At 38.7% G+C, this 72,089-nt stretch overlaps 1 pseudogene; it reads right to left on the bottom strand.

The window, feature by feature from the left end:
- Positions 1-51,955: 51,955 nt before the first annotated feature.
- On the bottom strand, positions 51,956-52,055 carry LOC138988376 (U6 spliceosomal RNA; annotated as a pseudogene).
- Positions 52,056-72,089: the final 20,034 nt, after the last annotated feature.

The raw sequence follows: 72,089 nt of genomic DNA, 5'->3' as shown, positions 1-72,089 counted from the left end.
GGCCCCCATCACCTTGATACCAAAACCAAAGATATCACAGAAAAGAAAATTATAGGCCAATGTCACTGATGAACATAGATTCAAAAATCCTCAACAAAATCCTAGCAAACAGAATACAACAACCCATTAAAAGGATTATACACCATGATCAAGTGGGGTTTATCCCAGGGATGCAAGGATTCCTCAATATATGCAAATTAATGTGATATACCATATTAACAAATTGAAGGATAAGAACCATGTGATCATCTCAATGGATGCAGAGAAAGATTTTGACAAAATTCAATGCTCATTTATGATTAAAAAAAAAGAGAAAAAAAAAAAACTCCAGAAAATAAGAAACGAAGGAACCAAACTCAACATAATAAGGGCCATGTATGGCTTCCCTAGTGGCTCAGCTGGTTAAGAATCCGCCTGCAATGCAGGAGACCTGGGTTCGATCCCTGGGTTGGGAAGATCCCCTGGAGAAGGGAAAGACTACCCACTCCAATATTCTGGCCTGGAGAATTCCATGGACTGTATAGTGCTGGGGTCCAGCCCCAGCAGAATCCAGGGGTACCCTCAGGATGACGGCATAGGCGAAAGAATAGCAAAGCAGAGAGAACAGAGGCTTGACCTTCCTTGGTTAACACAGAAAGCCAATAAAGCTCCTGGCACAGAACTTGCTCTGTTCATGGAGGCTGCAGGCGCCCTCTCGGTGGGGTGAGGATGCAGGACGCCCAGTCCCCGGTGAAGACGCAAGGCGCCTTCCAGATCGGGTCTTAGAAGCCCAGGCAAAATAGTGAACTCAGAGAGACCCTGTGACCCAAGGACTCATCCTGAAAGAAGAACAGAGAGAGAAAAGGAGAGAAAAGGAAAACAGAATGAGATGGGGAGACCAAGCTTCAGCGAGCGAGGCCCATAACTTTATTTTCAAAAGGAACTTTTATACCTTGACTTGTACATAGAGGAAAATGAAAGATGCAAAGTCATACAGAGTCAGCCAAACATTACATCTGTTTTGTCTTTATCAAAACCAGGATTTTTTCTGCATACCTTTCCCACAAACAATGTTGTGTACATTATCTTCTGGCCTTGGAGAGACTGGCCTGTGGACATTTTATGACTCTTTTTTGATAAAGGCTGCTCAAACAGAAAACTTACTTTCCCTTGAAGTGTTTTTTCTTTATATTTCTAATCTATGTCAGCCTCAGAAAGTGCTAAACAGAGTTACATCCTCACGGAGCAAAGGTGCAGTGGGTCACAATAAAGAAAGAACCAATTAGCTCAAAGGTCTGATGTGGTTAATTCCAAGGCTACTGCTTGTTTTTCTTACATTCCAACTATGTTAGCCAATGCACTTCCAGGTGCACAATGGATAACGGATATGGGCACTTGGCAGCAAGCATTGGCCCAATAATGAAGCCCTTTACCAGTACTATCTATTCTAATAATTTTCCATCCCTTAAAGGACTCTATGCTCATTAGGACTTTTAGAATGTTTTGGCTTCCTGTGCCTTTCAAGGCTGGGGAGTTGTGAACAATCATGTGTGTTAATTGCAAGAGTATGGATAAACCTGTCAGGCAAGCTAGAATGCCAACAGTGGGGTTAAAATAGAAATATTCCTTTCATGCCCAGAAGACATTAACTAAAGCCCTAAGTTGACTTTTTCCAGAGAAAGGTGGTCGGGGATAGCCCCCTGTTAATGTCAGAAGACTTGGTGAAAGTCACAAAATAGTAAGACAGACAGATTCTGGTTTTGGGGTAGATGCTCGAGCAGATCGAGGGGGTCCCTCGAGGCCTGATCTGCCTTTGCCTGTCAGGTCCTTTCTGCATGACCTTTGTCATGGGAGGGATCTCCCGTAGTGGCTCCCGGCAGTATAGTCCATGGGGTTGCAAAGAGTCGGACACGACTGAGCGACTTTCACTCACTCACTCACTTCACAACATATGTACGGCAAACATTTCTCTCAATAATGAAAAACTGAAAGCATTTCCTCTAAGATCAGTAACAAGACAAGATGCCCACTCTCACCACTGTTATTCAGTATAGTTTGGGAAGTCCTAGTCATGGCAGTCAGAGAGGAAAAGGAAATAAAAGGAATTCATATAGGAAAAGAAGTAAAACTCTCACTGTTTGCAAATGATATGATATTATTCATAGAAAATCCTACAGATGCCACCAGAAAATTACTAGAGCTAATCAATGAATTTAGTAAAGTTGCAAGATACAAAATTAATGCATAGAAATACCTGCATTCCTATACACTAACTGAAAAATCAGGAAGACAAATTAAGGAAACAATCTCATTCACCATTGTAATAAAATACCTAGGAAAAACCTACCCAAAGAAACAGAATACCTGTATGCAGAAAACTATAAGACACAGATTAAAGAAATCAAAGATGACACAAATGGAAAGATATACCATGTTCTTGGATTGCAAGAATCAATATTGTGAAAATGACTATAATATCCAAAGCAATCTACAGAGTCAGTGCAATACCTATCAAGTTACCAATGGCATTTTTCACAGAATTAGAACAAAAAAGCTTACAATTTGTATGAAAACACAAAAGACCCTAAACAGCTAAAGCAACTTTGAGAAAGGCAAATGGAACTGGAGGAATCATCCTGACTTTAGACTACACTACAAAGCTTGTCATTAAGATAATATGGTAGTGGCACAAAAACAGAAATATAGAGCAATGGAACAAGAAAGAAAGCCCAGAGATAAGCTCATGCACATATGGGCACCTTATCCTTGATAAAGGAGGCAAAAATATACAATGGAGAAAACACAGCCTCTTCAAAAGTGGTGCTGGGAAAACTGAATAGCTACATGTAAAAGAATGAAATTAGAACAATCCCTAACACTACACAAAAATAAACTCAAAATGTATTAAATGCTTAAGTGTAAGGCCAGAAACTATGAACCTCTTAGAGGAGAGCATAGGCAGTGCACTCTTTGACATAAATCCCAGCAAGATCCTCTCTGACCCATCTCCTAGAGTAATGGAAATAAAAATAAACAATTGTGACCTAATTAAAAGATTTTGCACAGCAATGAAAACTATAAACAAAATGAAAAGACAACCCAGAGTATGAAGAAAACAATTGCAAACAAAGCATCTGACAAAGAATTAACCTCCAAAATATATAAGTAGCTCATACAGTTCAATATTAGAAAAACAAACAACAAAATAAAAAAATGGTCAGAAGACCTAAACAGACTTTTTCAAAGAAGACATACAGATGTCCAATAAATGCATGAAAAGGTGCTCAATATTGCTCATTGTTAGAGAAATGCAAATCAAGCCTACGAGGTATCATCTCACACCAATCAGAATGGCCATCATCAAAAAATCTAAACAGTAAATGCCAGACAGGGTATGGACAAAAGCAAACCCTCCTGCACTGTTGGTAATATAACCTGATACAGCCATTTTGGAGAACATATGGAGATTCCTTTAAAAAAATCTACCACATGACCCAGAAATCCCACTACTGGGCACATACCCTGAGAAAGCCAGGATTCAAGAGACACATATAACCAATGTTCATTGCAGCACTATTTATAATACCTAGAACGGGGGAGCAACCTGCATGTCCATCAACAGATGAACATATGAAGAAGATGTGGTATATATGTATATATATATGCAATGGAATATTACTGAGCCATAAAAAGGAACAAATTTGAGTCAGTTGTAGTGAGGTGGATGAACCTAGAGCCTGTTTTACAGAGTTAAATCAGTCAGAAAGAGAAACATAAATATTGTATATTATAAATATTGTAGATTAACATGTATATATGGAATCTGAAAAAATGATACTGATGAACCCATTTACAGGGAAGGAATGAATACACAGAAATAGAGAACGGGCTTATGGACACGTGGTGAAGGTGGGACAAATTGAGAAAGTAGCATTGATATATATACACTATCGTGTGTAAAATAGCTAGTGGGAAGCTGATACATAACACAGGGAGCCCAGCCTGGCACTTTGTGATGACCTAGAGGGTGAGACTGGGGGAAGGGAGGAGGGTGTGTGGGGGCATGTGTGTGTGTGTGTGTAAAATTATGACTGACTTGCATTATTTTACAGCTGAAACCAACACAACATTGTAAAGCAATTTTTATCCAATTAAAAAATAAATTTTAAAAAGAAAATTTGGTACAGATATACAATGGACCATAACCATCACAAAGAATGAAATAAGGTCATTTGCAGCAACATGGATGGATCTGGATTTTAGCATCCTCAGTAAAGTTAGTCAGAGAAAGACAAACAATATATAATATCATTTACTTGTGGAATCTCATAAAATGATACAAATGAATTTCTTTACAAAACAGAAAGAGTCAAAGACTTCAAAAACAAACTTATGGTTACTAAAATGGAAATGTGGTGGGGGGGTGTAAATTAGGAGTTTGGTATTAAAATATGCACTGTATTGTACATAAAATAGATGATCAACAACGACCTATATATACGTATAGCACAGGGAACTCCACCCAATATATGAGAAGAGAATCTAAAAAAAGATGAATATACATATATGTATATTAAATCATCATGTTATACACCTTAAATGTACAAAATATTTTATCTCAAATATATCTCAATAAGCTGGGAAAGATAATGTACCTCTTTAGATGTAAGGACTAAGGGAGATATGTGTATAACTTGCCTTTTTCTTTAAAAAAAAGGGGGGGGGTTGTTCTCTTTTATTTACTCACAACATATCAGTTCAATAGAGGTCAAATCCAGTTCGGTGAAGGTCATTTAAACTCATCTGCTAAAGGAATAAACCTTTAAAATGATGCTTTTATAGCGCAAATGAAATTAAATAAACCAAATAGGAGGTAGCAAAGCCCTTTTAAGTATCTCAAAAACCACATTTCCATGCACCAAAAAGGAAAACACAAGATAAAAATTTCCAGTGTTTTCACTGGAAAACATGGCAGGCCTGAGTTGTGTCTGACTCTGTGCAATCCCATAGATGGGAAGCCCACCAGGCTCCCCAGTCCCTGGGATTCTCCAGGCAAGAACACTGGAGTGGGTTGCCATTTCCTTCTCCAATGGATAAAAGTGAAAAGTGAAAGTGAAGTCGCTCAGTCGTGTCTGACTCTTAGCGACTCCATGGACTGCAGCCCACCAGGCTCCGCCGTCCATGGGGTTTTCCAGGCAAGAGTACTGGAGTGGGGTGCCATTGCCTTCTTCTTGAGAAGAATTAGGTTATGCATTTAACAGGCTCCATAGACTATTATATTCTTTGCAGACAAAGATGGAGAAGTTCTATACAGTCAGCAAAAACAAGGCAAGGAGCTGACTGTGGCTCATATCATGAACTCCTGACTGCCAAATTCAGACTTAAATTGAAGAAAGCAGGGAAAATCACTTGACCATTCAGGTATGACCTAAATCAAATCCCTTACAATTATACAGTGGAAGTGAGAAATAGATTCAAGGCATTAGATCTGATAGACAGAGTGCCTGAAGAACTATGGACGGAGGCTCATGACATTGTACAGAAGACAGGGCTATTAGAGATACCAAGGGAACATTTCATTCAAAGATGGGCACAATAAAAGACAGAAATGACATTGACCTAACAGAAGCAGAGGATATTAAGAAGAGGTGGCAAGAATACACAGAAGAACTATACAAAGAAGATCTTCATGACCCAGGTAATGTGATCTGGGTGACGGTGTGATCACTCACCAAGAGCCAGACATCCTGGAATGTGAAGTCAAGTGGGCCTTAGGAAGCATCACTATGAACAAAGCTAGTGGAGGTGATAGAATTCCAGTTGAGCTATTTCAAATCCTAAAAGATGATACTGTGACAAAGTGCTGCACTCAATATGCCAGCAAATTTGGAAAACACAGCAGTGGCCACAGGACTGGAAAAGGTCAGTTTTCATTCCAATCCCAACGAAAGGCAATGCCAAAGAATGCCCAAACTACCACACTATTGCACTCATCTCACACTCTAGTAAAGTAATACTCAAAATTCTTCAAGCTGGGCTTCAACAGTATGTGAACCGTGGACTTCCAGATGTACCGGCTGGATTTAGAGAAGGCAGAGGAAACGGTGATCAAATTGCCAACATCCGCTGGAGCATTGAAAAAGCCAGAGAGCTCCAGAAAAACATCTACTTCTGCTCTATTGACTATGCCAAAGCCTTTGACTGTGTGGATCACCACAAACTGTGGAAAATTCTGAAAGAGATGGGAATACCAGACCACCTGACCTGCCTTCTGAGAAGGCCTGTATGCAGGTCAGGAAACAACAGTTAGAACTGGACATGGAACAACAGATTGGTTCCAAATAGGGAAAGGAGTACATCAAGGCTATATATTATTAGTCTGCTTATTTAACTTCTATGCGGAGTACATCATGAGAAATGCTGGGCTGGATGAAGCACAAGCTGAAATCAAGATTGCTGGGAATAATATCAATAACCTCAGATATGCAGATGACACCACCCTTTTGGCAGAAAATGAAGAAGAACTAAAGAGCCCCTTGATAAAAGTAAAAGAGGAGAGTGAAAAAAGTATCTTAAAACTCAACATTTAGAAAACTGATCATAGCATCCAGTCCCATCACTTCATGGGAAATAGATGGAGAAACAGTGGAAACAGTGGCAGACTTTATCTTTTTGGGCTCCAAAATCACTGCAGCCATAAAATTAAAAAACACTTGCTCCTTGGAAGAAAAGCTATGACCAACCTAGATAGCATACTGGAAAGCAGAGGCATTACTTTGCTAACAAAGTCCATCTAGTCAAAGCTATGTTTTTTTCAGTAGTCATGTATGGATATGAGAGTTGGACTATAAAGAAAGCTGAGTGCTAAAAACTTGATACTTTTGAACTGTGGTGTTGGAGAAGACTCTTTTTTTATTATTATTTATTTTAATTGGAGGCTAATTACTTTACAGTATCATAGTGGCTTTTTCCATTCATTGACATGAATCAGCCATGGGTGTACATGTGTTCCCCATGTTCCTGAACCCCCCCTCACACTTCCCTCCTTGTCCCATCCTTCAGGGTCATCCCACTGCACCAGCCCTGAGCACCCTGTCTCATGCGTCAAACCTGGACTGGCGATCTGTTTCACATATGATAAAGTCTCTTGGACTGCAAGGAGATCCAACCAGTCCATCCTAAAGGAAATCAGTCCTGAATATTCATTGGAAGGACTGATGCTGAAGCTGAAACTCCAATACTTTGGCCACCTGATGCAATAAGCTGACTCATTGAAAAAGACCCTGCTGCTGGGAAAGATTGAGGGTGGGAGGAGAAGGGGACAACAGAGGAGGAGAAGATGGTTGGATGACATCACTAACTCAATAGACATGAGTTTGGGTAAACTCCAGGAGTTGGTGATAGACAGGGAGGCCTGGCATGCTGCAGTCCATGGGGTTGCAAAGGGTTGGACATGACTGAGCAACTGAACTAAACTGAATGGACTGTTCCATTAACCACTTACATACCACAATCACTTATCCATGTCAACATTTGTGAACTTGAGATCTGTGAAATTAAAAATTCATTGCCTTACTTGGGGTTGGTAAATGCAGACTCATTCTGTGCAATTATCTTATGTCTCTTCCCTGCCAGCTCCAATCAGGGATGTCTCCTACCAAGTCAGAACTGCGAATCTTGGTGAACGACAGCCATTCAGATTCAGGGCCCTGATGGTTTGCTAGAAGGTGGATACCTTATAGCTATAGGAGGTAAAGAATCAGCAATTCTTCTTTCTTGGATAGAGCTGATCATCTGATTTGCCACCATTTTATTCAGAAAAATAATTATAATATATTTGACAAATTTAAGTGTCAGCATCCTTCCTTGTCCCTTCCAGTTTATTGCATATTTACATTTATTTTCTGGGACATGTACCTGGAACTTTTGGTTTGCATCTTGATGTGAAATCAAGCCATGCTAAGCAATTTCTTGTAATTATCCTATTTAATCCTCACAACAGCCTTATGTAATTGATATTATAATCCCCATTTTACAGGCAAGGACACTAAGGCTAAATCAGTGTGCTCAAAGGTATTTAGATGATATGAGATTCTGTACATAGAACATGATAAAGAGAGGCACAAGACAAGTAATAGAAAAATAGAAAGTTTTTTTTTTTTGAAAGTTTTAAATTAACATGGAAGCAACACATTTTAACTATCTGCTCCTTAAGACTAGAAGTTATATTATATGGTAGTTTCCTTTATTAGATCAAAGCAGTATCTTTGTCTGCATCCTTTAAATTTTGACATCTGGAATTTAGTCATGCCCTTGTCTGGAAAAGGACATGCCTTTTCTGTGACCTTGTAGGAAAACTTGAATATAATTAAAGTCAGCATCAGACAGTAGAGTTTGTTGGTAAAATATGAAATATGTTGTATAGGAATTTTGCCAAGTATTTTCTCTTAAGCATTTTTAAAAGTTTTTAAATATCTGACTTTTACTTCTTTTTTTTTTTTTAATGCCATGATCTTAGTTTTCTGAATGTTGAGCTTTAAGCCAACTTTTTCACTCTCCTTTTTCACTTTCATCAAGAGGCTCTTTAGTTCTTCTTCACTTTCTTTCTTTCTTTTTTTTTTTTACTCTAATTGAATGGCAATGCTTTATATGGTCATGTATCAAACAGGGACCATAATACATCATAAATGCCATAGAGCTAATTGCCAGTCCAGGTTCAACGTGTGATACAGGATGCTCGGGGCTGACTTTTACTTCTAAAGAAACAGAATAAAACTTTTATTTCACATTCTCTTCAGAGAATCTATTTCATGTCAATCACCTAAGGCCTAGATGACTCTGTCCCAGACTCTTGGCAGGACACTTACCTGGTAATGGTTTTCCCAGGGAGGATTCTAGTCATCTGGTCATGAATTGTCAGAACAATTTCCTCAAATCATGTTAGACTGAAGTAATTATTATAAGTGAAGCTTTTTCTGGGTTATCCAAGACAGGTTTTTCAGAGCTGGTTCCTCACAGATGCAGTTTAAAGAACAATAATGTACACACTTTCTGAACATTTATCCTTTCTCCACATCTCTTTCTTTGTGTCTCCAAGACAGAAATGTCTGTTTTATCAAGAAAGATTTGGCACACGGTTTGTTTTAATAATAGTCCTTGTTTGTTTTCACAGGGTTCCTTTTATAGCTCTCACATTAATTTAGAAGGGGATATTTCTTAGCAGAACATCCATTAAAGCACATGATTCATGATAGGATCATCACTGTCTATGGAACCATCCAGTACCTTCATGCAGTTGATCTGATTTATGAAGCTTTAATACAAATAGGCTTACTTTCATTTATTCCTAAACTGAACTTTGGGGAAACTCATTAATTAAACTGTATAGAAGAGATATAGATATCATTGATCCTTCAGTTCTCTATCCGTGAAATGGGGAGAGTTGGTGGTGTTTGCTAATTTCTATAGATACTGTTATCAGAGAGTATAGAAGTTCCTTTTTGCTGCTCTAACAATTTGCTACAAACTTAATGGCTCCAATTTGTTAATTTACAATACAAATGTATTAATTTACAGTTTTGGGGAATGGGAGTCTGATATTTGTCTTAAATGGCTAAAGGATTTAAGCAAAGCTGTGCTCTTTTTGAAAGCTCTAGGGAACAATCCATTTTCTTAGCTTTCCCAGCTATTTGAGGCCACGTTTATCTTGTGACCCTTTCCTCAGTCTTTGGGACTAACAGTGCAGCATCTTCAAATACCTGATTTCTGTCACCCCTTTCTTTTTCTGATTCTGACATTCTGGCTTCCCTCCTATAAAGACACTTGTGATTTCACTGGGCACACTCAAAAAATTCAGAATCATCTCTCATCTAAAGGTGTTTAACTTCACGCTGTCTACAAAATCTCTTTTGCCATGTAGAGTATCAGATAGAGGCTTCAGGGATTAGGATGTGGACATCTTTGGAGGGTCATTATTCTGCCTACTACAGAGGGGGTACTGATTAAATGTCTGTGGTGTTAACTTTTACTTACACACAACATGAACATATATGACTGCACAAATGAATGAGTTTAACAATTGGCTTGGGATGAGAAGGGAATATATACAGCACAGCCTTCTTGGAAGCTATGTGCTTTCAGTAATATAAAGGACAGATTGTAAAGACACCAGTCACGGAACAGATTTTCTTTATGAGTCAGCAAAGACACTACACAAAACCTTCCCCTTCCTGGGGCTGAGAAAGTGTCACACGGGATCTGATGAACCCTCACATGTATGCAGAAAGCAAAGAGACTACCTTTCATGGAGGCATGTGGCTGCTTTATTACAGCTCAGAAATTCCCTTATATTTAAAGGATTTTTTCCCTGCTGTCTGACTTGCCAGCAAAGTTGTATTGTACAACATGTCAACTCATCGAATATTTTCTGCTCACTGTAGACTCTGTGCCTTCAGACTTTAAGAAACAGAGGAACGTTAGACATGTTCTAATCCAACTGTGGTATTTTACAAATGAATAAACACACAGAGGCTAACTAACCTTCCCAGAGTCACACAGGCAGCATTTGAGTTACAATCAGGGCTAGAGCCTTGTAACTCGACACACACTCCAGGGCATTAACTTCTATGCCAGGGAACCTCTGACTTATGTCTTCAGAGAAGGTGGATGCGAGGTTAAATTTGAATGTGAAAGCTTTATTTTTCACTGTAAATAAATGGAAATTAGTGCTAGTTTCTGAAATTCAGAGACTTTCTTTTAATTAGGACCACTGATGTTTAAACTAAAACGAATATTTTTGCACTTAAATTTATATTCCACATATCTAATAATCAATCATTTGTACAATTTTTATTGCATCTACCATCATTTGGTAAAATGGTTATTATTCTCTGTAATGCTCCAAATAGTGCAAAGAAGTAGAGGAAAACAATAGAATGGGAAAGACTAAAGATCTCTTCAGGAAAATTGGAGATATCAAGAGAATATTTCATGCAAAAATGGGCACAATAAAGGACAGAAATAGTAAGGACCTAACAGAAGCTGAAGAGATTAAAAAGAGGTGGCAAGAATACACAAAACAATACAAAAAAAGGTCTAATGACCCAGATAACCCCCAATGGTGTGATCATTCACCTACAGCCAAACATCCTGGAGTCTGAAGTCAAGCGGGCTTTAGGAAGCATTACTACAAACAAGGCTAGTGGAGATGATGGAATTCCAGCTAAGCTATTTCAAATCCTAAAAGATGATGTTGTTAATGTGCTGCACCAATACACCAGCAAATCTGGAATATTCAGCAGTGGCCATGGGACTGGAAAAGCTCAGTGTTCATTCCAGTCCCAAAGAAGGGCAGTGTCAAAAACAGTGAGAACTACCATACAACTGTGCTCAGTTTGCATGTTAGTAAGGTTATGCTGAAAATCCTTCAAGCTAGGCTTCAGCAGTATATGAACCAAGAACTTCCATATGTACAAGCTGGATTTAGAAAAAGCAGAGGAACCAGAGATCAAATTGCCAACATTCATTGGATCATAGAGAAAGCAAGGGGATTCCAGAAAAGCATCTACTTCTGCTTCTATGCTAAAGCCTTTGACTGTGTGGACTACAACAAACTGCAAAATTATTAAAGAGATGGGAATACCAGGCCACCTTACCTGTCTCCTAGAAACCTGTATGCAACTGGACATGGGACAATGGACTGGTTCAAAACTTGGAAAGGAGTATGATGCATATTGTCATCCTGCTATTTTAACTTATATGCAGAGTACATCATGTGAAATGCTTGGCTGGATGAATCATAAGCTTTAATCAAAATTTTTGGGAGAAATATCAACAAAATCAGATATGCAGATGATACCACTCTAATGGCAGAAAGTGAAGAGGAACTAAAGAGTCTCTTGAGGAGGGTGAAAGAGGAGAGTGAAAGAGTTCGCTTTAAAACCAACATTCAAAAACCTACGATCATGGCATCCAGTCCCATAACTTCATGTCAAATAGATGGGGAAAGAATGGAAACAGTGACAGATTTTATTTTCTTGGGCTCTAAAATCACTGCTGATGGTGACCGGAGCCTTGAAATTAAAAGATGCTTGCTCCTTGGAAGAAGGTCTCTATGACAAAGCTAGATAGCATATTAAAAATCAGAGACATCACTTTCACAACAAAGGTCTGTAAGTCAGAGCTATGGTTTTTCTAGTAATCATATATGGATGTGAAAGTTGGACCACAAAGAAGGCTGAGAACTAAAGAATTGATGCCTTTCACTTGTGGTGCTGGAGAAGACTCTTGAGAGTCCCTTGGACAGCAAGGAGATCAAACCAGTCAATCCTAAATGAAACCAACCCTGAATACTCATTGGAAGGACTGATGTTGCAGTTCCAATACTTTGTCCACCTGATGCAAAGACCTGACTCATTGGAAAAGACCCTGATGCTGGCAAAGACTGAGGGCAAAAAGAAGAAGAAGCTAACACAGGTTAGATAGCATCACAGACTGAATGGGCATGAATCTGAGCAAACTCAGGGAGATAGTGAAGGACAGGGAAGTCTGGTGTGCTGCAGTCCATGGGCCTGCAAAGAGCTGGACATGACAGCAACTGAACAACAACAAATGCTTCTTTTACCCAAATAATTTTTAATGTTCTTTTTCCTTTTGGTAAAGTTTTACCTACTTCTAAGATAAACTTCAAACTTCTCTTAACTTGTAAGGAAAACTGGCAGTATTCTATTGTTTATTGAAGGAAATCATAAATTCTTTAATACTGAAGGAAATCATAAATTCTTTAATATTCCTCTCAAAGAGAAATGTCAACTTTCTGGGATCTGAGATTACTTTAAGCACTTTATCTTTATATAGACAGAATGTCCCCAGGCTTCCTAAAACAGAGTTTACAAATGAGGCCACATTAACAGATCTGAATTTCCTTGGTTCATTAGTCTCCCCCTGCTCCCTGGAGAAGGCAATGGCACCCCACTCCAGTACTCTTGCCTGGAAAATCCTATGGACAGAGGAACCTGGTAGGCTGCGGTCCATGGGGTCGCTAAGAGTCAGATAGGACTGAGCGACTTCACTTTCACTTTTCACCTTCATGCATTGGAGAAGGAAATGGCAACCCACTCCAGTGTTCTTGCCTGGAGAATCCCAGGGATCGGGGAGCCTGGTGGGCTGCCATCTATGGGGTCACACAGAGTTGGACATGACTGAAGTGACTTAGCACTCTGCTGCCTAGCCTCCATCCCATCCCAGAGGCCACCTCTGCAAACTCCTGGTCTTTCTCCAGGGTGGGACTCAGTTGTGCTCCTCCACCATGGCCTCCTCTCAGAGTGGAAGGGAGGAGAGCTCCCCTCCCACAGTCAAGCCTATGTTACTTTGTTTTGTTTTGTTTTATTTTTCAGTCCCCAAAGCAGCACTTAGTTATCCTCAATCTGATAAAGTTGCCTCGAAGTCTGTCAGTTTCTGCTATCTGTCTACAAGCCCTATCTTGTCCTATGGGTTGAAGAATAGAAATAACCACTTTTCTCCATTTCTCAGTCTCTCGAGCCCGGGAATCTGCACCAATCTTGGCTGCATGCATAGCATCAAGTTATGTGGATCAGTAATGGGGGATACTGTCAGGCTATCAGGCTCAGCTGATACTACCTTTCTACACTAAGTAATTGCCTGTTAATTTATGATCTTGATGACTGACTTCTACATGGCTGGAATAAACTGTTTTTCCAACAGGTCCCCATTTTAAATCTTATTTTATTATTTAACTAATCTCACTTTTATCCCTGATTGTCAGAATTAAACAAAATTTGTTATGTAGGGAACATTGAATCTCTTTTTTTTTGTTGAAAATGCTTTCAAAATAAGAGAAACCCAAGACAAAAGTTATCCAATAGCCTATTCTGAATTAAAAGCATTACTTTTAGTTGCCTAGGTTGTTCCAGGGGGAAAAAAGAGATTCATTTTGAAGGAAAGCAGGATGAATTAAAATTTCTACAAGGAGTGCAATGTGGGTCTGGAACACAGATTGTCAGAGTGGAGTGACAGGCAAAGGGTCTTACAAACAATGTTTACAAGATTGACTATCTCTAGGAAAGAGATAGGAAGTGCTAGAAGTAGGGAAGTGACAGGATCCCTTTGTCATTGCCTTGAGAATAAATACAGGAGGCTAGAAGATACAAAGCTGTTTTACGTAATCTTAGTAAAATGCGCTAGTGGTCTGAACACAAAAAGTGGTGGCAGTGTTGGGAAGCAGTGAGTATGTTGGAGAGATATTTTGGCAGTAAAATTGACAGGACTTAATGAATAATTCTGAATGTAGATGACAGAGAGGGATTTTCTTGGATGACATATGGGTTTCCAGGTTCAACAAATAGGTAGAAGTTGATGCCTTTCACTGAGTCACAGAACACTTGAAGAAGAGTGGGTTCTGAATTCAGTTTGTAAAACATTGTGGTTTTCTATATATAAAGGTTAGGAGTAGAGATAAACTTATAAGGATATACACCTCAGGACTGGAAGTACTGATAGAGAATTATCAACAATAATTGGTACCAATCTAAGAATCCAAATCTCAGATGTTCTGAAAACTGATAAGTTGTCAAAGTTTCCTGCAAATGTATTTGTAAGCAAAGTCTGGCAAACTGCGTTAAACTGTTAAAAATCTCTACTCCAGGAGTATGATTATTAATATCTGTTGCTGTGGAAATGTTACTGTATTTATTCAGTTATGGGGTGCTATTTAAATCCTGCTGTTGGTATTAGTAATATACAATAAATGCAAGTGCTTTCGATGTCTAAAATCCAAAAGGAAAATCTAATTCTGAACTATCTGGTATCAAGTGTTTGTGGACGATAACTGAAGTCTCCTGAGTGGATGAGATCCCTGAAAGAGTATGTGAGCCAATAAGAGTCCTGTTGTGAATGTCATAAACTGTCACTTCGCATCTACTCCAAACTCTGCCCTGCTTTGCAGAAACTTGAAAATGAGAAACACCATGTTCTCCTTGGACACTGCTGTTTGGGATGTAATTTCACAAGGCAAGTGCACTCTGCAAGATTTGGAAGACAAAAGTGAGATGGAGACAAAAGTGAGGGGAGTTGAAGCTCTGCTGGTGAGCAGGCCCACAAAAGGTGGGGGAGTCTGGACTTGGTGGTAGTGACTTGAATGTGCTGTTCTCCCACCTTGGGAATTCATGACTATGGTAGTGGAGTTTGAGACTAACAGATACAAGCTACTATACACATGCATACTTTTCTGTACACCTCAAACACAATATTGCAAATCAACATACATACAATTATTTAAACAAAAATTGAAGTACAGTTGATTTATAATATTGTGTTAGTTTCAGGTGTACAGCAAAGTGATTTAGTTAATTTTTTTACAGATTATGTTCCATTATAGGTTATTATAGGATACTAGGATACCCTATGTTATATGGTAACTCCATGTTGCTTATATATTTTATATATAGTAGTTTGCATCTGTTAATTTCATACTAATTTCTTTCTCACCCAACTCCTCCTTTATAACCATAAATTTGTTTTCTGAGTCTGTTTTGTATAAACATTTATTTGCATTATTTTTTTTTTAGATTCCACATGTAAGTGATATCATGTTGTATTTGTCTTTCTCTGTCCAACATACTTCACTAAGTGTAATATTCTTTAGGTCCATCCATGCCAGTTCAAATGGCAATATTTCATTCTTTTTATAGCTGAGTAATCTTCCGTTTGAATATATACACTGCATCTTCTTGCACCAATCATCTGTCAATGGGCATTTGAGTTGTTTCCATGTCTTTTCCATGTCTTGGCTATTGCAAATAGTGCTGCTATGAACATTGGGGTACATGTGTCTTATTGAATTAATGTTTTCATTTTTTCCAGATATGTACCCAGGACTGAGATTTCTGGATCATATGGTAGCTCTATTTTTTAGTTTTTAATGGCACCCAAATATTGTTTTCCATACTGGAGGTTTACATTTACATTCTCAACAGTAGTGTGTGAGAATTCCCTTTTCTCCACACCTTCTCCAGCATTTATTATGGTCTATTAACTATAGACTTTATGATGATAGACATTCTGACCAATGGGAGGTGATACACCATTGTTGTTTTGATTTGCATTTCTCTAATAATTATGAGAAGCTCTATACCATCTGCAAAAAAAAAAAGATCAAGAGCCTCCTGTGACTCTTTATGAAATCCTTATTGCAAAATTCAGACTTAAATTGAAGAAAGTAGGGGAAACTACTAGGCCATTCAGAAATTACCTAAATCAAATCCTTTATGATTTTATAGTGGAAGTGACAAATAGATTCAAGGGATTAGACTTGATAGACAGAGTGCCTGAGAACTATAGATGGAGGTTCATAACATTGTATGGAAGGTGGTAACCGAAATGAACCCCAAGAAAAAGAAATGTAACAAGGTAAAATGGTTGTCTGAAGAGGCCTTACAAATAGCTGAGAAAAAAGAGAAGCGAAAGGCAAAAGGAGAAAAGGAAAGATACACCCATCTGAATGCAGAGTTCCAAAGAATAGAAAGGAGAGATAAGAAAGCCTTCTTAAATGAACAATGTAAAGAAATAGAGGGAAACAATAGAACAATAGAATGGGAAAGACTAGAAATCTCCTCAAGAAAATCAGAGATACCAAGGGAATATTTCATGCAAAGATGGACACAATAAAGGTCAGAAATGGTATGGACTTAACAGAAACAGAAGATATTAAGAAAAGGTGGCAAGAATACACAGAAGAATATACAAAAAAGTTAATGACCCAGATAACCATGATGGTGTGGTCATTCACCTGAGCCAGACATCCTGGATTGTGAACTCAAGAGGGGCTTAGGAAGCATTACTACTAACAAGGTTAGTGGAGGTGATGGAATTCCAGCTGAGCTATTTCAAATCCTGAATGATGCTGTGCAAGTGCTGAACTGAATATGCCAGCAAATTTGGAAAACTCAGCAGTGGCCACAGGACTGGAAAAGGTCAGTTTCATTCCAGTCCCAAAGAAGGGCAATGCCAAAGAATGCTCAAACTACTGCAAAATTACCCTCATGTTACATGCTGGCAAAGTAATGCTCAAAATCCTTCAAAATAGGCTTCTACTGTACATGAACTGAGAAATTCCAGATGTACAAGCTGGATTTAGAAAAGGCAGAGGAACCAGAGGTCAAATTGCCAACAAAAAAGCAAAGGAATTAAAAAATATATATATCCACTTCAATGATTATGCTAAAGCCTTTGACTGTGTGGATCACAACAAACTGTGGAAAATTCTTCAAGAGATGGGAATACCAGATCACCTTACCTGCCCCCTGAGAAACCCATATGCAGGACAAGAAGCAACAGTTAGAACCAGATATGGAACAATGAACTGGTTCAAAATTGGGAAAGGAGTATGTCCAGGCTGTACATTGTCATCCTGCTTATTTAACTTATAAAAAGAGTACATCATGTGAAATTCTTATCTAGATGAAGCTCAAGCTGGAATCAAGATTTCTGGGAGAAATATCAATAATCTCAGATATGCAGATGACACCAGCAGAAAGTGAAGAGGAACTAAAGAGCCTCTTGATGAAAGTGAAAGAGGAGAGTCAAAAAGTTGGCTTAAAACTCTGCATTCAAAAACCAAGATCATGATACCCAGTCCTATTACTTCATGGCAAATAGATAGGGTAACAATGGAAACAGTGACAGATTTTATTTTCTTTGGCTCCAAAATCACTGCAGATGGTGACTGCAGCCATGATATTAAAAAACACTTTCTCCTTGGAAGAAAAGCTACAACAAAAACATAGACAGCATATTGAAAAGCAGAACCATCAGCTTGCTGACAAAAATCTGTATAGTCAAAGCTATGGCTTTTCCAGGAGTCATGTATGGATGTGAGAGTTGGACTATAAAGAAAGCCAAGATCCAAAGAATTGATGCTTTTGAACTGTGGTGTTGGAGGAAACTCTTGAGAATCCCTTGGACTCCAAGGAGATAAAACCAGTCAATCCTGAAGGAAATCAACCCTGAATACTCATTGGAGGACTGATGCTGAAGCACCAATACTTTGGTCACCTGATGTGAAGAGCTGACTCATTGGAAAAGACCCTGATGCTGGGAAAGGTTGAGTGCATGAGGAGAAGAGGGTGACAGATGATAAGATGATTGGATGTCCATCACTCAATGGACATGAGTTTGAGCAAACTCTGAGAGATAGTGAAGGACAGGGAAGCATGACGTGCTGCAGGCCATGGGGTCTCAAAAAGTCAGACATGACTGACTGACTGATCAACAACAATTAGCAGTGTTGCGCATCTTCTCATGTGTCTGTTGGCCATCTGTATGTCTTCTTTGGAAAAATTTCTATTTATGTCTTCTACACATTTTTTGCTTGAATGTTTTTAATATTGAATGGTATGAACTGTTTATATACTTTACATATTAATCCCTTGCCAGTCTCATTCTTTGAAAATATTTTCTCTTAATCTATAGGGGTTTTTTTTGTTTGTTATGGTTTTCTTTGCTGTGAAAAAGCTTTTCATTTTAATTAGGTCCCATTTGTTAATTTTTATTTTTTGCCTTGGGAGACTGATTAAGAAAATATTGCTACAATTTATTGAGAGAATGTTTTTGCCTATGTTTCCTGCTAGGAGTTTGATGGTGTTGTGTTTATTTTTTTTTTTTTTTTTTTTTTTTTTTTTTTAATAGAAAATTATTTAGTTAGTATACATGTGTTCCCCATCCTGAACCCTCCTCCCTCCTCCCTCCCCACACCATCCCTCTGGGTCGTCCCAGTGCACCAGCCCCAAGCATCCAGCATCGTGCATTGAACCTGGACTGGCATCTTGTTTCATACATGACGTTTCACATGTTTCAATGCCATTCTCCCAAATCTTCCCACCCTCTCCCTCTCCCACAGAGTCCATAAGACTGTTCTATACATCAGTGTCTCTTTTGCTGTCTCGTATACAGGGTTATCGTTACCATCTTTCTAAATTCCATATATATGCGTTAGTATACTATATTGGTGTTTTTCCTTCTGGCTTACTTCACTCTGTATAATAGGCTCCAGTTTCATCCACCTCATTAGAACTGATTCAAATGTATTCTTTTTAATGGCTGAGTAATACTCCATTGTGTATATGTACCACAGCTTTCTTATCCATTCATCTGCTGATGGACATCTAGGTTTAAATTGAGGTCTTTAAATCATTTGAGTTTATTTTTGTAAGTGGTATGAGGGAGTGTTCTAATTTCTACTGATTTGCATATAACTTTCCAGATTTCCTAACACCGATTGTGGAAGATACTGTCTATTCTCCTTTGTATATTCTTGCCTCCTTTGTTGTAGATTACTTGACTTAAGATGTGTGGGTTTACTTCTGGACTCTCTATTCTGTTTATTGATCTATATGTCTGTTTTTGTGCCAGTAACAGTCAATTTTGATCACTGTAGCTTTGTAGTGTTATCTAAAATCTGGAAGAGTTATGCTTCCAGTTTTTGTTTTTTTTTTAACTCAGGATTGCTTTGTCACTCCTTTATGGTTCTATATTAATTTTAGCATTTTTTTCTAGCTCGGTGAAGATTGTCATGGATATTTTGATAGGAATTCATTAAATTTGCAGATTGTTTGGGGTAGTATAGCAACTCCCAATCCCAGAGCAAGGGATATCTTTCCATTTCTTTGAATAATCTTTAATTTCCTTTATCAGTGTTTTATACTTTTTAGCACAGAAGTATTTTGCTTCCTTGGCTAAAGTTTTTCCTAGATACATTTTTTTCAAATATTTTCTTGTGTCCTTTCTCTCTCTCTTCTCTTTCTGGGACCCCTATCATGCGAATATTGGTGTGTTTAATGTCCCAAGGGTCTCTTAGGCTGCCTTCATTTCTTTTCATTCTTTTCTTTATATTCTGTTTTGCATCAGTGATTTCCACCATTCTGTCTTCAAGGTCACTTATCCATTTTTCTGACTTAGTTATCCTGCTATTGACTGCTTCTAGTGTGCTGTTCATTTCTGTTTGTTTGTCCTTTTGTTCTAGTTTTTGGTAAACATTTCTTGCATATTCTCTATTCTTTTTCTGAGATCTTGGATCATCTTCACTATTATTAGTCTGAAGTCTTTTTCTGGAAGGTTGCCTATCTCCACTTCATTTGGTTGCTTTTCTGGGAATTTATCTGTTCCTTCATCTGAGACATAGTCCTATTCCTATTTATTTTGATTAGCTTTCTGGGATTGTGGTCTTCATTCTGGAGGCTACAGGATTGCAGTTCTTCATGTTTCTCCTGTGGCCCTAGATAGGTCTAGTTCAGCCTCCTGTGGAGTCACTGCTCCTTTCCCCTGTGTCCTGGTGCATGCAAAGCATTTTTGTGTGTGCCCTACAGGAGTGGAGTCTCTGTTTTCCCTAGTCTTGTGGAAGTCCATCTTGTTTCAGCTTCTCTGTCATCTTTGGATGCGGAATATCTTTTTTTTTTTTTTTTTTGGGTTCTGCATTCTCCTGTCGATGTTTGTTCAACAGATAGCTGTGATTTGGGGGCTCTTTCAGGAGAAGATGAGCACATGTTCTTCTACTCCATCATTTTGAACCAATCACTTAGCGTGATTTTAAATGGAATTGATTTGTTTACTTTCTTTTTCTGGATATTTTGTTGTTAGTATAAAGAAACACAAATGATTTCTGTGTATCCTGCTATTTTGCTGAATGCTGCTAGTTCTAATAGTTTTGAAAGGAGACTTAGGGTTATCTAAACAGAGTCATCTGCAAATAGTGACAGTTTTACCTCTTCCTTTCCAATCTGCATACTTTTTATTTCTTTTTCTACTGAGAATAGGTATCCTTACCTTTTTTTCTGAATTGAGCAGGAAGGCTTTCAACTTTACGTTGGCTGTGGGTTTGTCATAAATGGCCTTTCTTATATTCAGATATGTTCTCCTTATATTCAATTTGGTGAAAGTTTTTATCCTGAATGGATGATAAATTTTGGCAGATGCCTTTTCTGTATTCATTGAGATGATCATGTGTTTTATATCTTTCTTTTTGTTAATGTGGTGTATCACATTGATTGACTTGTGTTTGTTGAACCATCCTTGTAACATTGGAATGAGTCCAACTTGATTATAGTTTATGATACTTTTTGAATTTATTGGACTTATAGTATTATGTTGAGAATTTTTGCATCCTTATTCAAAAAGATGGCTTCCAAGTTGGCTCAGTGGTGAAGAACCCACCAGCCACACAGGAGATGCAGGTTCAATCCTTTGATATGGAAGATCTCCTGGAGGAGGAAATGGTAACCCATTCCCATATTCTTGCCTGGAACATTCTGTGGAAAAAAGAGCCTGGTGAGCTGCAGTCCAGGGGGTCACAAATTGTTGGAGATGACTTAGCGTGCATGTTCATAAAAGATGGTGGTCTATGGTTTTCTTTTTTTTGTGATGTCTTTGTCTGGTTTTGGTATCAGAGTGATGGCAGCCTCACAAAGTAAATTTGGGAGTGCTTCCTCCTCTTCAATTTTTGGAAGAGTTTGAGAAAGATAAATATAAGTTCTTCTTTGTATGTTTAGAACTACCCAGTGAAGCCATCCAAACTTTTGTTTGCAGGAAGTTTTTTTGTTTTTTTTTTTTTGTTTTTAACTACAGATAAGATTTTCCTTTAGTGACCAGTTTGATCAAATTATCTGTTTCTTCTTGACTCAGTTTTGAAAGCCTGTATATTTCCAAAACCTTGTCCATTTCTTCTAGAGTATTCAATTTGTTTGCATATAACTGGTCATGGTATTCTATTTTATTTTTTTATTTCTGTGACATCAGCTGCTATTTCTACTTTTTCATTTATTAGTTTATTTTGGTCCTCCCTCTTTTCTTCTTGGTGGTTGGGTAAAAGATTTTTTAATTTTCCTTTTCTTTAAAAAAACAGCTCTAGGTTTTTCATCATCTTTTTTATTTTTTTAACCTTGATTATTCTCCTCAGATCTTTATTATTTCCTTTCTTCTGTAGACTCGGCTTTATTTTCCCTTTTTTGTAACTCTCTTAGATGATAGGTTTGATTATTTATTTGAGGTTTTTCTTCTTTCTTGAGTAAAGGTCTGTATTTCTGCAAACTTGCCCCTTATGACTGCTTTTTGCTGTAGCCCACAGATTTTGTAGGATTATATTTTTATTTTTGTTCATTTCAAGTTACTTTCTGATTTCTTCTTTATCTCATCATTGAGCCATTGGTTTTTTAGTAGCATACTGTTCAGTAACCCTGTGATTTTGTTCCCTATTTTCTTTCTGTGTTTGATTTATAACTTTATAGTGTGTGATTAGAAATGATGCTTGAGATAATTTCTATCCTCTTGAATTTGTTGAGGCTTATTTTGTGACACAGTATGTGGTCTATCCTATAGAATATTCCATGAGAGTTTGAAAAGAATGTGTGTTCTGTTTATTGGGGTTTTTTATTTGGATGTAGTGTAGATATCATATAAATTACAGTTGGTATAAAGATGAGCATGTTGCCTTATTAATTTTCTGTTTGGGGGATCTGTTCTTTGATGTCAGTGGAGGGTTAACAATTTTGGTGCTCTAATATTGGGTGTGTATATGTTAATGAGTGTAATATCATCTTACATTGATTCCTTTATCATTATATAATGCCCTTGTTTTTGGTTTTTTTTTTTTTTTGTCTGATACAAATGTTGATAACCTTGCCTGTCGTTTCCGTTTACATAAAATATCTATTTTTTTTACCCTTAAATTTCAGTTCCCCTTTATGGATCACAACCTTGTTGTGGTGAAAGGGCTTTCCTAACTCAATGCTGTGCAGGGCTACCTAAGACAAATAGGTTATAGTGGAGGGTTCTGACAAAATGTGGCCCACTGAAGGAGGAAATGGCAAACCATTCCAGCATTCTTGCCAAGAGAATCCCATGAACAGTATGAAAAGGAAAAAAGGTATGGCACCAGATGAGCCCCCCATGTTGGAAGGTATCCAATATGCTACTGGGGAAGAGCAGAGGGCAATTACTAATAGCTTCAGAAAGAATGAAGTGGATGGGCCAAAGCAGAAATGACTCTCAGTTGTGGATGTATCTGGTGGTGAAAGTAAAGTCTGATGCTCTAAAAAATAATATTTCACAGGAATCTGGAACGTTAGACCTATGAATCAAGGTAAATTGGAAGTGATCAAACTGGAGATAACAGGAATTAATAACAACATCTTAGGAGTCAGTGAGGTAAAATGGACAGGAATTAGCAAATTTAACTCAGATGCCCATTATATCTATTACTGTTGCCAAGGATCCCTTAGAAGAAATGGAAAGCCTTCATTTTTTCAGACACAACAAAGTCTGAAATGCAGTACTTGGGTGCAACCTCAAAAATGACAGAATGATCTTAGTTCGTTCCCAAGGCAAACCATTCAACACCACAGTAATCCAAGTCTATGACCCAACCACTGATGCTGAGGAAGCTGAAGCTGAGCAGTTCTATGAAGACTTACAACACCTTCTAGAACTAAAACCAAAAAAGATGACCTTTCCATATAGGGGATAAGAATGAACAAGTAGGAAGTCAAGAAACCTTTGAAATAAGAGGCAAATTTGTCCTTGGAGTACAAAATGAAGCAGGGCAAAGGCTAACAGAGTTTTGTCAAGAGAACACACTGACCATAGCAAATGCCCTTTTTCAACAGCACAAGAGATAACTCCACACATAGACATCATCAGTTGGTCAATACCAAATTCAGATTAATTATATTCTTTGCAGCTAAATATGAAGAATTTCTATTCAGTCAGTAAAACCAAAACCTGGAGTTGACTGTGGCTCAGAGCAGGCAATGGCAACCCACTCAAGTACTCTTGCCTGGAAAATCCCATGGACAGAGGAGCCTGGTAGGTTGCAGTCCATGGGGTCGTGAAGAGTTGGACACGACTGAGCAACTTCACTTTCACTTTTCACTTTCATGCATTGGAGGAGGAAATGGCAACCCACTCCAGTGTTCTTGCCTGGAGAATCCCAGGGACAGCAGGGCCTGGTGGGCTGCCGTCTATGGGGTCACACAGAGTTGGACACAACTGAAGTAACTTAGCAGCAGCAGCAGCAGCAGCAGATCATGAGCTCTTTGTTGCAAAATTCAGGCTTAAATTGAAGAAAGTAGGGAAAACCACTAGGCCATTCAGATATGACCTAAACCAGTTCCCTTATGATTATAAAATGGAGGTAAGAAATAGATTCAAGGGATTGGATCTGGTAGACAGAGTGCCTGAAGAAGTATTGACGGGGGTCCATAACGTTGTACAGGAGGCAGTGACCAAAACCAAAGAAAAAGAAAAGCAAGAAGGCAAAGTAGTCTGAGGATGATTCACAAGTCACTGAGGAAAGAAGAAAAGCAAAAGGCAAGGGAGTAAGGGAAAGATAACTAACTGAACGCAGAGTTTCAGAGAATAGCAAGGAGAGAGAAGGAGACCTTCTTAAATAAACAACACAAAGAAATTGAGGAAAGCAATAGATGGAAAACACTAGAGATCTCTTTAAGAAAACTGGAAATATCAAGGGAACATTTCATGCAAGGATGGGCATGATAAACGACAAAAATGTTAAGGACCTAACGGAAGCAGAAGAAATGAAGAAGAAGTGGCAAGAATAGTTCTTCTGTGAGAACTATACAAAAGAGGTCTTAATGACCTGCATGCTAAGTCACTTCAGTTGTGTCTGACTCTTTGCTTCTCTATGAACTGTAGCCTGCTAGGTTTCTCTGTCCAGGGGGTTCTTCAGGCAAGAATACTGGGATGGGTTTCCATGCCCACCTCCAGGGGATCCTCCCTACCCCAGGGATCAAACCCACATCTCTTATGTCTCCTGCATTGACAGGTGGGTTCTTTACCACTATTGCCACCTGGGAAGCCCCTTAATGACCTATATATCCATAATGGTGTGTTCACTCACCTAGAGCCAGGCATCCTGGAGTGTGAAGTCAAGTGGGCCTTAGGAAGCATTACTTCGAACAAGTTTAATGGGGGTGATTGAATTCCAGCTGAGCTATTTCAAATCCTAAAAGATGATGCTGTTAAAATGATGCACTCAGTATATTAGCAATTTTGGAAAACTCAGCAGTTGCCACAGGACTGGAAAAGGTCAGTATTCCTTCCAGTTCCAAAGAAGGAAAGTGCCAATGAAATGTTCAAAGTACCATACAATTGCACTCATTTCACATGTGAGCAAAGTAATGCTCAAAATCCTTCAAGCTAGGCTTCAACAGCATGTGAACTGAGATCATCCAGATGTACAACTGAATTTAGAAAAGACAGAGTAACCAGAGATCAAATTACCAACATTCTGGATCATGGAAAAAGCAAGGGAGCTCAAGAAAAACATCTGGTTCATTGACTATGCTAAAGCCTTTGATTGTATGGATCACAACAAATTGTGGAAAATTCTTAAAGAGACAGGAATACTTTACCTTACCTGAGGGAATTTTCTTTTCTTGGGCTCCAAAATCACTGTGACCATGCAGCCATGAAATTAAAAGACACTTGCTCCTTGTAAGTAAAGCTATGACAAACCTAGATAGCATAGTAAGAAGCAGAGACATCACTTTGCTGAAAAATGTCTGTATAGTCAAACTATGTTTTTTCCAGTAGTTATGTATGGATGTGAGAGTTGGACTGTAAAGAAGGATGAGCACTGAAGAACTGATGTCTCTGAACGGTGGTGTTGGAGAATACTCTTGAGAGTCCCTTGGACTGTAAGGAGATCCAACCAGTCAATCCTAAAGGAAATCAGTCCTGAATTCCCATTAGAAAGACTGATGCTGAAACTAAAGCTCCAATACTTTGTCCACCTGATATGAAGAGCTGACTCATTGGAAAAGACCCTGATGCTGGGAAAGATTGAAGGCAGGAGGAGAAGGGGGTGACAGAGGATGAGATGGTTAGATAACATCACCAACTCAATGGACATGAATCTGAGAAAGCTCTGGGAGATAGTGAAGGACAGGGAAGCCTTGTGTGCTGCAGTCCTTGGAGGTCACAAAGAGTTGGACATGATTTAACAACTGAACAACAACAATATCAGCTTTTAGTTGTGCTGGATTTTCACCCTGAACTGAGTCTCTTGGAGGCAACATATTGCAGTTTCTTATCTTTTGTTTAATCCACCCCCCTGTGTTTTTGAGTCCATTAAAAAAGTAATTATGATAGGTATGTCTATATTGCCATTTTAGTACTTATTTTCCATCTATTATTGTAGTTCTTTGTTCATTTCTTACTTTTTCTTTCCTTTTTGTGTTTGGTGATTTTTTGATAATACTTGTGTTTTCTTCTTTTTGGTTTTTGTAATCTATTGTATATTTCTTACTTATGGACCATGGCGTTCACATTTGTTGACACATAAATATATTAACTCTCAAGTTGAACTGTTGTATTATAACAGTATTACATGCCAACAGTGTGATTATGACCTTTATTTATAGAAAAGCCAAATATTTAGTTAAAATAAAAAAAATATACTTTACTAGGCAAAATATCTTAGGTTGCAGATTTTTACCTTCAGGATTTTGAATACTTTCTTGCAACTCCCTTCCAGCCTGCAAAGTTTCTGCAGAGAAATCAGTTGATAGCCCTGTGGAGGTATCCTTATAACTGACTCTTTCTCTTTCTACCTTTGGAACCTCTGTTTATCTTTCAATTTTGCCATTTTACATATGATAGTTCTTGGTGTGGGTCTGCTTGGGTTCACTTGTTTGGGACCCTCTGTGCTTCCTGTCCCTATATATGTGCTTCCTTCTTTGGTTTGGGATGTTTTTAGCCATAATTTCTTCAAATACATTTGATCCCTTTCTCTCTTCATTGATTCCAATGTGGCTTTTATCTCAGCAGTTGAATTGTCTATTTTTGATCAGTTCTTCTGTATAGTTTCTAGGTCCTTGTTACAGTGATATGCATTTCTACTAATAACCTTTCTTAAATCAATTAGCATTTTGATTACCTCCTTTTTGGACTCAGAGTCTAATGGACTGGTGGTCTTTGTTTCATTATTTTCCTTTCAGGGGATTTCTCTTGTTCTTTTAGTTGGGAGTAGTTCCTCTACTTTTTTGTCTTACTTAACTTTCACAAGCTCTGTAAACTTAGGTGTGAGAGCAGTCTACTGTGGTCCTGAAGACGTTTATTTTATGTGGAAGTATCCTTACATAGACTGTGTATGTCCAGTGTTTTTGGTACAAGGGCTGCTTTTGGTATGGATGCCAGACACGTCTTTCCTCTGGGCATGCTGGATCTTATCACCTTGACAGGGAGTATAGTTGGTGTTGTAGAATCTAGAGCCTGTGCAGGGTGTTAGACAGGATTTCCTTTCTGCTCAGTGGCTGTCATTGCCCTGCTAGGGGCTGGGTCTACTCTCCAGTTGTTTGAGTAGAAGTCTTAAAGTTTGGGTTCAGTCAGGGACCATTAACTTTGAGTGTGTGCCCTGCACCAAAGGATTTGATTGCTGAAGTTAGAGAGGCCTGTGTGGTCACAGAGAACCTATATACTGCCCATGCAGGCTTTTGATTCTGCTTAAAAGCAGGCCAGGCCAATGTTGTGTATTTCTCCACCGTGTCCATCCCAGATCTCAGTTCAGTTCAGTTGCTCAGTCATGTCCAACTCCTTGTGACCCCATGGACTCAGCACACCAGGCTTCACTGTCCATCACCAACTCCCAGAGCTTACTCAAGCTCATGTCCATAGAGTCGGTGATGCCATCCAACCGTCTCATCCTCTGTCATCCCCTTCTCCTCCTGCCTTCAATCTTTCCCATAATCAGGGTTCTTTTTCAATGAGTCAGTTCTTTGCATCAGGTGACCAAAGTATTGGAGTTTCAGCTTCATCATCAGTCTTTCCAATGAATATTCAGGACTGATTTCCTTTAGGATTGACTGGTTGGATCTTCTTGCAGTCCAAGGAACTTTCAAGAGTCTTCTCCAACACCACAGTTCAAAAGCATCAATTCTTCGACACTCATCTTTCTTTATAGTCCAACTCTCACATCCATACATGATTACTGGAAAAATCAGTTTTGACTAGATGGATCTTTGTTGGCAAAGTAATGTCTCTGCTTTTTAATATACTGTCTAGGTTGGTCATAGTTTTTCTTTCATAGCTGCTGTCACCATCTGCAGTGATTTTGGAGCCCCCCAAAATAAAGTCTGACACTGTTTCCACTGTTTCCCCATCTATTTCCCATGAAGTAATGGGACCAGATGCCATGATCTTAGTTTTCTGAATGTTCAGTTTTAAGCCAACTTTTTCACTCTCTTCTTTAACTTTCATCAAGAGGCTCTTTAGTTCTTCTTCACTTTCTGCCATAAGTGTGGTATCATCTGCATATCTGAGGTTACTGATATTTCTCCCAGCAATCTTGATTCCAGCTTGTGCTTCATTCAGTCCAGCATTTCTCATGATGTACTCTGCATGTAACTTAAATAAGCAGGGTTACAATATATAGCCTTGATGTACTCCTTTCCCAACTTGAGCAAGGCTATGTTGTGGAGTAGTCTAGGCCTGGGAATCAAGGCACTGGAGCTGCAGAAATCTGTGCTGCCTCTGTGGTCAGTTTCTTCCCAGGATTTGTCTGCCCCAGATCAAGTGTGCAGTGCAGAGTGGGTGGAGCTTAGGTGCTCTTAGGTGCTCTAGCTTGGAGGAGACCCTGCATACTCCTCAGTTGGCTGAAAATACCTATCACCACTCCATCTGGACCACAGTCTAGACCTTCCTAGTTGTCTATGTGTAGTTAGATAAATCCCCTCCAAGGGCCTGGCTGCCTGAGATTGAGCACATAGCCACTGTGCACTCCTGTGGAGCTGTCCACATGCATTCTGACAACATCCACATGGCTACATCTGTCCTTTGCAGGTACAGACAATGGTCTCTGAGGCCCTGCCCAGGACACACCTCAGGTACCCCGGTCTATCCATGCACAGCTAAACAAAATATCTTCCCCTGTCTTGTGGTGTGGAATAAGCAGAGCTAAGGGTGTTTGCCCCTTTTGTTTGTGACTGTGGCAAGGTAGAATCTGCCAAAGTGAGGCTCTCTCTACTCTGATTGTCAGCAAGCCAGCACATGCGCACTTCTCGTGAGTAGAGTCTAGGCTTCTCTAGCACTTTTGTCTGTCCTAGAGGATTTTTCAGCAGTCAAGGGGGCCTGTCTCCTCCACACAGAACCCCAGGACTGAGATGCAAAGATTGTGTTTCATCCTGCTCAGTTCCCAGGGCAAGTGTGCACCCATGAGGAACTTCTCTTCCTTATAGACTTCTCCCAGTGGTGCAGATCCTGGCCCAGTGCCTTTTTTTTTTTTTTTTTTTTTCATACCTAGTTATATGGATATCTTACTTGCAGCTTTGGTTGGGTAGGAGTTCTTCTACCCATTTCCAGTTAATTTCCTGTGAGAACTCTTCCACACATAGATGTGTTTTTGATGTGTTTGTAGAGGGGTATGAGTTCCACATCCTCCTACTCTGCCATCTTGGTCCCCCTCTCTCTAGGTTTTATTTATCCATTTACTTGTAGATTGAGGTTTAGGTTAATTCCATATCTTTGCTATTGTAGATAATGCTGCAGTGAACATGAAAGAGCAGATATAACTTCATGATACTGCTTTCATTTCTTTTTGACATATACTCAGAAAGGATATATACAGATGGATTGTATGGTAGTATGTTTAGTTTTCTGAGGAACCTCTGTACTGTTCTCCATAATGTCTGTACCAATTTTCATTTCCACCATCAGTGCCCAAGGATTCATTTTTCTCTCCATCTGTGTCAATAACCTTTTTAATTAATTTATTTTTAATCTAAGCATAATTGCTTTACAGAATTTTGCTATTTTATAAATATCATTTTCTAACACATATATACAGAACCTAGAAAAATGGTACTGTGTCAATAATTTTCACCTTTTGTTTTCTGATATTAGCCATTTTACCAAGAGGTGATATCTCATTGTGGCTTTGATTTGCATTTCCCTGATAATAAGTGATTTGAGCATTTTTCATATACCTGTTGGCTATTTATATGTCTTCATTTTAGAAATGTCTATTTGGGTTCTCTGCCCATTAATTAATTATCTGTTTAGGTGATTTTTTTTTTTTTTGATACTGAATTGTTGCTAGCATTTAAGTATGGATAGAAAAATGTACCTGGGTATTGAGTAGCCATTGAAATATAGATAAAATTCATTCTATTCTAGTATGCCATTCTTACTTCAGAAGCTACATGGATAAAACTACATTTTCCATACTCCTTTGCATTTTGGATTCCAGATATGTTTTGGGTTCTACCTATTTGATGCCCCTCTGTGAAATTAGAAAGTGAGGATAAATTGAGGGTAATTCTGATGCAACATAAGATATTTCAGTTTTAAAAAATATCTGGAAGTGCCATATTTCCCATTGGGACAGTTTCTTGATCATGTATCATGTGTATGTCAGCTTCGTGACTGCAGCAGGGGGGCTCCATTCTGGGGTCAGTAGATGAACTGGTGGCACCCTCACACTTGAAAAAATGGCTTCCTGGTTTAAGGGACAGTGTTTCCATTTGTGTCCTTGAAGATGTTCCTAAAAGCTCAACCTTGAGTCTCTTTCTTAGTCTTTCTCAATGACTCTGTTGGTAATTTAATACCTTGTACTAAATCCCTTCCTACTTATGCTAGCTAGAGAAAACTTTTTCTACAGTGAATTCCAACTGAAAAAAATTGCTCAGGGAAAACCCTAAGGGAAAATAAATTAAGATTCATGATAAGAGTAGAGAACTTTACAAAAATGAAATGGAGTGAACAGAGAAGTTCAGTTCAGTTCAGTCACTCAGTCATGTCCTACTCTTCGCAACCCCATGGACTGAAGCACATCAGGTTTCGCTGTCCATCACCAATTCCCGGAGTTTACTCAAATTCATGTCCATTGAGTCAGTGATGCTATCCAACCATGTTATCCTCTGTTGTCCCCTTCTCCTCCTGCCTTCAATCTTTCCCATAATCAGGATTTTTTTCAAATGAGTCAGTTCTTTGCATCAGGTGACCAAAGTATTGGAGTTTCAGCTTAAGCGTCAGTCTTTCCAATGAATATTCAGGACTGATTTCCTTTAGGATGCACTGTTTGAATCTCCTTGCAGTCCAAGGGATTCTCAAGAGTCTTCTCCAACACCACAGTTCAAAAGCATCAATTCTTTGGCACTCAGCTTTCTTTATAGTCCAACTCTCACATCCATACATGACTACTGGAAAAGCCATAGTTTTGACTAGATGGACATTTGTTGGCAAAGTAATGTCTCTGCTTTTGAATATGATATCTAGGTTGTTCATAGCTTTTCTTCCAAGGAGCAAGCGTCTTTTAATTTCATGGCTGCAGTCACCATCTGCAGTGATTTTGGAACCCAAGAAAATAAAGTTTGTTGCTGTTTCCATTGTTTCCCCATCTATTTGCCATGAGTGATGGGACTGGATTCCATGATCTTAGTTTTTGAATGGTGAGTTTTAAGCCAACTTTTCACTCTCCTCTTTCACTTTCATCAAGAGGCTCTTTAGTTCTGCCTCACTTTCTGCCCTAAAGGTGGTATCTTCTGCTTATCTGAGCTTACAGGTATTTCTCTTGGTAATTTTGATTCCAGCTTGTGCTTCATCCAGCCTGGCATTTCACATGATATACTCTGCTTAGAAGTTAAATAAGCAGGGTGACAATATACAGCCTTGACGTACTCCTTTCCCAATTTGGAACCAGTCTGTGGTTCCATGTCCAGTTCTAATTGTTGCTTATTGACCTGCATACAGATTTCTCAGGAGGCAGGTCAGGTGATCTTGTACTCCCATCTCTTTCAGAATTTTCCACAGTTTGTCATGATCCACAGAGTCAAAGGCTTTGGCATAGTCAATGTAGCAGAAGAAGATGTTTTTCTGGAACTCTCTTACTCTTTTGATGATCCAGCAGATGTTGACAATTTGATCTCTGGTTCCTCTGCCTTTCTTAAAGCCAGATTGAACATCTGGAATTTCTTGGTTCACATACTGTTGAAGCCTGGCTTGGAGAATTTTGAGTATTACTTTGCTAGCGTGAGATGACTGCAATTGTGCGGTACTTTGAACATTCTTTGGTGTTGCCTTCCTTTCGGATTGGAATGAAAACTGACCTTTTCCAGTCCTGTGGCCACTGCTGAGTTTTGTAAAACAGGTAAGAGGAAGGGGAAAAAATAGTGTAATGTCATGGAACGTAATTTAACAGCAGCAGATTTAACATAGGCAATGCTCTGGATGGTAAGAAAAATCCTTTTTCTATCCTTGTTGTCAGAATGGGAAAACTGAGGGCATTTTTGCTTGTTTGTTTTTAACTTTCTAGTGTTTCTAGTGAATATATGACAAGACATGGCATAGGCCTACACCACAGAAATCAGAGTAAAACCAATTTGCAGAACTCTTCTTCTGTAGAAGAGAAATAGTCTTGTTCCACCAAGAGAAGATTGGGGAGAGATAGACAGGCTCCAGGAGACTCGCTGCTCCACTCTTTACTTAGCTGTCTAGGGTCAGGACAGTCTGCAGCTGTAGCAAACCATGTCTCTTGATAGTCTCACTGCTGAATTGTCATTCACAAGAACAGTTGACTCAAATTTCTTTGGTCTGGGGCAAGTATGCACAACTAAAGATATACTGGTCTGTTATTGTCACTCTATTCTGAAAAATTAAAAGATTATCACTACCACATACTCTGCTTCAAACATGATAAAACAACTCATAGTTACATAGATAGATAGTGATAGATAGTGAAGTGGCTCAGTCGTGTCTGACTCTTTGCGACCCCATGGACAGTAACCAACCAGGCTTCTCTGTCCATGGGATTTTCCAGATAAGAATACTGGAGTGGGTTGCCATTTCCTTCTCCAGGGTTAGTTACATAGGTGTTAGCAATCTTGTGTATTTTCTTCATACCTCTCTGTCATTTTATGTCTCACATCATCCCTTCCTCTACATGTTTGTCTCCTTCAGGTTGCCATTATATTACTTAGTTTACTTGGGCTATTGTATATATTAATTAAAAGACCTCTTAAAAAACATAGAGACTTAGAAACTTTCCCTTCAGATCTTTACTATGACTCTTCTAATGATTTTATTTACCTGCTATTTTCATTTCATAGCAATGGCCATTTTATCTTTTGTATCGTCTAGAAAGGATTATAGATGCCACAGTATTAACTCCTGCACTACCAAAAAGCCTGTATATAACCTGCAATACCAACAGTACACTACTGTAGTTACCACTTACTAAGATGAAGTCAAGTGGGACCATTACAAACACTGGGAAGTTTACCAATAATTATGATGACACATCTTCTACTGTTCCATATTTCCAGCATTTAGAATAATGTCTAAACCAAAAGATACTTATTAATTGACATTCACAGACCTCCTCTTATAAAGATTCATTTAGCTTCATGGTTTATCAGTTTGCATTTTTTATATCTTTACTTTTCCAGCCCTTAATGTCATCCTCAAAATCATAGAAATTATGATCTTATTGTGTTTTTCTTCTTCTAGACCATTTATTCAAATGCTTGATGGAAATAATTCCAGACAGAACTGGTAGACTCTGCTATTAACATTACAGCATTTAGAAAAGTATTCATTTGTTCCTTTTGTTTTATATTTCTTAGACAACAAGAATTCATGATTAAAACAGCCCAATGCTAATTTATAAAGGAGGTTTAATTAAGGAAACATTATAGTTTTAAAGTCTGAATACAATACATAGTCTGGATTTCTCTTGCCCACTTGTTTATTCTTCAAATTTCTGCTATATTAAAATAGAAATTGTGGGAAAATCCCACTGTCACACTTATTAATTTAGATAAGTGAAACTAAAATTAGTCTACTAAATATCCCATTTCCAGAAACAACTCAAGAGCAGAGGGACAGCATAGCAGATAGGTGCTACATTTTGGTGAGTGACAATAAAATCAATTCCAATGCTTTCAATAATTCTTAGAGAAGAAGGATAATTCAAAAGTGTCATTTTACATACATTAGTAGAAACTGCCATAAGTTTACAGATTTGAATAGAATTGCTCAAAGGCATAAAGTACAAAAAAAAAAAAAAAGATTGTTAGAGAAAAAAGCCAAATCATGAACTATAACAACTGTGCCTTTTGAAATAGTTATGTGTTTTGCTTTTTGAAACTTCTACATATAAGTGCATGTGTGGGAGAAGGTGAGGGTGGGATGATTTGAGAGAATAGCACTGAAACATGTATATTACCATATGTGAAATAGATCTCCAGTCCAGGTTCGATGCATGAGACAGAGACCTTAGGGCCGGTGCACTGAGATGACCCTGAGGAATGGGATGGGGAGTGAGGTGGGAGGGGGCTTCAGGATGGGGACATATGTACACCCGTGGCTGATTCATGTCAATGTATGGCAAAAAAAACACTACAATATTGTAAAGTAATTAGCCTCCAACCAAAATAAATTAATTAATTTTAAAAATAAGTGCACATATGTATGTATATATTTGTGTATATATTATACATATATGTGTACATATATATACACGTATATATGTATGCTGCTGCTACTGCTGCTAAGTCACTTCAGTTGTGTCAGACTCTGTGTGACCCCATAGACAGCAGCCCACCAGGCTCCTCTGTCCCTGGGATTCTCCAGGCAAGAACACTGATGTATGCACACATATATTTTAGCAAATGTGTATTCATTTTTTAAATTTTTATTGGAAGATTGACAATGTATTAGTTTCAGGTGTACAGCAAAGTGATTCAGTAATTTGTATATATACACATAGGTACAGATATACACATATATGTATATTCCTAAAAAGGATTCTTTTTAGATTCTTTCCATTATAGGTTTTATAAGATATTGAATAGAGTTCTCTGAGCCATACAGTAGTTCCTTGTTTGTTATCTGTTTTATATATAGTAGTGTGTATATGTCAATCCTAATTTACCCTCCCTTTCTCCTCTCTCCTTTGATAAACATATATTTATTTTCTATGTCTGTGGATCTATTTTGTGAGTATATTCTTTGTATTCATGGAAAGACCAGACAATTTTATGGGAAATAGGAATTTTTTTGTTCTATCATGGGTAAACAAGCCACAGGTTTGCATCAGTACATCCTCTGTTGTTCATTCTTTCTCTTTCTTTCTCTCTGTCATGCACATGCACGCACACACAACCGCATACTCAATCCCTTCTCCAAATACACACTCTGCCTATCATTTGATCTCAATAACCATTTAACCAATCCTACTTGATCTTCAATGTCAGCCTTGTAAGTTGGTCGTTTTTCTGTCAGGAAATCTAATACTTCATTTCAAAATCTTTCTTAGAACTGAATCACTATGTGAATTAATGTTTTGAGGTTTTGTAGTTCTGTGTACCTGGAAGTCATCTCATTCACTCCAAAAGTTAAACGTTCCTCAATAATTTTTTTGCAAAACATCACCATATTCTATTTACTCACACGTTTATTAAATTGTATTTTTTTTCAGTGAATTTAAGCCACAGGTGTATACTTAGAACCTCATCCCCCCACCACCATCATCCAGGTTGTTCTACCACTGCACCCAATATTGCTTTCTCGCTCCTTACTTGCCCTGTTCGAGTCTTCTCATACATCTCTATGCAAATGTAGGGAGGGTTCTGAAAACAATTTGTGACACAATAATGTTTAAATAGGCATTAAACAAATACTCTTCATGAATACTTTCTGCTTATTTAGTGTACTTTTCAGCTGCTAAAAGAAACCAAGCAACACAACAACATGATTAGGCATAAATAGGATATTGTTTTTAAAATTGTTCTATTTAGAAAATAGCTTTCACAGGAATTATCAGGTATCTTTTATAGGGAAAATTTTAAGACTTTGTAATAAACTAAAGAAACTACTAGATATTTTTTCAGTAGAATGCTAGAGCCTCCAGGAGATGATCTGAATCCACAGAGGGCTCTGTACCCTTCATTGCCTTTGAATTATTTTATAACTCTCTAAATTTTAAATACCTGATAATCATACAGGGGTGGCCAGGGTTCCCCTTTGGGGTGGGGGGCACACCATCCCAGGTGAGGTATCCACTATGGTGAGGCCCCTTAGCCGCTACACCAGCGCCCCTTCCTGGGCACCACTGCCTCCTGCCCCTGAATGCTGCTGCTGCTTCTCTGCCTGCTGTTGCTCCTCCATCTCCAGATCAGATCACAGTGAGGGAAAGATGAGTGAGGATACAACGACTTCTCTCAACAAGGTGCATTTGTGGCATAAGATGGAGGAGTAGAAGGATATGCACACGCTCATCCTTTCCTATGAGAATTCCAAAACTACAACTCACTGCTGAACAACTGTCAACTGGAGAATGTTAGATCCAACCACAAAAAGATACCTCACATCCAAGGGAAAAGGAGAAGCCCCAGCAAGATGGTAGGAAGAGCAAAATCGCATTTAGAATCAAACTCGTTGCCCACCAGAGATGCTCAGAGGGCTCAAACAAACCTTGTGCACAACTAGACCCAGAGACCCCACAGAGACTGAGCCAGAACTGTCTTTGAGTGTCTCCTGTGAAGGTACAAGCCAGCAGTGGCCTGCTGCAGGGACAAGGGCTCTGGATGCAGCAGACCTGGGTGTGACATAAGTCCTTTTGGTGAAGGTCACAATTAACCCCACCATAGAGCTGCCAGAACTTACACAGGACTGGCAGAACAGACTCTTGGAGGGCACAAACAGAACCTTGTACACACCAGAACCCAGGAGAAAGGAGCAGTGACCCCACAAGAGACTGACCCAGACTTGTTCATGGGTGTCCAGGAGTCTCTGGTGGAGGCATGGGTCGGCAGTGGCCTGCTTCAGGGTCGGGGGCACTGAGTGTAGCAGTGCATGCATGGGACCTTTTGAAGGAGGTCGACATTATCTTCATTACCTCTGGCCATAGTTTGGCCTCAGGTCAAACAACAGGAGGGGAACACAGACCTGCCTATCAACAGAAAATTGGATTAAAGATTTACTTAGTATGACCCCGCCCATCAGAAAAAGACCCAGGTTCCCCCTCAGTCAGTCTCTCCTATCTGGAAGCTTCCATAACCCTCTTATCCTTATCCATCATAGGGCAAACAGAATGAAAATCACAGTCACAGAAAACTAACCAAACTGATTACATGGACCACAGCCTTGTCTAAGTCAATGAAACTATGAGCCATGCCTTGTAGGGCCACATAAGATGGATGGATCATGGTGGAGACTTCTGACAAAATGTGATCCATTGGAGAAAGGAATGGCAAACCACTTCAGTATTCTTGCCTGGAAACCCCATGAACAGTAAGAAAAGGCAAAAAGATAGGACTGAAAGATGAACTTCCCAGGTTGGTAGGTGTCCAAAATGCAATGAGAGATCAATCAAGAAATAACTCCCAAAAGAATGAAGAGATGGAGCCAAAGCATAAACAACACCTAGCTGTGGATTTGATGAGTGATGGAAGCAAAGTCTTATGCTGTAAAGAGCAATATTGCATAGGAACCTGGAATATTAAGTCCATGAATCAAGGCAAATAGAAAGTGGTAAAACAGGAGGTGGCAAGAGTGAACATTGACATTTTAGGAATCAGTGAGCTAAAATGGAAATGGAATGGGTGAATTTAACTCAGATGACCATTGTGTCTACTACTGCAGGCAAAAATACCTTAGAAGAAATGGAGTAGCCATCATAATCAGCAAGTCCAAAATTCAGTACTTGGATGTAATCTCAAAAATGACAGAATGATCTCTGTTCATTTCCAAGGCCAACCATTCAATATCACAGTAATCCAACTCAATGCCCTGACCAGTAATGCTGAATAAGCTGAAGTTGAACAGTTCTATGAAGACCTGCAAGACTTTCTAGAATTAACACCAAAAAAAGATGTCCTTTTCATTATATGGGACTGGACTGCAAAAGCAGGAAATAAAGAAACAGAGGACAACAATAGAATGGGAAAGACTACAGATCTCTTCAAGAAAATTAGAGATACCAAGGGAAGATTTAATGCAAAGATGGGCTCAATAAATGACAGACATGTTATGGACCTAACAGAAGCAGAAGATATTAAGAAGAGGTGGCAAGAATACACAGAAGAACTGTACAAAAAAGATGTTCACGACCCAGATAATCACAATGGTGTGATCTTCACCGAGAGCCAGACAACCTGGAATGTGAAGTCAAGTGGGCCTTAGGAAGCATCACTATGAACAAAGCTAGTGGAAGTGAGGGAATTGCAATTTAGCTGTTTCAAATCCTAAAAGATGATGCTGTGAAACTGCTGCACCCAGTGTGCCAGCAAATCTGGAAAACTCAGCTGTGGCCACAGGACTGGAAAACATCAGTTTTCAGCCAATCTCAAAGAAAGGCAATGCCAAAGAATGCTTAAACTACCACACAATTGCATTCATCTCATGCTCAAATTCTCCAAGCCAGGCTTCAGCAATACATGAACCTTGAACTTCCAGATGTTTACGCTGGTATTAGAAAAGGCAGAGGAACCAGAGATCAAATTGTCAACATCTGCTGGATCATCAAAAAAGCAAGAGCGTTCCAGAAAAACATCTGCTTCTGCTTTATTGACTATGTCAGAGGCTTTGACTGTGTGGATCACAACAAACTGTGGAAAATTCTGAAAGAGATGGGAATACCAGACCACCTGACCTGCCTCTTGAGAAACCTATATGCAGGTCAGGAAACAACAGTTAGAACTGGACATGGAACAATACACTGGTTCCAACAGGAAAAAGAGTACATCAAGGCTGTATGTTGTCACCCTGCTTATTTAACTTATATGTAGAGTACATCATAAGAAGTGCTGGGCTGGAAGAAGCACAAGCTGGAATCAAGATTGCTGGGAGAAATATCAATAACCTCAGATATGCAGATGACACCACCCTTATGGCAGAAAGTGAAGAGGAAATAAAAAGCCTCTTGATGAAAGTGAAAGAGGAGAGTGAAAATGTTGGCTTAAAGCGCAACATATAAAGCTCAACATTCAGAAAATGAAGATCATGGCATCTGGTCCCATCACTTCATGGGAAATAGATAGGGAAACAGTGGAAACAGTGTCAGACTTTATTTGGGGGCGGGGGGTTGGGGGGTCCAAAATCAAGATTGCCGGGAAAAATATCAATAACCTCAGATATGCAGATGACACCACCCTTATGGCAGAAAGTGAAGAGGAACTAAAAAGCCTCTTGATGAAAGTGAAAGTGGAGAGTGAAAAAGTTGGCTTAAAGCTCAACATTCAGAAATCGAAGATCATGGCATCCGGTCCCATCACTTCATGGGAAATAGATGGGGAAACAGTGGAAACAGTGTCAGACTTTATTTTTTTGGGCTCCAAAATCACTGCAGATGGTGACTGCAGCCATGAAATTAAAAGATGCTTACTCCTTGGAAGGAAAGTTATGACCAACCTAGATAGCATATTCAAAAGCAGAGACATTACTTTGCCAACAAAGGTCCGTTTAGTCAAGGCTATGGTTTTTCCTGTGGTCATGTATGGATGTGAGAGTTGGACTGAAGAAAGCTGAGCACCAAAGACTTGATGCTTTTGAACTGTGGTGTTGGAGAAGACTCTTGAGAGTCCCTTGGACTGCAAGGAGATCCAACCAGTCCATCCTATAGGAGATCAGTCCTAGGTGGTCTTTGGAAGGACTGATGCTAAAGTTGAAACTCTAATACTTTGTCCACCTCATGTGAAGAGTTGACTCATTGAAAAAGACTCTGATGCTGGGAGGGATTGGGGGCAGGAGGAGAAGGGGACGACAGAGGATGAGATGCCTGGATGGCATTACCGACTCGATTGACATGAGTTTGAGTGGACTCCGGGAGTTGGTGATGGACAGGGAGGCCTGGCATGCTGCGATTCATGTGGTTGCAAAAAGTCGGACACAACTGAGCGACTGAACTTAATTGAACTGAACTTCTCTTCCTCCTTCCCCTCTATCTCCCTCCTCCCTCTTCTCTTCCCCATGTAACTCTGTGAACCTCTCTGGGAGTCCCTCACTGTGGAGAAACTTTTCATCTTTAACCCAGATGTTTTATCATCAGTGCTATATAGATGGAGAAGTCTTGAGGCTACTGTAAGAATAACACTGAAAACCAGAGGCAGGAGGCTTAAGTCCAAATCCTGAGGACACCAGAGAACTCCTGACTCCAGGGAACATTAATCGATAGGAGTTCATCAAACGCCTCCATACCTACACTGAAATCAAGCAACACCCAAGGGCCAACAAGTTCCAGAGCAAGACATACCATGCAAATTCTCCAGCATCACAAGAACATAGCCCTGAACTTCAATATACAGGCTGCCCAAAGTCACTCCAAACCCACTGACATGTCATAACTCATTACTGGACACTTCACTGCACTCCAGAGAGAAGAAATCCAGCTCCACCCACCAGAACACCGAAACAAACTTCCCTAACCAGGAAACCTTGACAAGCCACCCATCCAACCCCACCCACAGTGAGGAAACTCCACAATAAGGAGAACTCCACAAACTGCCAGAATATGGAAAGGCCACCCCAAACACAACAATATAGACAAGATGAAGAGACAGAGGAATACCCAGCAGGTAAAGGAACAGGATAAATGCCTACCAAACCAAACAAAAGAAAACGCGATAGGGAATCTACCTGATAAAGAATTCCAAATAATGATAGTGAAAATGAACCGAAGTCTTGAAAACAAAATAGAGTTACAGATAAATAGCCTGGAGACAAGGATTTAGAAGATGAAAGAAAAGTTTAACAAGGACCTAGGAGAAATAAAAAAGAGTCAATATATAATGAATAATAAAATAAATGAGATCAAAAACACTCTGGAGTGAACCAACAGTATAATAATGGAGGCAGAAGATAGGATAAATGAGGTAGAAGATAGAATGGTAGAAATAAATGAAACAGAGAGGAAAAAAGAAAAATGAATTAAAAGAAATGAGGACAATCCCAGAGACCTCTGGGACAAGGTTAAATGCCCCAACATTAGAATCATAGGAGTCCCAGAAGAAGACAAAAAGAAAGACCATGAGAAAATACTTGAAGAGATAATAGTTGAAAACTTCCCTAAAATGGGGAAGGAAATAATCACCCAAGTTCAAGAAACCCAGAGAGTCCCAAACAGGATAAACCCAAAGCAAAACACCCCAAGACACATATTAATCAAATTAACAAAGATCAAACACAAAGAACAAATATTAAAAGCAGCAAGGGAAAAACAGCAAATAACACACTAGGGGATTCCCATAAGGCTAACAGCTGATCTTTCAATAGAAACTCTTCAGGCCAGGTGAGAATGGCAAGACATACTTAAAGTGATGAAAGAAAATAACTTACAGCCCAGATTACTGTACCCAGCAAGGATCTCATTCAAATATGAAGGAGAAATCAAAAGCTTTACAGACAAGCAAAAGCTGAGAGAATTCAGCACCACCAAACCAGCGCTCTTCAACAAATGCTAAAGGATCTTCTCTAGATAGAAAACACAGAATAAACTTGAACCCAAAACAGTAAAGTAAATGGCAACGGGATCATACTTATCAATAATTACCTCAAATGTAAATGGGTTGAATGCCCCAACCAAAAGACAAAGACTGGCTGAATGGATATAAAAACAAGACCCCTATATATGTTGTCTACAAGAGACCCACCTCGAAACGAGGGACACATACAGACTGAAAGTGAAGGGCTGGAAAAAGATAGTACATGCAAATAGAGACCAAAAGAAAGCAGGAGTAGCAATACTCATATCAGAAAAAATAGACTTTAAAACGAAGGCTGTGAAAAGAGACAAAAAAGGACACTACATAATGATCAAAGGATCAATCCAAGAAGATATAACAACTATAAATATATATGCACCCAACATAGGAGCACCACAATATGTAAGACAAATGCTAACAAGTATGAAAGGGGAAATTAACAATAACACAGTATTGTGGGAGACTTTAATACCCCATTCACACCTATGGGTAGATCAACTGAACAGAAAATTAACAAAGAAACACAAACTTTAAATGATACAATAGACCAGGTAGACCTAATTCATATCTATAGGACACTTCACCCCAAAACAATGAATTTCACCTTTTTCTCAAGCACACACGGAACCTTCTCCAGGATAGATCACATCCTGGGACATAAATCTAGCCTTGGTAAATTCAAAAAAATTGAAATCATTCCAAGCATCTTTTCTGACCAAAATACAGTAAGATTAGATCTCAATTACAGGAGAAAAATTATTAAAAATTCCAATTTATGGAGGCTGAATAATATGTTGCTGAATAACCAACAAATCACAGAAGAAATAAAAAAAAAGAAATCAAAATATGCATAGAAATGAAAGAAAATGAAAACACAACAACCCAAAACCTGTGGGACACTGTAAAAGCAGTGTTAAGTGGAAGGTTCATAGCAATACAGGCATACCTCAAGAAACAAGAAAAAAGTCAAATAAATAACCTAACTCTACACTTAAAGCAACTAGAAAAGGAAGAAATGAAGAACCCCAGGGTTAGTAGAAGGAAAGAAATCTTAAAAGTTAGGGCAGAAATAAATGCAAAAGAGACCATAGCAAAAATCAACAAAACCAAAAGCTGGTTCTTTGAGAGGATAAATAAAATTGATAAACCATTAGCCAGACTCATCAAGAAACAAAGGGAGAAAAATCAAATCAATAAAATTAGAAATGAAAATGGAGAGATCACAACAGACAACACAGAAACACAAAGGATCATAAGAGACTACTTTCAGCAATTATATGCCAATAAAATGGACAACTTGAAAGAAAAGGAAAAATTCTTAGAAAAGTACAACTTTCCAAAACTCGACCAGGAAGAAATAGAAAATCTTAACAGACCCACCACAAGCATGGAAATTGAAACTGTAATCAGAAATCTTCCACCAAACAAAAGCCCAGGTCCAGACGGCTTCACAGCTGAATTCTACCAAAAATTTAGAGAAGAGCTAACACCTATCCCACTCAAACTCTTCCAGAAAATTGCAGAGAAAGGTAAACTTCCAAACTCATTCTATGAGGCCACCATCACTCTAATACCAAAACCTGACAAAGATGCCACAAAAAATGAAAACTACATGCCAATATCACTGATGAACACAGATGCAAAAATCCTTAACAAAATTCTAGCAATCAGAATATAACAACACATTAAAAAGATGATACATCGTGACCAAGTGGGCTTTATCCCAGGGATGGAAGGATTCTTCAAAATCTGCAAATCAATCAATGTAATACACCACATTAACAAATTGAAAAATAAAAGCCATATGATTATCTCAATAAGTGCAGAGAAAGCCTTTGACAAAATTCAACATCCATTTATGATAAAAACCCTCCAGAAAGCAGGCATAGAAGGAACATACCTCAACATAATAAAAGCTATATATGACAAACCTACAGCAAACATTATCTTCAATGGTGAAAAATTGAAAGCATTTCCCCTAAAGTCAGGAACAAGACAAGGGTGCCCACTTTCACCACTACTATTCAACATAGTTTTGGAAGTTTTGGCCACAGCAATCAGAGCAGAAAAAGAAATAAAAGGAATCCAAATAGGAGAAGAAGAAGTAAAACTCTCACTGTTTGCAGATGACATGATCCTCTACAAAAAAAACCCTAAAGAGTCCACCAGAAAATTACTAGAGCTAATCAATGAATATAGTAAAGTTGCAGGATATAAAACCAACACACAGAAATCCCTTGCATTCCTATATACTAATAATGAGAAAACAGAAAGAGAAATTAAGGAAACAATTCCATTCACCATTGCAATGAAAAGAATAAAATACTTAGGAATACATTTACCTAAAGAAACAGAAGACCTATATGTAGAAAAGTATAAGACACTGGTGAAAGAAATCAAAGAGGATGCTAATAGATGGAGAAATATACCGTGCTCATGGATTGGAAGAATCAATATAGTGAAAATGAGTATACTATCCAAAGCAATCTATAGGTTCAATGCAATCCCTATCAAGCTACCAATGATATTTTTCACAGAGCTAGAACAAATAACTTCACAATTTGTATGGAAATACAAAAAACATCAAATAGCCAAAGCAATCTTGAGAAAGAAGAATGGAACTGGAGGAATCAACCTGCCTGACTCCAGGCTCTATTACAAAGCCACAGTCATCAAGATAGTATGGTACTGGCACAAAGACAGAAATATAAATCAATGGAACAAAATAGAAAACCCAGAGATAAATCCACGCATCTATGGACACCTTATCTCTGACAAAGGAGGCAAGAATATACAATGGATTAAAGACAATCTCTTTAACAAGTGGTGATGGGAAAACTGGTCAACCACTTGTAAAAGAATGAAACTAGAACATTTTCTAATACCATACGCAAAAATAAACTCAAAATGGATTAAAGATCTAAATGTAAGTCCAGAAACTATAAAACTCCTAGAGGAGAACATAGGCAAAACACTCTCTGACATACATCACAGCAGGATCCTCTATGACCCACCTCCCAGAATATTGGAAATAAAAGCAAAAATAAACAAATGGGACCTAATTAAGATTAAAAGCTTCTGCACAACAAAGGAAACTATAAGCAAGGTGAAAAGATAGCCTTCAGAATGGGAGGAAATCATAGCAAATGAAGCAACTGACAAAGAATTAATCTCAAAAATATACAAGCAACTCCTTCAGCTCAATTCCAGAAAAATAAACGACCCAATCAAAATATGGGCCAAAGAACTAAATAGACATTTCTCCAAGAAGACATATAGATGGCTAACAAACATATGAAAAGATGCTCAACATCACTCATTATCAGAGAAATGCACATTGAAAGTACAATGAGGTACCATTTCACGCCAGTCAGAATGGCTGCTATCCAAAAGTCTACAAGCAATAAATGCTGGAGATGGTGTGGAGAAAAGGAAACCCTTTATACTGTTGGTGGGAATGCAAACTAGTTCAGCCGCTAAGGAGAACAGTGTAGAGATTCCTTAAAAAACTGGAAAGAGAACTGCCATACAACCCAGCAATTCCACTTCTGGGCATACACACCGAGGAAACCAGAATTGAAAGAGACACGTGTACCCCAATGTTCATCTCAGCACTGTTTACAATAGCTAGGACATGGAAGCAACCTAGATGTCTATCAGCAGATGAATGGATAAGAAAGCTGTGGTATATATACACAATGGAGTATTACTCAGCCATTAAAAAGAATACATTTGAATCAGTTCTAATGAGGTGAATGAAACTGGAGCCTATTATACAAAGTGAAGTAAGCCAGAAAGAAAAACACCAATACGGTATACTAACACATATATATGGAATTTAGAAAGATGGTAACGATAACTCTGTATGCGAGACAGCAAAAGAAACACAGATGTATAGAACAGTCTTTTGGACTCTGTGGGAGAGGCCGAGGGTGGGATGATTAGGGAGCATGGCATTGAAACATGTATATTACCATGTGTGAAATGAATCACAAGTCCAGGTTCGATGCATGATACAGAATGCTCAGGGCTGGTGCACTTGGATGACCCAGAGGGATGGGATGTGTAGGGAGGTGGGAGGGGGGTTCAGGATGGGGAACACATGTACACCCGTGGCAGATTCATGTCAATGTATGGCAAAACCAATACAATATTGTAAAGTAATTAGCCTCCAGTTAAATAAATTTATATTAAAAAAAAAAACAGAACTGGACAGACTGGTTCCAAATCGGGAAAGGACTAAATCAAGGATGTATATTTTCACTCTGCTTATTTAACTTATATGCAGAGTACATCATTTGAAATGCCAGGCTAGATGAAGCACAAGCTGGAATCAAGATTACCAGGAGAAATATCAATACCCTCAAATATGCAGATGACTCAACCCTTATGGCAGAAAGTGAAGAAGAAACAAAGAGCCTCTTGATGAAAGTGAAAGAGGAAAGTGAAAAGTTGGATTAAAACTCAACGTTCAGAAAACTAAAAACATGGCATCTGTTCCCATCACTTCATGGCAAATAGATGGTGAAACAGTGGAAACATAGAGAGACCGTTTTCTTGGGCTCCAAAATCAGTGCAGATGGTGACTTCAGCCATGAAATTGAGATGCTGGCTTCTTGGAAGAAAAGTTATGATCAACCTAGACAGCATATTAAAAAGTAGAGACATTACTTTGCCAACAAAGGTCCGTCTAGTCAAAGGTATTGTTTTTCCAGTAGTCATGTATGGATGTGAGAGTTGGACTATAAAGAAAGCTGAGTGCTGAGAATTGATGATTTTTAACTATGGTGTTGCAGAATACTTTGGAGAGTCTCTTGAACTGCAAGGAGATCCAACCACTCAATCCTAAAGGAAATTCATTGGAAGGACTGATGCTGAAGCTGAAACTCCAATACTTGGCCACCTGATACAAAGAACTGACTCACTGGAAAAGACTCTGATGCTGGGAAAGACTGAAGGCAGGAGGAGAAGGGGACGACAGAGGATGAGATGGTTGGATGGCATCACTGACTCAATGGACATGAGTTTGAGTAAGCTCTGGTGCGGGGAGCGAGCTCCGCCCCTGGCAAAGGTCATGAGAAAGGAGGCTTGGCATATGCAAAGGCGGGATCAAGCCTCAGGAGTCTCCCTGGAAATTCTCAAGCAATCTACCCCCAAAACCAGAGTCTGCCTACTTTCTGCTTTGTGCTTTCACCTACACCTCTGACTTTACGGGGGGCTGTCCCCCACTACCTCTCTGAAAAAAGTTAGCTTACAGCTCCAGTTAATAATTCCTGGGTGTGACAGTGTTTAACCTACAAACTCCTTTGGAAATCCTCTAGCCTGCCTGAATAGGTTTTTCCGGCCACATGTGATTGTTCAGAGCCTCCCAACTGTGAGAGGCAGGAGATGTTCTAAACTGTCTAAACACAGATTCCTTTGAGTAGTTAAAAGATTGATTAGAAATTGTATTGGTGAAGGGTTTTTCACTTGTTGGGCCAATGTTTGCTGCTAAGTCTCCATATCCCTTACCTACTGTGTCCTTGGCGGTGTATTGATTGATATAATGGGTGTATAGAAATGTAAGCAGTTGCCTCAATGTTTGTAATCTTGGACCCTTGAGTTAATTCTTTTCTTGATTGAGCCCACCTCACCTTTGCCCTATAGGAATGCAACTTTCTCCAATGCTTTTGAGGCTGGCGCCTGACTTTAGAATAATCACCTTTAGAGAAAAATAAGTTTCTTAAAATGTTAACAGGCTTCCTGGCCAGAAGATGATGTAAATCACCTAAACTTTTGCATATGATAAGTTTGAAAGCCTGACTTCGATAAGGATCAGGAACTGCTGTCTTTGCATGCCTCTACCCCTTCCCCCATTATCCTCTATGCACAACTTAAGGTATAAAACTGCTTTGGAAAATAAAGTATGTCCTTTTGTTCACCGGAATTTGGTCTCCCCATGTCGTTCTTTCTTTCACCTTCTGGCTGAATTTTTCCTCTGAGGCAGGGAAGCTTGTCAAGCCTACTAATTTTGCCTGGGCTTCTAAGATCCGACCGGGGAGGCCTTAGTGTCTCCTCTCCTTCGGGAGAACGGGAGGACGCCTGCGGCCTTCGTAGGTGACATTAATTCCCTGCTTTGGAATTTTATTCAGCCTCTTTTCTTCACTGAATTTTCCTACTGAGCTATCCTTATTTCAACCGCTTTTCTCCACTAAATTCCCTCACTGAGCTATCCTCATTCTATTACTCTTTATATCCTTAATTAACATTTAATTAAGCAGTTGTTTCCTGATCTTCGCCTACGCCGTCTCTCCTTCGAATACCCTGGATCAGCCGGGGCTGGTCCCCGGCACTCTGGGAGTTGGTGACCACAGGGAAGCCTGGAGTGCTGCAGTCCATGGGTTTGCAAAGAGTCGGACAGGACTGAGTGACTGAACTCAACTGATAATCATACAATAAATCTTGCATTTCTATCTGTGGAAAAAGCCACTTTGAGTCCATTTGTAAATTCATTTCAAGATTCCGTTTTTTTATTTTTGTTCAGTTCCTACATCATGTCTGACTCTTTCGAACTGTAGCACACCAGGTTTCCCTGTCCTTCATCATCTCTCAGAGCTTGCTCAAACTTGTCCATTGAGCCAGTAATGCCATCCAACCATATCATCTGTTTCCCCCTTCTCCTGCCCTCAGCAATGGTTCTTTAGCTTCTCCTTTGAGTAAGTTGCAATATTGATCTGATGCCCTTTTTATTTAATGAGCTAAGTAAAATCTTTGATATGCTCATTTTATAGTCTATGGGGTTGCAAAGAGTAGGACACGACTGAGTGACTTTCACTTTCACCTTCATGCTCATTTTATATCTCTAAGAGAGTCATGATTTTACTATTCTCTTTAAAAATTTCTCTTTTAATTCTACAGTGTGGAAATTTAGAATCAAAGTTGAATATTTTAAAAGACTTCTACTGGTGTGGGTGTTTTTCCATCTTAAACTGCAACAATATATACAAAATCACAACTGTTATTATCTATTAATACCAGTATAATTATCACTGTGATTAAATACACATGCACATAAACACATAAGAAAACTCTGATTTTGCCTTCTGAGAAACAAAGGAAAAATGTTTGATTATTATAGTAGCTTTTTTTGTTTGAGGAATGTAGTGGATGTGGTGATTCCATACATTCATCTTTGGCTGTTGACATTTTATACAGAAGAAATCTACCTAGAGCAAACTTTCATCCAAAGGTGTCACATGAGATGATTGTTAACAGTGAAGACTACTTCACTGTTAAGGCAATATTATAAGGTGGTAAATTTGAATTTAACACAATTGTTTTTATGCAGCACCAGTTGAATCCCTCCTAGCCCCAAGAAGATAACTTTTCCTTTCCTTTATTGAAGCTACATTTCCAAGGCCAGTATCTGTCTGTCTAGGAAAAGTGGAAATCAGAAAGATTCTAAGTTTTTGTTTAAATCTGACTCAGTTCAGATTTTTGCTATGTCACTAGTGATGTGATGTGGCCAAGTTAATGTATGTTCTGACCTCCAGTTGACAAGGAGGTAACAACTGTCAGAACAGCATGGTGGTACATTCTACTTATATATGTGTGTGGCTCAGTTTGTGTTCATTCCCTTTCTCTTCTCATCCCTGATGTTCATAGTTGTATGGAGGGGCATGGCGTCAAATTCAGTGCAGCCTAATCTCAAAGATACTGTGAGTTCTGTTCCAAACTACTACAATAAAGTGAATATTGCAATAAAGTCACATGAATTTTTTGGTTTCCCAGTGCAAATAAAAGCTATGTTTACACTATAGTGTAGTCTCTTAAATGTGCAATAGCATTATGTCTTAAAAGTAATGTACATATCTTCATTAAAAACATTTGTTTGGAAATCGGTGCCAATAGGATTATTCAATGAAAAGTTGCCAAAACTCAATTTGCAATAAAACACATGCAAAATATAATAAAGCAAAGCACAATCAAACAAGTGTGCCTGTAAACATTGTTTTATATATATAAACTTACATGGAAATTCTTGTGAATACCGAAGTTTAACAAACCCTGATTGATTAGAGAGAGGAACAAGAGGAAAATCAATATGCAGGTTATGATACAATGATTTAAACAGGATTGCCTGGTTTATGACTATAAAGACAATGGGTTAGGACTAGATAAGTCAGAGTCTCCCCACTTGCATGGCCAATGAAAGGGACTGCATATGATCTCAATTTCTTTCCAGTCTCAGATGTTGAGTTATCAGCCCCCAACAATAATTTTTTCATTCTCTATCTACACAGCCATCCAAATGCTTGTCTAACAGTTTTATCCCATTTTACTTTACCATTTGAATGCAGAGTTCCAAAGAATAGCAAGGAGAGATAAGAAAGCCTTCCTCAGTGATCAATGCAAAGAAATACAGGAAAACAAAGGAATGGGACTAGAGATCTCTTCAAGAAAATTAGAGACACCAAGGGAACATTTCATGCAAAGATGGGCTCGATAAAGGACAGCAATGGTAGGGACCTAACAGAAGCAGAAGATATTAAGAAGAGGTGGCAAGAATACACAGAAAACTGTACAAAAAAGATCTTCATGACCCAGATAATCACGATGGGGTGATCACTCACCTAGAGCCAGACATCCTAGAATGTGAAGTCAAGTGGGCCTTAGAAAGCATCACTACGAACAAAGCTAGTGGAGGTGATGGAATTCCAGTTGAGCTATTTCAAATCCTGAAAGATAATGCTGTGAAAGTGCTTCACTCAATATGCCAGCAAATTTGGAAAACTCAGCAGTGGCCACAGGACTGGAAAAGGTCAGTTTTCATTCCAATACCAAAGAAAGGCAATGCCAAAGAATGCTCAAACTACCGCACAATTGCGCTCATCTCACACGCTAGTAAAGTAATGCTTAAAATTCTACAAGCCAGGTTTCAGCAATACGTGAACCATGAACTTCCAAATGTTCAAGCTGGTTTTAGAAAAGGCTGAGAACCAGAGATCAAATTGCCAACATCTGCTGGATCATGGAAAAAGCAAGAGAGTTCCAGAAAAACATCTACTTCTGCTTTATTGACTATGCCAAAGCTGTTGACTGTGTGGATCACAATAAACTGTAGAAAATTCTGAAAGGGATGGGAATACCAGACGACCTGACCTGCCTCCTGAGAAATCTGTATCCAGGTCAGGAAGCAACAGTTAGAACTGGACATGGAACAACAGACTGGTTCCAAATAGGAAAAGGAATATGTCAAGGCTGTATATTGTCACCCTGCTTATTTAACTTACATGCAGAGTACATCATGAGAAACGCTGGGCTGGAAGAAGCACAAGCTGGAATTAAGATTGCCAGGAGAAACATCAATAACCTCAGATATGCAGAAAGTGAAGAAAAACTAAAGAGCCTCTTGATGAAAGTGAAAGAGGAGAGTGAAAAAGTTGGCTTAAAGCTCAACATTCAGAAAACGAAAATCATGGCATCTGGTCCCATCACTTCATGGTATGGGGAAACAGTGGCTGACTTTATTTTTCTGGGCTCCAAAATCACTGCAGATGGTGATAGCAGCCATGAAATTAAAAGACGCTTGCTACTTGGAAGAAAGTTATGACCAACCTAGACAGACAGCATATTAAAAAGCAGAGACATTACTTTGCCAACAAAGGTCCGTCTAGTCAAGGCTATGGTTTTTCCAGTAGTCATGTATTGAGAGTTGAACTATAAAGAAAGCTGAGAGCCGAAGAATTGATGCTTTTGAACTGTGGTATTGGAGAAGACTCTTGAGAGTCCCTTGGACTGCAAGGAGATCCAACCAGTCCATCCTAAAGGAGATCAGTCCTGGGTTTTCATTGGAAGGACTGATGTTGAAGCTGAAACTCCAATACTTTGGCCACCTGATTCAAAGAGCTGACTCATTTGAAAAGACCCTGATGCTGGGCATGATTGAGGGCAGGAAGAGAAGGGGATGACAGAGGATGAGATGGTTGGATGGTATCACCAACTCAATGGACATGGGTTTGGGTGGACTCTGGGAGTTGGTGATGGACAGGGAGGCCTGGCATGCTACGATTCATGTGGTCGCAAAGAGTCGGACATGACTGAGTGACTTCACTTTCACTTTTCACTTTCATTCATTGGAGAAGGAAATGGCAACCCACTCCAGTGTTCTTGCCTGGAGAATTCAAGCGACGGGGGAGCCTGGTGGGCTGCTGTTTATGGGGTCGCACAGAGTCAGACACGACTGAAGTGACTTATTAGCAACAGATATCAACATGAATCAGCCTCAGGTATACACATGTTCCCTCCGCCTTGAACCTCCTTCCCATCTCCCTCTCCATCCCACCCCTGTTTGAGTTCTTGAGTAATAGAGAAAATTCCCATTGGTTATCTATTTTACATATGGTAATATAAGCTTCCATGTTATTCTCTTCATACATCTTACCCTCTCCTACCCGCCTCATGTCCCTGCCATGTCCATAAGTCTGTTCTCTATGTCTGAAAATGTGGAACACTTCATGAATTTAGGTGTCATTTTCGCACAGGAGCCATGCTAATCTCTGTATCATTCTGGTTTTAGTATATGTGCTGCTAAAACGAGCTTTGGAATTTTTTTTTTCTTTTGAAAGGCAAAAGTATTGAAAACTTTCTAAGTTTATTAACTTTAACACTTCTTTCTTTTATGGAACACATTGTAAACATCTCAGATCAAATGGAAAGAGAAGTAGGACTAGATAATTATTGCTGTTTTTAGTTCAAAAAGAAACTAAATGGAGGAATGCGAAATTGCTTTAAAGATGTTTTTACTCTGACTTTTTTAAAATCACATCTTTAAGCAATGCATACCAACGAATTATAAAGAAATAAGTTCCCAACCACAGTGTACAAAACTGAATTAGTGTACCAGCTGTTCCCTTTTGGCCTTTAGTCATGACTGAAATTAATTATCCCAACAATAATACAAGGAGTGGGCTTTCAATAGACTTCATTTTGGTATTGTCTTTGGATTCTCAAACTACTGAACTATTAATCAAAATTTTATCAGAGCTGAGTCCCCTAAGTGAGAAAAGCAAAGATTGTATAATCATAGAAGTAAAATTCTTCCCACTGAGCAAAAGAAAGAACTATATTTAATTTCTGATCACTTTTTTAATATCCTCTACATCTACAAGTACATTGGGAATATAGTGAAATCGTAATTAGCCAGTTTTTAAGAATGAAATTCATTTATCAAAAAAATTTAAACAATAGTTCAACTAAAAAAATCAATAGGTCATTTAAGCAAAGTTGCAAAACCAACAGGCCTGAGTGGTTAAATCCCTGTATAGCTTTTAGTAGCCACTCCCAAGTGATGGTTCACAACTTTGAACTAGGCAAAGTTATGATTTCCAAATTTTATCTTTTACTTCTGTATTTCTTAACTTAAAAAAAAAAAGCATGGCCATTTTTTATGATTTCCTCTACTTCTCTAGAATAGAGAAGATTTTGATATCATTCATTCAAATATTGATCTTTGTTTCCCTTTTATGCCTTTAGTTTCTAATTCTGTTTGGTCTATGCTGGGCATCTGTAAGCAGGTAGACCCTTTGGTGGGGCCAGCAATGGTCATTGAACCACATTTTTACTGTTAGATATCAATTCTCAGGAGGTTCAGGAAGTAAAAGTGTCTGTTTCTCCTGGGTTTTGAAATTTGGAGCTTTTTTTCCCCACAATAGCTCTTTCTATCCTCTTTTTCCAGCCCTTTTACCACTTCCCCCTGAGCAGGGAGAGTGAGTGATGAGGTAGAAAGAGCTTTGGGACCACACAGACCTGGGCTTGAGCTAGGTTATGAAACTTGTTTTTTTCAGCTAAAAAAGAAAACAATACATACTTTCTGGCTTGAAGCAAAGAAAATGTATGTGAAACTTTTGACACATTATAGACACTGAATAAATGTCAGTTGTTATTGCAGATAATTCAGACAATCCTTTACATAATGTAATCCATCTTTCCATCCCATGATTGCCAATTCATATCTTATTTCCCACTTGATATTAATTTAATTAGTATTTAATGCAACTTTTCTGAACTCCTAGGAAGTAGTAAAATCTAGTAGTACTAAAGTAATTAAATTCCTGATCAATAAATTATCTTTGGGAATATCTTTTTCATTAACAGAATGAATATACTCACTCATCTTAAACATTGACTGATTATCTGAATTTAATAACAGATTTTGTTGTCTTGAGCCAGAAGTTAATAAAGTTTCTTTTGGAAAGAGAGACAAGAAGAGTTTCTTCTGATATCTTTCTAGATTATAGAGCTGGAAGAGATGTCTTAAAAGCATAGTTTTCCCTGTTGTAGAAATACAAGCCTTCAGTCAGTTCAGTTCAGTTCAGTCGCTCAGTCGTGTCTGACTCTGCGACCCCATGAATCACAGCACGCCAGGCCTCCCTGTCCATCACCAACTCCTGGAGTTCGCTCAGACTCACGTCCATCAAGTCAGTGATGCCATCCAGCCATCTCATCCTCTGTCATCCCATTTTCCTCCTGCCCCAATCCCTCCCAGCATCAGAGTCTTTTGCAATGAGTCAACTCTTCGCATGAGGTGGCCAAAGTACTGGAGTTTGAGCTTTAGCATCATTCCTTCTAAAGAAATCCCAGGGCTGGGCCATAGGAGCTAAATTGCCTACACCTGCAAAACTAACAGTGCTCCATTGTTAGTTCTCCACTAAAGCCAGGGGATCTGACTCTTAGGACCTAGTCATAGGGTTGACCAGGCTTCCCTGGTGGCTCAGTTGGTAAAGAATCTGCCTGCAATGCAGGAAGCTGCCTGCAGGAGACCATGGGTTTGGTCCCTGGGTCAGGAAGATCCCCTGGAGAAGGAAATTGTAACCCACTCCAGTATTCTTGCCTGGGAAATCCCAAGGACAGGGGAGCCTGAAGGGCTACTGTCCATGGAGCCTCAAGAATCAGACATGACTTAGTGACTAAACCACCACCACTACTAGGGTTGACCACAGGCAAACACCATATCTACTATTGGAAGAAAGTTCCCAAGTGTGACCTAGATGAGGGTAGGCTTTAATTCATCTCTGATCCCAATCTTTGTTAAATACTCTAAAATACTGTGTAAACATCCTTCACCTCTGAGAATCAGAGATTAATTTGTCTAATTTGGAAAACTAAAAATTCTGTGTCCTTTTGCTCCTTCAGTTCAGTACAGTTCAGTCATTCAGTCGTGTCTGACTCTTTGGGACCCCATAAATTGCAGCACACCAGGCCTCCCTGTCCATCACCAACTCCTGGAGTTCACTCACACTCACGTCCATTAAGTCAGTGATGCCATCCAGCCATCTCATCCTCTGTCGTCCCCTTCTCCTCCTGCCCCCAATCCCTCCCAGCATCAGAGTCTTTTCCAATGAGTCAACTCTTCGCATGAAGTGGCCAAAGTACTGGAGTTTCAGCTTTAGCATCATTCCTTCCAAAGAACACCCAGGACTGCTCTCCCTTAGGATGGACAGGTTGGATCTCCTTGCAGTCCAAGGGACTCTCAAGAGTCTTGCTTGGGGCTGGTGCACTGGGATGACCCAGAGGGATGGTATGGGGAGGGAGGTGGGAGGGGGGTTCAGGATGGGGAACACGTGTACACCTGTAGTGGATTCATGTTGATGAATGGCAAAACCAATACAATATTGTAAAGTAATTAGCCTCCAATTAAAATAAATAAATTTAAATTTTAAAAAAGCATCAATTCTTCGGCACTCAGCTTTCTTCACAGTCCAACTCTCACATCCATACATGACTACTGGAAAAAGCACAGCCTTGACTAGAAGGACCTTGGTTGGCAAAGTAATGTCTCTGCTTTTGAATATGCTATCTAGGTTGGTCATAACTTTCCTTCCAAGGAGTAAGCGTCTTTTAATTTCATGGCTGCAGTCACCATCTGCAGTGATTTTGGAGCCCAAAAAAATAAAGTCTGATACTGTTTCCACTGTTTCCCCATCTATTTCCCATGAAGTGATGGGACCGGATGCCATGATCTTCATTTTCTGTATGTTGGGCTTTAAGCCAACTTTTTCACTCTCCTCCTTCACTTTCATCAAGAGGGTTTTTAGTTCCTCTTCACTTTCTGCCATAAGGCTGGTCTCATCTGCATATCTGAGGTTATGGATATTTCTCCCGGCAATCTTGATTCCAGCTTGTGTTTCTTCCAGCCCAGCGTTTCTCATGATGTACTCTGCATATAAATTAAATAAGCAGAGTGACAATATACAGCTTATTTTATTTTTACTTTCTTTATTCCTTGGCTGCATTGATTATTCTTTTAGCCAAATTTCATGGCACCTCTGGATACTTGTGAATGTTCTTTTCTTTTTGTGGCCACGAATATTTATATTTCCTTTATTTTAATTTTTAGTAGTGGACTTACAGGTCTTACAGGTACATAAAAAATTATGTTTATGTTTTTACCTACAAACACTCCAGAGAAAACACAGCTATTTCTTAAGGCAAATGTAGCTGTGTATATATGTTTTCGATTTTTCTCTGCACAAAAGGTTAAAATCTTCTATGAGTTTGACAGTTAGCATAAGAAATAAGGATCTCTGTAGTCTACAAAAATATCAACTTCAATGAAAGGAAGATTACTATGATGTGGAACATTCAGGTTATAGTCTTATCTTTTTTTTCTGTGACCTTATTTCTAACATATGGTTTTATATTATTTCTAACATAAGTCATAAAATTTATGTTTATTTAATCAAAAACAAGGTGATTGGTCTTGATAAACTGTTCCCAAACTTGTTCAGACTTCAGAAGTTTTGTAAATCAGTATTATTTTGAGGAATATGGATCTATTTAATTCCATCAAACTAATGGATAATAGATTTTTAATTAGGTTATATAGTAAATCACAACCACTGAAAGTATTTAGTGTACCCATTCAATTAGTCACAAAACAATAGTAAAAGAAGAAATTATAAAATGACCAAAGTTTATAAAAATGATAGGAAAAAATATTTAAAATTCCAAGTATTTTCCTCTGGCTAAATACTTTCTTTACATAGAAGAAAATACCAGAGTCCAATGTTAAATTTCAACACTTTTCCAAAGTGTTAAAGGCTAGGATTCTTAAAAAGCTCTGTTTAAGAACTTCTGGATATATCTACAAGCTCTAAGATGTCTGAAATACTTCTTGTTGGAAGATTGCATCTTCTGATTTTAATTGCTTTTCAGTTGTATAAACTAGGTAGGCATTTTATATCTTATTGTAAATGCTAATTCAAATGGGATAACCACTGAAATGGAAACTTGGTTCAGGTACAAATTATAATCTGGACCAAAGCTTCTGGAACACAGTGATTTCTTCCAGTGCTACTCAGATGTCTCCATGGAAACACTCCTCCCACAGAGAGTAAAGGTGCACCCCAGGGTTTGAGTATTTTGAGGCCCATTATAGGTGCATATCTTTGAATCCTAACTTTGAGAATTATGTAAAAAAAAGTATGTAAAATTTTAAAAATTACTTATCATCAGAAAAACCCCTACAGTTTGAACTGAATTCGGATGGCTGTACTCTTTCTCCTGAGACCCGCTGCTCTGTGGGGGGTTGGGAGGTAGGAGTCCACATCCTCCAATTTGCCATCCTCATCCTGGCTCAGGACTTCTTTTTATCTATCTAGCAGAGAACCACCATCGAAATATCACTACGAGGAAAGAGAAAATTACCATTTGGCTACAGTAAAAATACCTGTAGCCCTGTTACAAACTAATTACCATAAGCAGGGAAAATTAAAAATAAGACTTTGTTAATTGTCAGGGTTTGTGTCCAGATTAAACACTAGACTGCCTGCATTCATGTGTTGATTCAGTTCCTAGGTGACTCATTATGTAACCTTGGGATAGTAGCTTTTAGTGGGAATGGAAATACAATGCAATGGAATGTAATGGAAATGGAAAGTCCATTGTAATGGAAATACAATGTAAATTCTTTTAAACAAGAAGGATATCCTGTTTTGCAATGACTGAATCCTGGGTGAAAGGAACTGGTAAAAGACAAAGGAAAGAGACACAGTTGCAAAAGGATGTTAATTAATGAATATTCTTTCTCAAGGTAGTATTTATGATGTATACCAAGCTGCTGTTGAAATATTTTAACCCTCCTGAAACATTCTGAATATTCAGATAGTTGAAATTACAAATCTCCTGTATTTTGAATTAGATAATTACCTCGAGCTTTCATTTTACTCTCCTTGTTCAAATCAAAACTAAATGTTTAAGATACACTGTCTTGTTTCCAAAAAATGAGAAGGAGAAATGAGGGAAAACTTTGCCTATTTATCTGTTTTGCAAGTTCAAGATTAATTTTATAGACACATAAAGAGAAGAAAGGAAGTATGTCCTAGATTGATATGCCTTCATCACCACCCCAAAGTCTCTTGATTCTTTGGCCTTTTATGGGAACTATCCTGTCATTCATTCCTTCAACAAATGATTTTGAAGTTTCTATGACCTTTCAAAGGACTGCTGTTAGGTACAAGAGAAACAGGTGTATAAGATGAAGTTCCAGCCCTTGAGAAGTAAATGAACAAAGAGTGGGAAAGGGCATATACAGCACCATTAGTAAGTAGTACTACATAAAAAAATAATAAAGCAGGATAAAGTGATAGAAAGTGCCCAGACAAGACTATTCAGAAGAGTGTTCTGAGAGAGTCTTGTTAAGACATGCTATCCTTGACATCAGTGTTGGGAATGATTTCATGGATTTGACACAAAAGCAAAGACAATAGATGTAAAATAAAGGAGCAGGACTATATCAAACTAAAAAGCTTCCACACAACAAAGGAAACCATTGATGAAATGAAATGGAATGGGGAAAAGATATTTGCAAATCATATATCTGACAAAAGGCTAAGATCCAAAGGATATCAAGAACTCATATAGCTTAACAGCCACATAAACAGAAACAATTTGACTTTAAAATGGGCAGAAGATGTGAATAGACATTTTTCCAAGACATACAGATGCCCAACAGGTACATGAAAAGTGCTCGATATCACTAAGCATAAGGGAAATGCAAACCAAAGCATAATGAGATCTCATCTCATATCTATTTGCATAGCCATTATCAAAAAGATAAGAAATAATAAGTGTTATGAGGATTTGGAGAAGAGGGAATACTTATGTGTTATTGGTAGAAATGTAAAATGGTTCAGCCACTATGAAAGGCAGTATGGAGATTCCTCAAAAAATTAAAAATAGAACTACCATTTTGATCCAACAATTCTAATTCTGGGTATTTATTCAAAGGGAACAAAATCACTATTTCAAGAAGATATCTACACCCTTGTGTTCATTGCAACATTATTCAGAGCAGCCCAAACATGGAAACAAGCTAGGTATCCATCAGTGAATGAGTAGATAAAGAAAATGTTGCACACACACACAAATATACACAAACACACTGGAATATTATTCAGCCATAAAAAGGAAGAAAATCCTGTCATTTATGACAACATGTATGGCATTTGAGGGCATTATGCTAAGATAAATACTGTATGACCTCACATATATATAATAAAAGAGAACCATTGACATCAGATAGAGGGAACAGATTGATGGTGACAAAGGTAGTAAGAGTGGGTAGGGGGTTGGGCGAAAGGGGTGAAGTTGATCACAAGATACAGACTTCCAGTTTTAAGTCCTGAGAATGTAATGTAAAAAAGAAAGAAAGAAATGCTCTTTGATCAGCAACCTGAAATAACTAAGGGAGAGAACCTGATGGACATCTGGAGGAAGGATATCCTTGAATCCAGGGGGAAACACTTGGTTTAGTTAAGGAAGAGCCAGGAAACTCCGTGGCTGAAGCAGAGCAATCAGGGAGGCTGGTGGTAGGAGATGAGTATGGAATGGTGGGGCTGGGCAGGCCCTCCAAGGTCTCAGAGGCCCTTGGTGAGGACTTTGGATTTGTTTTTAGAATGAAGAGAAAGTATTGGAGAAGTTTGAAGATGAAAGATGTTACTTTATTTATATTTTAAAAGACCACTTTGGTTGCTGTGCAGAAAAAAATAGACTGTGGAGAAGCAGAAGAATGGAGACAATTTAAGTTGGTGTGTAGAATCTAAACAGGAGATGATGGTGGCTTCAACTGGGCTAGAAGCTGTGGAGATAGTATAAAATGGTTGAACTGGGGACATATTTGAAAGCAGAGTCCACAGAGAAGCTGTGTAGTGGGTTGAATGTTTTCAGTCACTCAGTAGTGTCTGACTCTTTGTGAACATATGCCCACCAGACTCTCTGTCCATGGGATTTTCCCAGCAAGAATGGGTTGCCATTTCCTTCTCCAGTAAGGGATTGAATGGTGGCCCCTAGGAAGATACATCTACATCCTAACCTCTAAAACCTGTGAACATCACTTTATTTAGAAACAAGATATTTCTGGATGGAATTAAGGATCTCTATATAGGATCATTCTGAATTATTTGGTATGCCTTAAATCCAATGACAAGTATCCTTATACAAAAGAGGAGAAGCCACAGACACAGGAAAGAACTGGAGAAGGCCATGTGAAATTGGCAGCAGAAAGTAGAGTTATACAGCCATAAGCTCAGGAATGCTTGTAAGAGACAGTACAGATTTTTTTTCCTATGGCATTTGGGGGACAGGCAACCCTCCCAACACCTTGATTTCAGACTTCTGGCCTCCAGACCAATGAGATATTTAATTCCTTTTATTTTAAGCCACTAAGTTTGCAGTGATTTGGTACATCAGCCCTAGGAAACAGGATGGTAAATTGGATACAGTGTCTGAGGCAAATCTGTAGCTCAGGAAGAGGCCAGGGCTCTTGCCTGTATATTATTACATTGAAAGCTATGGCTTTGAAATCAATCAGCAGGAATCAATGTAGGTAAAAGAGAAAAAGAAAGTGATGTCATTGAACCTAAGGAAGTGTGTAAGGGAAAGAACAACCAACTGTATCAAATGTTGCCAAAAAGTTCAGTGAGATGAGCAACAAGACTCAACCACTAGATCTGCTGAGATTGCTCATGATCTTGTCAAGAATGGTTTCAGCAGCAAGGCAGCAAAGAACTTTAAGAAACTTCCCAAGTTCCCCCTACTGCTGTGCTGCATTTCATGGAATTGCAAAGAGTTGGACACGACTTAGTGACTGAACAACAGTCATCATTATCATGATCATGTGTGTGTGTGTGTGTGTGTCTGTGTGTGTGCAAGCACGTGCTTAGTCACTCTTTGCAACCCCATGGACTGTAGCCCACCAAGCTCCTCTGTCCATGGAATTCTCCAGGCAAGAATACTGGAGTGGGTAGCCATTTCCTTTTCCAGGGATCTTCCTAACCCAGGGATTGAATCCAGATCTCTTGCATTTTAGGCAGATTCTTTACCATCTGTGGAGAAGGAAACGACAACTCATTCAGTATTCTTGCGTGGAAAATCCCATGGATGGGGGAGGCTGGTAGGCTCCAGTCCATGGGGTTGCAAGCAGTCATATACAACTGAACGACTTCACTTCACTTTTACCATCTGAGCCACCAGGGAAGCCCCATCATGATCATACCTATTGTTTATTGAATGTTTACTATGTGCTAAAGAACCTGTGTTGAATGATGTAGAAATGTACATATGTAATCTTATCCCTTCATCAACCTTTAGAAGTAAGTTTTCTTCCCATTTTACAGATTAAAAAATTGTAATCAGCTTTGGCACTTAATACTTTATTGTAGTTAGGACCTCTAATATCAAATGATTCCATATCTAAGATCTAAAGCATTTTACATTACTTTTACTTAAGGAATTGTTACAATATCTCTTGCTAGAGAGATGGAGATATATTCTCTAATTTTCTTCCGTTTCCACTTGGGATTTCTATAACTCCAGAGTAAAGATATTGAAGACTAAGGTACACCTGAAATTTTTAGTTCTTTACTTTGGAGGTGACATAACTGACAAGATGTAAAAACCCACAAGGAGAAAATAATGTTTGGAGTAATTATTATGTATCAGGCATTGTGCTAACTATTTTATGTGCATGAATTAAAACATCAAATGCCCAATGAGGCACAGAATGTTTAAGTGATTTAGCTAAGAACCCATATCAAATAAGAGGCAAGGCTAAAATTTCAATCCATGTTGGTCTAGTTTTAAAATCCATTCCCTTTACCACAAACTGCTTAAATAACCTACACATTGGGATATTGATTGTTACCATGAGAAGAGAGTACAAAATTGGGAGGGAAACTATAATGGATCTGGTCTTATCCTACCTTTCTAGATTTTGTTTATGTTCCCTTGCTGCTACTGCTGCTGCTGCTAAGTCGCTTCAGTCATGTCTGACTCTGTGTGACCCCATAGACGGCAGCCCACCAGGCTCCCCCGTTCCTGGGATTCTCCAGGCAAGAACACTGGAGTAGGTTGCCATTTCCTTCTCCAATGCATGAAAGTGAAAAGTCAAAGTGAAGTCGCTCAGTTGTATCCGACTCCTAGCGATCCCATGGACTGCAGCCTACCAGGTTCCTCCATCCATGGGATTTTCCAGGCAAGAGTACTGGAGTGGGGTGCCATTGCCTTCTCCATATGTTCCCTTATATGTACCTTATGTTTTAGATAAATGCCTTACATTTTCCTGCCTGTTAAGGTTTTACTCACCATCATTCCATTTGCTTTAATTCTGTTTATTCTTGAGATACCAGTTCAAATATTAACTCCTACATGTAGTTCTTCCTTGATCTCTTGGAGAGTTTCTCTTCCTCTATAGTCCATAACTCTCTTACAGAAAATATCCCTAAGTGACTTGTGCTGAGATTATATGTGTATATGTGTATATATATACACACACATATTTTATCTCTATTCTAGTCTGTAACATACTTTTGAGGCAAAGAATGTCTTCTTGAACTTTGCTTATTGTCAACAGTATCTTTTCTTTAAATGGTACTCAATTTGTGGACTTTGTTATTTTGAAAAAGCTAGGAAACTTATAAGTTATGATTAAATGCAATCAAGCTTTAATGGACAAATTTTCTTATGGTGTTTATAACCACAGGGTCAGCCCTTTCAGCTCACTCTGGTAAAAAGATTATACCAATGACTCCCAAATTTTAATGTGCATAGGAATACACAATGGACCTTGTTAAAATGAAGATTCTGATTCTGTAGGACTTGAGATTCTTTATTTCTAACAAGATCCCAGATGATGGCAATGCTGCTGATTCACAAACCACTTTTTTGAGTAATGAGAGATTTTTAATCCTAATGAAACACAGTAAATCATTGTCAACAATTAAGGATGTTTCATTTACCTGACTAGGTAATACCTTACTTTGCAGACAGGCTAGGCAAATTACTTCTTGTTCCCAAGGCAACACATTCTCCAAACTTATACCTAGACAAGGAAAAAGAACAGGTTATCTTTAATTCACTGAGCAGATATTGAATTGCTACCTGGAGGACTTTAAAAAGGAAAAAAAAAAAAAACTTTCTCCACTGACTTAGCACCACCTAATTTATGTGTGCACTGTATTTTAATCTTTGGAATAAGAAAAATTAATTCAATTTGGAAAATTCTTAAAATCTTGGATTTAGGTTGCTAATACAATTTTATGAGTAAAAATGATTTGAAATTTTAACATGAGGTAGTGTTCAGGAATAGACACTAGGTACTATATGTTTCTCAATTTATTCTTGGAAAAAGGATAATTGAAGTCTGAAAAGTTTCCTTGAATACCAAAATGCTTTTAAGCCTGTTCTTTTTAAGATAAGTGATTCTGGAAAATAATAGTCTTTCTCAGGAATCAGGCAGATTTCTTTTCCTTGGCATTACCAGTCTAGTGACTAACCAAGACTTGGAAAGCATTTTGTGCTGCTCAATGGAATGCAATAATATATAAATATATTGAACAAAAACCTAGAAAATATTCGGTAGAAACATCTTTATCTCTTGCTTCTATTTTAATTTTCTCTTTTTAAAAATTATCCTTATATTTAGGACTTTGGTAAGGTCATGTACACACTGCTTTATTTAAAACAAATAACAAACAAGGCTCTATTATATACCATATGGAATTCTGCTCAAGGTTTTGTGCCAGCCTGGATGGGAGGGGGCTTTGGGAGAGAAGGGTAAATGTATATGGATGGCTGAGTCCCTTTGCTATTAACCTGAAACTACAACATTGATTATCAGCTATCAGTTCAGTTCAGTTCAGTCACTCAGTCGTGTCCCACTCTTTGCGACCCCATGAATCGCAGCACGCCAGGCCTCCCTGTTCATCACCAACTTCCAGAGTTCACTCAGACTCACGTCCATCGAGTCAGTGATGCCATCCAGCCATCTCATCCTCTGTCGTCCCCTTCTCCTCCTGCCCCCAATCCCTCCCAGCATCAGAGTCTTTTCCAATGAGTCAACTCTTCTCATGAGCTGGCCAAAGTACTGGAATTTCAGCTTTAGCATCATTCCTTCCAAAGAAATCCCAGGGCTGATCTCCTTCAGGATGGACTGGCTGGATCTCCTTGCAGTCCAAGGGACTCTCAAGAGTCTTCTCCAACACCACAGTTCAAAAGCATCAATTCTTCAGTGCTCAGCCTTCTTCACAGTCCAACTCTCACATCCATATATGACCACTGGAAAATCCATAGCCTTGACTAGACGGACCTTTGTTGGCAAAGTAATGTCTTTGCTTTTCAATATGCTATCTAGGTTGGTCATAACTTTCCTTCCAAGGAGTAATCGTCTTTTAATTTCATGGCTGCAGTCACCATCTGCAGTGATTTTGGAGCCCAGAAAAAAAAGTCTGACACTGGTTCCACTGTTTCCCCATCTATTTCCCATGAAGTGGTGGGACTGGATGCCATGATCTTCATTTTCTGAATGTTGAGCTTTAAGCCAACTTTTTCACTCTCCACTTTCACTTTCATCAAGAGGCTTTTTAGTTCCTCTTCACTTTCTGCCATAAGGGAATATGGGGAATCGGCTATACCCCAATACAAAATAAAAAGTTTAAAGTTAGGAAAAAAGAAAAAAACATTAGCGGACATCTAAACCAAGAATTCTGAGAATTCTTCATATAGTTTTTCCTAGTTCTTAAATGTAAGAGGTTTTAAATATATATATTTTGAATTTTTGAATATGTAACAATGTTTAACATAGTACTTAAATATCAATATGTGACATGTTTTCAAAATACATAGAATTACAATGCTTCAATCTCAGATTTGTAGTTATGAAATTATGAGAGTCTCAATAAAGATTATCTAGGATGATGGTTCAGTTCAGTTGCTCAGTCATCTCCAACACTTGTGAACCCATGGACTGCAGTACGACAGGCTTCCTTGTCCATCACCAACTCCCAGAGCTTACTCAAACTCATGTCCATTGAGTTGGTGATGCCATCCAGCCATCTCATCCTCTGTCATCCCCTTCTCCTCTTGCCTACAATCTTTCCCAGCATCAAGGTCTTTTCCAATGAGTCAGTTCTTCACATCAGGTGGTCAAAGTATGGGAGTTTCAGCTTCAGCATCAGTGCTTCCAATGAATATTCAGGACTGATTTCCTTCAGGATTGACTCGTTGGATCTCCTTGCAGTCCAAGGGACTCTTAAGAATCTTCTCCAACACCACAGTTCAAACACATCAATTCTTCGGTGCTCAGCTTTCTTCACAGTCCAACTCTCACATCCATACATGACCACAGGAAAATCCATAGCCTTAACTAGATGGACCTTTGTTGGCAAAGTAATGTCTCTGCTTTTGAATATGCTATCTAGGTTGGTCATAACTGTCCTTCCAAGGAGTAAGCGTCTTTTAATTTCCTGGCTGCAATCACCATCTGCAGTGATTTTGGAGCCCCCCAAAATAAAGTCTGACACTGTTTCCACTGTTTCCCCATCTATTTCCAATGAAGTGATGGGACCAGATGCCATGATCTTCTTTTTCTGAATGTTGAGCTTTAAGCCAACTTTTTCACTTTCCTCTTTCACTTTCATCAAGAGGCTTTTTAGTTCCTCTTCACTTTCTGCCATAAGGCTGGTGTCATCTCCATATCTGAGGTTATTGATATTTCTCCCGGCAGTCTTGATTCCAGCTTGTGCTTCTTCCAGCCCAGCGTTTCTCATGATGTACTCTGCATTGAAGTTAAATAAGCAGGGTGACAATATACAGCCCTGAGGGACTCCTATTCCTATTTGGAACCAGTCTGTTGTTCCATGTCCAGTTCTAACTGTTGCTTCCTGATCTGCATATAGGTTTCTCAAGAGGCAGGTCAGGTGGTCTGGTATTCCCATCTGTTTCAGAATTTTCCACAGTTGATTGTGATCCACACAGTCAAAGGCATTGGCACCATCAATTAAGCAGAAGTGGTTGTGTTTCTGGAACTCTCTTGCTTTCTCTATGATCCAATGGATATTGGTAATTTGATCTCTGTTTTTTCTGCCTTTTTAAAATTCAGCTTGAACATCTGGAAATTCTTGGTTAACGTACTGTTGAAGCCTGGCTTGGAGAATTTTGAGCATTATTTTGCCAGCATGTGAGATAAGTGCAATTGTGTGGTAGCTTGAACATTCTTTGGCATTGCTTTTCTTTGGGTTCGATCTCTGAGTTGGGAAGATCCCCTGGAGAAGGGAAAGGCTACCCACTCCAGTGTTCTGCCCTGGAGAATTTGATGTACTATACAGTCCATGGGGTTGCAAAGAGTCAGACACAACTGAGTGGCTTTCACTTCTTTGGATGCTGGTAGCTGCTTAAATTCAAATCTGTCTCTCTACAGATGCACTATAGCCACACAATTAGATCATTTGTGTCACATTGGAGAAAAATTCTGTAAACTTTACTTTTTTTTTTCTGATTTGAGCAAACTAATTTTATTTTATTTATTCATTTTTTAAATCTTTTTATTAAGAACAATTTAAAATGACCCAGAGGGATGGTATGGGGAGGGAGGAGGGAGGAGGGTTAAGGATGGGGAACACATGTATACCTGTGGCAGATTCATTTTGATATATGGATTTTAAATTGTTCTTTAAACTTTACTTTTAAAGTGAGACTAATCATGCAAGAGCACTATAGTTGGCTCTGGAGCTCAGGACAAAGTGAAGTCAATAGGGAATACACAGAAGAGAGGTGAATACAGGTTGGAATTGGATCAGGAGAGGGAGGGTATGGGGAGGGAGGATGGAGGAGGGTTCAGGATGGGAAACACAGGTATACCTGTGATGGATTCATTTCAATATTTGGCAACTAATACAATACTGTAAAGTTAAAAAAAAAAAAAAGTGTCAACTAGGGCTCACCTCCAGAAGTAGATTATCCACTTTAAGTCAGAAAATACTGGAGATATAACTAAGCCCTTGTAGGTCTGAAAAAGACCGACTAAAGACTCAAAAGGAAGGAATTCAGGAAGTGTATGGAATTAGAGGCAGCAGTCTTGAGAAGTTATTCCCAGCATTTGAGAAACATTTCCAAAGGTGGCCATAACAACTCTCTCATCCTTCATGCCTTTTTTTACCCCCTGAAATGTTGATTTTGCATTTTCCCCACTAAGAGATGGAGTTTCAAATCTAGGTTCCTACTGTGACTTTCTGTAAGATATAAAATTTGGTAAAAGCAAGGTTACATAACTTCTGAGGCTAGGGCTTAAGAGACCTTGCAGCTTGCATTTGTGACCTGTTTGGTCTCTGAGCCATCCTGTGAAGAAGCTGAACTACCACACTGGAAATTACATGAAAAAAAAAGGATGTAAAGTTGAAAGGTCTTGAGAGGAAATAATTTCTGGAGAATAAAGTGGCACAAGGAAGAAAAGATACCACAAGGAGAAAATGCTCCCAGTATTCCAGTCATTCTAGTAGGGGTTACCAGAACCATCTTGACTCCTCCATTCTATATTGCATTCACATGAATGAGTCCAGTAGATATTATGCAAAGTATAGACAGGCTATCCCAGGGGAGTTCTTCTCAGTTAATTTATAAAATCATAGGCAAATATTATTTTAACCATTAAGTTTTGGGGGTGATTTATTATGCAGTCTTGGATAACCTTTACAGAAGGGTAACACCTTCCCTGGGAAATATCAGATAACCTGAATGTTTGGTGGTGAAAGGAAAAAAAGAGTAAAGATAAAATATCCTACTAAATCAACACAGAATTGAAGCTAAGAAAAATACAGGATATCAACAACAACAAAAACGGTGTCTTTAAAAACTGCACTCAGTGTAGCAACATCAGAGAGCACTCATAAAGTAAGAAACAGTTACTCATCTAAACTCCCCTCTTGCTATTCTAGTTTGGGAAAAAAGTAAAAAGAAGGTCAAAGTGTTAGGTCACTCAGTCGTGTCCAACTCTTTGTGACCCCATAGATTGCAGCCCACCAGACTCCTCTGTCCATAGAATTTCCCAGACAAGAGTCCAGGAAAATGAAACACAAATAAACGTGAACAGAAAACAAAAACAAAAGACACTACACATTTAATAGAAATCCCAATAATTATAAAGAAGAAAATGATTATCAATATATTTTGGTGTGTGAAAACCTAAAAGAAAAATATGAGAAACATAAACACTAACACAACTTTCCAAAATGAATTTAATGTCATTGAACAAGTAATTTCTGATATGAGAGAACAGCACAAATCATAAGTTCAAAGTCTGAAAATATTAAATGGAAAAGCAAGAGGAAAATGCAAATGGATTATAAACAAACTCGGACCAAAAATTGAAGAAAAATACAAAATATCTCAGGAATGAATGCTAAATTATAGGGTGACCAAAGGAGAAGAGATATGCTCAAAAAAATAGCAAGGTACAGAGGACTAGAAGGGAAAAAGATTTAAAAAATTAAACTATAATAAACATATGTGATAATATATTCAAAACACTGGGGCGGGGGAGGTCAAACAAAAATAGATTAAAGACCTAAATGTAAGACCAGAATTTATAAAACTCTTAGAGGAAAACATAGGCAGAACACTCGATGACATAAATCAAAGCAAGATCCTGTATGACCCACCTCCTAGAGTAATGGAAATAAAAACAAAAGTAAACAAGTGGGACCTGATTAAACTTAAAAGCTTTCACACAGCAAAGGAAACTGTAAGTGAGGTGAAAAGACAACCAACAGAATGGGAGGAAACAATAGCAAATGAAACAACTGACAAAGGATTAATTTCCAAAATATACAAGCAGCTCATACAACTCAATACCAGAAAAACAAACAACCTAATCAAAACGTGGGGAAAAGATCTAAACAGACATTTCTCCAAAGAAGATATACATGGCCACATAGACTATGACAAACGAGGCAAGGATACATGATGGAGAAAAGACAGTTTCTTCAATAATTGGTATTGGAAAAGCTTGACAATTACCTGTTAATAATGAAATTAAAACATTACTTCATACAATATATGCAAATAGAAGCAAAATGGATTAAATATATTAGTATAAAAAAATGAGACCATAAAACTCATAGAAGAAAGTATAGGCAAAACATTCTTTAACATAAATTGTAGCAATATTTTCCTACAACAAGGCAAAAGATGCAAAAGCAAAAATAAACAACAGGGACCTAAAGCAACTTAAGAGTTTTTGCACAGCAAGGGAAAACATTAATAAAATGAAAAGAAAACCTACCCAATGGAAGAAAGTACTTACAAACGATGTGACTGACAATGGGTTAATACCCCAGTTATACACACAACTCATACAACTCAGTATCAAAAGAATAAACAACACAATTATAAAATAAAAAGGGCAGAAGACCTAAACAGACATTTTTCAAAGAAGGACATACAAGATGGCCCATCTGTGTGTCCTCTTTGAAAAATGCACATGAAAAGATGCTCTGCTATAACTAATTATTACAGAAATGCAAATTAAAACCAGAATAAGGTATTGCCTCACAATGGTCAGAATAGCTATCATCAAAATATCTACAGATAATAAATGCCAGAGAGAGTATGGAGAAAAGGGAACTCCCTTAAACTATTGAAATGTGTGTGTATGTATGATGCAGGGAACCCAAAGCTAATGCTCTGTGACAACCTAGAGGGGTGAGATGGGAGGGATGTTCAAAAGAGGGGAGACATATGTATACCTATGAAAGATTCATGTTTTTGTGTGGTAGAAACTATCATAACATTGTAAAGTAATTATCCTCCAATTAAAAATAAACTTTTTTAAAAAGAGTTGGTTCTTTGAAATGATCGCTATATTAATAATTGACAAACTTTTAACTAGTCTAACCAAAAAACCCATAAAACATAAAAGGCAAAGGACCCAAATAGACAAAATTATAAGACAGTGGAGCAGAAGGATGTGAGCTCACCCCTTCTCATAAAAACATCAAAATCACAACTAACTGCTAAGCAACCACTGACAAAAAAGAAAATGTTAGAACCTACTAAAAAGAAAATAATGCTGGACCTACAAAAAAAGATAATCTACACCCAAAGACAAATAAGAAGTCACAAACAAGCAGTAGGAGGGAAACCATCAGAATAAAATCAAATCTCATACCCACTGAATGGCAAGCCACAAACTGGAGAAAAATTATACCACAGAAATTCTTTTGCATAAGTAAAAGTCCTGAGCCCCACATCAGCTCTCCAGCCTGGGAATCTGGCAATGAGAGGAGGAACTCTCAGAGAATCTTGCACTGAAGGCCAGCAGGGTTTCATCGCAGGAATTCCATAGGGCTGAGGAAAACAGTAATTCCACTCTTGGATGATGACACAGGATTTGGTGCAAACCAGGACAGAGGAGAAAAAAAGCAGTGACCTAATAAGAGATGGAATCAGACCTACATGCTAGTATTTGAGGGTTTCCTGCAGAGTTGGGTATGACTTTGGCTCACCGTGGGAACAAAGGTACTGGCAATGGCATCCAGAGAGTGTTCATTGGTGTGAACTGTTGTGGAGGTTGCCATTTCCCCCACAAGACCTAGCCCCACCCAAAAAACTGTAGACCCCAGTGCCTTGACACTTCAGGCCAATCAACAGGGTGGAATACAGCCCCACCATCAGCAGAAAGTCTTCTTAAAGTCTTCCTGAGCACAGCCCTGCCCACCAGAGGGAAAAGACCCACTTCCAACCCACCAACAGGTGGAACCAGGCCCTCCCAACAGGAAGCCTACACAAACTTTTAAGACAACCTCATCCACCACAGGGCAGACAGCAAAAGCAGCCTGGGTAAAGGAAAATGCAATCACAAAAAGAGGCAAAATGAAACTGCACAGGAATATGTTCCAGATGAAAGAACAGGATCAGTTCAGTTCAGTCGCTCAGTCGTGTCCGACTCTTTGCGACCCCATGAACTGCAGCATGCCAGGCCTCCCTGTCCATCACCAACTCCCGGAGTTCACTCAGACTCATGTCCATCGAGTCGGTGATGCCATCCAGCCATCTCACCCTCTGTCGTCCCCTTCTCCTCCTGCCCCCAATCCCTCCCAGCATCAGAGTCTTTTCCAATGAGCCAACTCTTCACATGAGGTGGCCAAAGTATTGGAGTTTCAGCTTTAGCATCAGTCCTTCCAAAAAAATAATTAAAAGTAAAAATTCCATAACCAGAGAGACTCCCACATGAACGTGTTAGTAACACTGTTGACAAGTTAAGATGCCTGTCCTCCCAGTGATGGCAGCAGTAGGTTTGGGAGAGGGGATCTGCCTGCATCTTGGTTCAGGGAGGGGCTTCCCCCAGTTCTGGCCACTTGGTTGAAAGTAAATGACCAAAGACGACCCAGAGGAAGCATCCCGGGCGTCTTAGGAGGCCTTGGAGAAAGGAACATTCCCAGACAGGTCTTTAGAGGGACAGACCACACAAAACTAATTAAAACAATGTATCACAAAGAAAATGGATTACTCTCTTTATAACATGAAAGGAGGATTTTAATGCATGGTTACAATTACTAATGTACTCTGCTGTGGGACATTAATAAAGTTGCTTTTTTTCAGGCTAGAATGTCGTGATGCCATAATCAGAACATGCTCTTTTAAATTCCTTCAGCTTCCAAATGCAAATTCATCATTGGGTTCACTTCTAATAATTGCAGCGTTTCCTGCCTTGGGCTTAGGAGAAGCCTGACAAAATAGTGTTTGCTTAGGCAATAATTCAGACTTACCTTACTTATGATTACTATAGCGATTACTATAACTACAAGGTATAATTTTACTTTATTTAAATTTTATGAATTTGAATGTTTTTTACACTAACTTTTCCCAATAAAGTCCACTATGAAACCAAAACAAACAAACAAACAAAGAACACCCAGGACTGATCTCCTTTAGAATGGACTGGTTGGATCTCCTTGCAGTCCAAGGGGCTCTCAAGAGTCTTCTCCAACATCACAATTCAAAAGCATCAATTCTTCAGTGCTCAGCTTTCTTCAAAGTCCAACTCTCACATCCATACATGAACAGTGGAAAAACCATAGCCTTGACTAGACGGACCTTTGTTGGCAAAGTAATGTCTCTGCTTTTCAATATGCTATCTAGGTTGGTCATAACTTTCCTTCCAAGGAGTAAGCGTCTTTTAATTTCCTGGCTGCAATCACCATCTGCAGTGATTTTGGAGCCCCCCAAAATAAAGTCTGACACTGTTTCCACTGTTTCCCCATCTATTTCCCATGAAGGAACAGGATAAAACCACAGAAAAAC

The sequence above is a fragment of the Bos mutus genome, chromosome 6 (genome assembly GCF_027580195.1).
Source record: "Bos mutus isolate GX-2022 chromosome 6, NWIPB_WYAK_1.1, whole genome shotgun sequence".
Lineage (NCBI taxonomy): Eukaryota > Metazoa > Chordata > Mammalia > Artiodactyla > Bovidae > Bos > Bos mutus.
Note: the sequence above shows the minus strand (reverse complement) of the source record. Positions and strands in the feature narration are given on the sequence as shown.